The sequence below is a fragment of the Ascaphus truei genome, chromosome 7 (assembly GCF_040206685.1).
Source record: "Ascaphus truei isolate aAscTru1 chromosome 7, aAscTru1.hap1, whole genome shotgun sequence".
In the NCBI taxonomy this organism is placed as follows: domain Eukaryota; kingdom Metazoa; phylum Chordata; class Amphibia; order Anura; family Ascaphidae; genus Ascaphus; species Ascaphus truei.
This window is the reverse complement of record NC_134489.1, coordinates 10,857,792-10,914,068: the sequence shown is the minus strand read 5'-3', so window position 1 is coordinate 10,914,068 and position 56,277 is coordinate 10,857,792. Positions and strand designations below refer to the sequence as shown.

Below are 56,277 nucleotides of genomic sequence, written 5' to 3'. Positions count from 1 at the left end.
TCAGACGCTGCAGCCAATCACTGCTCAGAGACTTCCCACAGGTGCTGCGGGGTAATCCCTTGGAGTCCAATTTACCAGCTACTCTGCAGCTGGGCGCGTTACCTCCCAGCTCATATACACCCCTGTGATGGAAATGAACACCGCCAAACATTGGTGACCAGACAACTAAATAAATGTATAACGAAACGGAGGCAGTCTGCATTAAGTGTGGGTGTAGGGACGCTCCCATTAGCCATTGTTATGGTGCTGTGAAAAGATCAGGAGGTCCTGGAACAAAGCGCTACATTATTTGAATAGGTTACTCCATGTAAGGTTACCCCTTTGGACTACAAGGTGCTGCTGTTTGGGTGCGTGATCGACCCAGACCAATGCCCCGCCCAGATTGGCATGGGTCATCACGTTGGCGACTCGGAAGTTAATATTGGTAAATTGGCTAAAGCCACTCCCTGCAGGTACCAACCAATTGCAATCCTTTTTCATATCATGATTATTGATAAGTTTGATAGACTTTCTGATATCTCTAACAGAGCTGGGACATGTATACCCAAATGGAAACCATATCCAAACAGTCTATCTCCAGCGGCCTTCAAAGAAGTCACCGCTCGGTTCAAACACTCCGAGTACTGTAGGTATCAGCTGCATTATGTAGCGGAACCTGGCAAAAAAGAAATGTGTTATAAGGAACGAAACAGTCTCTCGCTGGTAGCTGGAAGGTTTCGTTTGGGCAAAGTGTGGTTTGAGTCTGTCGCCACACCCCCCTCCCCCTTCTCTTCACCCCACCTCCCATTTTTTATTTCATGTGTTTGTAACGGGTTTCCCCCCCCCCACAATCGCAGATTATACTGTGGGTGCAGGGAAACATAGTGTTACCAGGTGTGGTGCTTTACCTGTTGGCTCGCAGGAGGGCTGAGCTTCCGCTAAGGGAAACCTGGGGCAATTATAGGATACTATGAGTAACCGCGTACTCGGTGCAGCGCCTCCACCTGCCATGGCTCCCACCAGAGGGGGAGTGGTTCCTCGCAGGACAATACACAATAACCACGTACAACTGATTGGATAATAACTAATACCTTTACTAACGTGCATAGAAGACATGTAATATCAACATATAACAACAGGTATCCCTCTCTAAAGGCAACCTGACTACGGCGTCTTGCAGGACGCTAACGCTAACTTGCACCACAGCGGGCGCCCACACTTTATGCGTCACGGCGGACGCTAACACCTTATGCGCCATGGCGGACGCTAACACTTTATGCGTCACGGCGGCCGCTAACACCTTATGCGCCGCGGCGGACGCTAACACTTTATGCGTCGCGGCGGACGCTAACACTGCCACTGAGTGATCCCACCCAGTGTCCAGTAAACCCAACCCAATGTCTCGCACTCCCAAGTCATATACAAGTGTGTGTGTGTGTGACTGCGCAGCCACTATGTCTGGTGATAGGCCTTGTTGGTGCACGTGAGGTTATGGGTTACCTGTGCTCGGACCCGCAGCGGACTTCACAAAGGATCCAGGCGAACTCCTGCACGATATCCGGATCCACCACAGGATGATCCAGCAGGGGCGATCCTCACCCTGATAATAGTCCAGCTCTCTCAGCAAGACAGGCAAAGTTCTTCCTCCCTACTATCTAATAGCTAGTGGGGCAGGGTCCCTAACCTAGGGCCTGTCCCTACAACACTCCACAAGACTCAGGGCTATCTGGGGCCTAGTGGAATGCTGGCCTGGTGCAGGGAGCCACTGACTCCTGCACCCTACCTCCTTCCCCTAGCTGCTCCTGTCACCAACTGCCTAACGTGGTCCAAAACCCGCGAAATGTATCAATCTCCTTGCAGGGAGATGCTGCAGCCCTATTGGCTCCCTGGGGTCATGTGGCTCTGCCCCTGTGCACCCTGGGGGTGGGCTGCCTGCACTGCGCATGCGCGACCTGTCTGTATTCCTCCCGGCGCTCCTGTGCCCTGGCGCATGCGCAACGCACCTAGCAATGGCGGCGCCCTGCTCAGCGAGCCGCCGGGACCCTCGCGACGCGACCGCGGCCCTAGCAATGGCCAGCTCGCGTCCCCGGCAACCGGCCCGCTCGCGACCCTGGCAACCGGCCCGCTCGCGTCCCCGGCAACCGGCCGCATACCGGAGAGACACACTGTGCACACACCGACAGGGGACCTAGCTACATGTTTATTCTATATCTTCCCTCAAATGGAGAGGAGGTGGAGTAGAACATTTTCTATTGAACGCTATTATATATACTCCAGACAATAAGCAAGGTAAAAATTATCAAAAAAGATTGGACCAGGATATTTGGCCAAGATATAGTTTGTCAATGTTTGTACTATAGAACAGGGCTGCGCAAACTTTTCGGTTTGCGTCCCCATCTGCACTCCCACGCAGCTCTCTGGCATCGGCGGCGTCATATTACGTCTCGTTGCCATTTGACGTTGCGTTGCCTTTACGACACGTCGCAGAAGAGCCGGCTGAGAACACGTAAGAGGGAGTAACAGAGGCCTCGCGCCTCCCCATGCATTTCATTTAAATGTTGGGAAAGAGTGCAGGGCCTCTGTAAACACCCCCCCGATCCCCCTCCCAAAATAATGGGTGCACCCCCCCAGTTCCCAGAATCTCTCCCTCTGATGAAGTCGCCGTCATATTCGCGACGAAACGTGTAAGGGCGCTAATGGCAACACTAAGCATCCAGCGCACCGAGCTTCTGTTGAATCGGAGGGGAACTGTTGTGGTGCGGGACCAAGTAATCATGTGCCGTTCAGCTGGGGGGCCGTTGAGTGGACGCACATCACGGAGGTACCCGGCTGTAGGAAGAGACTTACACGCATGCAGCCACGAGACTTCAGTTCCTGACTGACGGAGATACCACGGATGACGGGTGTTCTTGTTCCATGCGCATGTCCTACCTCAATGCTGTGAGTGAACTGATTTTTGGTTGTGATTAATAAAACCTTAACTATTCCCACTATGGAGACCGTGCTGTCCCTCTTTGTTTTATAGAAGAATCGTGGAAGGTGGTCGTTTCCTGCGGATAGCTACTCGGGTGTTCCAGTGTTTCTATTATTTTTATTTGTTAAAGGTTTTATTTTATTTCATTTATTCTTTTGGCTTTCCCTTCCTTGTTTTTTCCCCTGTGTTTCCCCATTCCCGTTCCTCTTTCCTTGTTATACATGTTGTTTGTTCATGTGTTATATTCGTCTGGCAATTGCTTTTGATATAGGACACCAGCCTAGGCATCTCTACTCTTCTAGTTAGGTAATGAATGGGTTAATATTACACTATCATATTGGCGCTTTGATTATATGTGTTATGTATATATATATATATATATATCACATTTATTAATTTTTTTAAGTAATGGTGGGTGAAAAATGGAACAAGAAACCTCCACCATATTTGAGATATATCTCAAATACAGTGGAGGTTTTTGTTGCCCATTTCACCCACCATAACTTAAAATATAAGTATATATTTTCACGGCCATAAGGTCCATTTGGTCCTATGTTGAATTGACCATTTAATCCATTAAACCAGTCACTGCCACTTTTAGTATTTGGGGGACCGACTGTATAAATAGAGCCGATGGTGCCCCACTTGAAATGATTCTGGATGCAAGTAAAACATGGGACACCGCACGTCTGGGTGAGTGTGTCCAATCACAGATCCTTTTTATCTGATCTCTCCTTCCCAGATCTCCATGCTGATGCCAACGCAGTGTTCAGGATCCCCGGGTGTGAATGCCAAGTGGTATGCTTCATCCATACACAGGCACCTCTCTAGTGGCACAAAGAGGGTCTCAAGCACAACGTGAAGGAGACCTCAAATCGGCTGTCAAGAGGCAGCCGATTCACAAGGAAGTGACTATGTACCTACAGTATGTGTTTACTCTTTGCTGCTAGTGTACTCAATGGTGGACTTACCATTTTACCACCTATAGGATCGGGGACGGCCCCCCTCCGCAGCGGAGCATCATTTGACTTCAGGTCGACATGACAACGCGACGCTGCAGGAAGGCGGCCGTTCTGGAGAAGGTAACACACACACAGAAATTACCTCCTCCAAAAATAATGATACTCTAGGACAGCGATTCCCAACCAGGGTTCCGTGGGAGCAGTCTCAGGGGCTCCTCCTACGGAGGGGGGATTGAGTGAGAGTGGGGTATTTGATGGAAGGTGGGGGCGAGTGAGAGAAGGGAGGCGGGAGGGAGTGAGGAAAAGGGGGAGTAAGAGTGAGACTCGGGGGATAAATATATGCGAGGCAGGAGGGGAGAGAGTGAGTGAGACGGAGGGGAGAGAAATACATGGATAGAGGGTGGGAAATAGAGGTGGCGCCTGAGGTTTATTTATTTATAAAATATTTTTACCAGGAAGTAATACATTGAGAGTTACCTTTCGTTTTCAAGTATGTCCTGGGCACAGAGTAAAACAAATAATACCTGGTTACAAGTACAGTTACATAAATGAACAGGGTATACATTATATACAAGACATTGCATGCACAGTTAAAGAAAATATATATTATGAGCATATGAAACAGTTACAGACCAGATTAAAATGTGAGACAGCCTTAGATTTGAAAGAATTTAGACTGGTGGTGGAAGTGAGAGTCTCTGGTAGGTTGTTACAGTTTTGGGGTGCACGGTAGGAGAAGGAGGAACGTCCAGATACTTTGTTGAGCCTTGGGACCATGAACAGTCTTTTGGAGTCTGATCTCAGGTGATAAGTGCTGCGTGTGGTAGGGGTGAGGAGCTTGTTCAGGTAGCTGGGTAGCTTGCCCATGAAGAATTTAAAGGCAAGACAGGAAAGGTGAACTTTGCGCCTAGACTCTAGTGTTGACCAATCTAGTTCTTTGAGCATTTCGCAGTGATGTGTGTTATAGTTGCATTGGAGAACAAAACGACAAATTGAATTGTAGAGGGTGTCAAGTTTGCTAAGGTGAGTTTGAGGTGCCGAGCCATATACTATGTCTCCATAGTCAATAATTGGCATTAGCATCTGCTGTGCGATACGCTTTCTGACCAGGAGACTTAGGGAGGATTTGTTCCTGTAAAGTACCCCTAGTTTGGCGTAGGTCTTGGTTGTCAGGGTATCAATGTGCATCCCGAATGTTAAGTGGGAGTCAAACCATAAGCCCAGGTATTTAAAACTAGTGACAGGTGTTAGGGTGGTGTTCGCGTTGGTTCTAATCAGGAGCTCAGTCACTGGAAGCTTTACAAATTTAGTCTTGGTCCCAAATACCATTGTTACAGTCTTGTCAGTGTTTAAAAACAGTTTGTTTTGGGAAATCCAGTTTTCGAGTCTCAAAAAGTCAGACTGAAGTATGTGTTGAAGGTCAGAGAGGCTATGGCTGTGTGCATATAGGATTGTGTCATCTGCATACATGTGTATTGAGGCTTCCTTACAAGCTGTGGGAAGATCATTAATGAACACTGAGAAGAGTAGGGGCCCCAGAACAGAGCCTTGCGGGACACCACAGGTGATATCCAGGGGGTTGGAGTTAGAGCCTGAGATGGACACATGTTGGGATCTTCCCGATAGGTAGGACTGAAACCAGTTTAAAGCATGCTTCCCTATTCCAGAGCTCTGGAGTTTGTTAAGCAGGATAGCATGATCAACTGTGTCAAAAGCCTTTGCAAAATCTAGGAATACTGCACCAGTGAGTTGTCCCCGTTCCATTCCACTCTGGATTTCATTGCAAACTTTTAGCAGGGTAGTTACGGTGGAGTGTTTGGGACGAAACCCAGGTTGGAATTGGCTAGGGAAATTTGTTTTGGTATAGAAATCGCTTAGTTGGGAGTGGACACATTTTTCCATGACTTTGGATAGAAATGGGAGAAGTGAGATTGGCCTGTAGTTTGAGACAGTGTTTTTGTCCCCACTTTTGAAGATTGGGACAACTCTGGCGGTTTTCCAGGTCTTAGGGATATGGCCTGCAGACAGGATAGAGTTGACTATGAAGCAATTGGTTTGGCAATGGCTGGGGCACCAAGTCGTAGGAACCTAGATTGTAGTAAGTCAGGTCCACATTGGCTGCTTAGTTTTAGTTTGAGGAGCGCTTGTATAATCTCCTCTTCAGATACTGGGCCAAATTGAAAATTGTGGGCAGTGTTGGGAGGGGGTGGGATTATAGGGGTACTCCTAGGATGAGATTCAGGTTTGTGGTTTGGGCTGCGTTTCGCTAATAAGTTAGTGGCACACCCCACTAAGTAATCATTGAATGCATTTGCAATGTCAGTGGGGTTTGTCAGAGTAATATCCCCCTTAGAGATATTACTTGGCTGTTGATGGTTAGGAGGCTGGAATATATTGTTGATAACCTTCCAGAAGTTAGCTGGGTTTGATGTATTTTGGTGGAGATTGTCAGAGTAATATTGTGCTTTTGCATGCCTTGTTTGCCTTGTGCACATGTTCCTCATGCATCTGTAGTGATTGAGATCCTTGGTAGTGCCGGTTACTTTGTAGCTTTTCCACAAGGCATCCCTGAACTGGTAGAGTGCTATAAGGTCAGGTGTAACCCATGGAAGGTGGGCCCCCCGTACCCTTATTTTGCGTAGTGGAGCATGGGTATCGCAGAGTTTTAAGAACTCAGATTGGAAATAGTCGAGCGCAGAATCAGGGTCGGGAATTAAATCGATTCTGTGCCATGGGCAGTTGGTAAGGTCATCCAGAAACTGTTGTGGGTTAAAGTTTTTAAATGTTCTAGTGAGGAGTACTTTAGGGCTTGAATGGGGCGGTTTAATTTTCCTTACACAGTACACTATTGCATAGTCACTGAAAATATCAGGAAGGATGCCAGAGGATTGGATTCTGCTGGGGTTTGAGGAGAGAATCCAGTCTAGCAAGGAATGGTTATGCGATTTCAGGTTTATCCGTGTGGGTTGGGAAATGAGTTGCGATAGGTTTAGTGACTTGAGTTGTATCTGGATTTTGTGGTTTTTAGGGTCAAGCCAATTGAAGTTGAAATCTCCAAGAACTAGCAGCTCACTCTTCTCATTCAGAGAGGAAATGGAGCCAAGAAATTGGGTGATATCAGTCAGGGATTGTAGAGGGGCGGTAGATGCCAGCAAGCAAGATTTGCTTAGAAAAGGGGAGGCAGATTTTGCCAACTAGAATTTCAAAAGAGGGTGGGCTTGGTGGGCAATTTAACAGTGTAAATTGTAATGTGTCTGCAATATAAAATAACACCCCTCCTCCTGTCTTTGACCTATCTCTCCTAAAAATGGAGTATCCCTGGATGGCGATATTTGCATCAGGGGTTTTAGGGGATAGCCATGTTTCTGTAATAATGATGGCTTTGGGTTTATGCATAAGGCACCATGCCCTTAGTTCGTCCAGTTTGGGCAGCAGGCTCCGGATGTTTATATGGGCGACAGATAGCCCTTTTTGGAATTTAAAGGTGGAATTCTCAGGGGCATGGAACAGAGCTGAAATGGGAGGACCTGGGTTAGGTTCAATATCACCTGCTAAAGAGAGTAATAGTATGAGTAGAAATTTGGGTAGTTGTTTGCAAGTTGTAGATTTGTGATGTTTGCCATTTGAGTGAGAGGTGGTTGGTGTGCTAGTTTTTAGAGTTCTCCACCAACATTCAGTAGATAGTGAAAGGCTTTTGAGTAGTCCAGGGTGTATGGTGATGTTGGGTGTGGGCCAGGATGGAGGAGTTTGTAGTGGATATAAGGAGTAACATCTCCATGAGGCCAGGAGAAAGAAAAAAGTTAAAATACATAGCAGGTTCATGATGCTAGAGGTAGGCAGTGCTGCAGGAGCTGTTGTGAGCAGAGTCAGTGTGTGCAGACTAAACAGCAGGTGTGTGCCTGTTCCTTGTCAAATGTTTAGCTGTATTGCAATGCTAGAGTCATTCATGGTTTCAGTGTAATTGTGCAGTCAGTTTTGGGAGAGACTGCAGTGAATAAGTTGTAAAGGGGTGGGGGGTTGAAATAGGCAGGTTAGCAAGCATGGGATCATAGTGTGATCTGAATAGCTTACCGTTTGTTGTCTTGAGTAAAAGAGTTTGCAGAAAGGATGCAGTCCCCAGTCACCTCTAGTCAAACTATAGTCTAACTATATTTATCACTTAAAATGATCACTCTTAAGATGCCAATGCTTCCTTGCCAATGCAAGGGGGAATAAGTGTTTTATACATCTAAAGCAGTCACATGACCCTCCCCCCGCCCCAATAAATCAGCTTGTTCCAGTTGGTCAATTAATAGCACATAGTTAAGAGAGGGGGGGGGGGGGGGAAAAACACCTTTTGATATTCACACATACCAAAATTATCACTGCTTAAGGCCACTGAGTAAATCTTTTAAACAGGACTTGCACATCAAGGGACATACCAAAATTATCACTGCGGTGTGACATTTTGTGACTGACCCCTGTCGAACCTAATATGTGTCAGCCAGATAGGGGTTCCCCGAGATTTATTTAAATACTTCAAGGGTTCCTCCTAACAAAAAAGGTTGGGAATCACTGCTCTAGGGGTTATAGTATCGTCAGCCTTGTGGGATGTCCCCCTGCCCCCTAGTGTATTGATGCCCTAACCGGCAGTGAAGGGGTTAAAATCACAGGGATTAAATCTCTGGTTAAACACGATGACAAATTACCTATCATTTATTGGCTCAGTTTGTGTTTCAGATTTCCCCCCCCACCAACACATTCATGTGCGTTAACTTGTCATGGAGATCGATGAATAACTCCCCAACTGCTCCCTAGAACTGCTCCCGGTAACGCAGGGACCCTCTGTCACATGAGGTTTGAGGGATAACCAATGCACTTGCTCACCGGTGAAGGCAACGAATTCGCATATGAAGAGTATAACTTCTCCCCCTGACCGCTCCCTAGAATTTCTCCCCCTGACCGCTCCCTAGAATTTCTCCCCCTGACCGCTCCCTAGAATTTCTCCCCCTGACCGCTCCCTAGAATTTCTCCCCCTGACCGCTCCCTAGAATTTCTCCCCCTGACCGCTCCCCTAACTCAAATTAAACAAAAAACTAAATCCCAAAAGATATGCCTAAAATACGTCACTTTATTTAACAAATGTACTGCCTTTTTTTAAACACATCAGGTCTCATCACAGAAAGAACAGGGAGATTTTCTCGGGTGGGGAGGGAGATATGGAGTAGGATTAGTACCAGGGAACACTTTACGGAATGAGATTTCATTTACATTTAAATCTATTTACAATTATTTACAAGTAACTTACAGATAGGAGAGCATATAATAATAAAAAAAACCAGGACATTAAAACACATTATTTTAAAACAAAACATGCTGACATATTCAAAATATATGGCTGAATTTATACATACACCAGAGTTAAATTGTAGTTTAAGAATGAATGCACACACATATAGAGATTATAGATATAGCTATAGATTTATAGATAGATATATATAGAGAGAGAGACACACACACAAACATACATACATAGAGAGTGATATCAATATATATATATATATATATATATATATATATATATATATATATATATATATATATATATATATATATATATATATTATATACATACACACACTGCTGTGGTTGCCACTGCTTAATTTGTTATTTTTTTGTGAGGCATCAGAACACTGGAATGAATTGCCCTGAGTTACTGTAACACACAGTACATATTTACTGAACAAACAATAACAGCACGTGCCAATGTTTTGGCTGTATAAAAATATTCCTGCAATACAGGTACAGGTCGATATAGGTTACTGTTACCGTGCCATTAGATGGATGACTTCTGAGGAAGCCTCTGAAAGTGCCAACAACTGGCCTTTGCATTAACAGGCTGATTGTGTCCAGGTCTGGTTAGAAGGGGGTTGCCAGTGACCCCATGCAGCGGGCGAGGTGCTTAGAGTTTGCCAGGGCTGGCCCAGTGCTGACCCGGAGTTTCTGCGGGCGGGAGTATTTCTGCCAGGTGGATCTGGTGTCTGAAGAGCCGCCTCGGAGCGCCGCCTTTGCCATAAGATGCTGCGAACTGCTCAGTTCCGCATCGCTGGAAGGGGGACAGTGGTGTCTCAGTGACGCAAAGAAGGACTGGGTTCAACAGGGCCAGAAAGTCTTAAGTGGGTCAATCCCATGTAGGACCAAAGTGTCCTAATGACAGTAATATGTGTAATGGGTTTAATGGTCAGTCCCATGTAGGACCAAAGTGACTTTTTGGTAGTGGCAAGTTTAATGGTCAGTCGTGGAGCTCTGGACGACCTATTTTTATGTACCTCAAATTCTCGTGTTTCAGTAGAGCATCGTATATGTTTAAAAATTAACATAGTAACTTAAATTAGATTGGGAAAAGACGTGCATCGAGTTCGACCTTTGTTAAGATATCTCAGTCCAATTAGGACTTATCTTTACAGCTCTAGTGATGCAGAAGGTGGTAGATTTAAAAAAAATAAAAACTCCAGTGTAACATTTGCCAATTGTGTCTCAGAACCGGGCTCAGTTACATCTAACCTGTGTCATATTTACTTGAATTAAAACCTTCCTTCTCAGGTCACAAGCTGACAAACACGGGGAAAACACAGGATTAGACCTCTTGAAATAAAGATACACAAGGAAGACATTGCCTCAACATCAGTTCGGATCCAAAATTGTCACGTTGCCTTAATCTCTGTCCCAGGAACCAACAAATGAGAGATTGCAGGCTCTGGGACAAAGACGGAAGAATATGTACAGCACGGCATACTTTGTCATGTCCTATATAATGGCACAAGGAGAACCACAAGTGATAGCACTTTGGGATGACTGGCATGTACAGTAGTCTGCAAAATCCAATAGTCCATTTACATTGTAATCTTTAAATCCTCCAGAGGGGGGCAGTGCAGCGAACCGCTTTGGAAACGACAAAATAAATAAAATCGCATAATTTTCCTGGAAACTGTTTGCAAGGAGTCAATCCCACTTCGGACTAAAATGACCTCGTGACAGTAATATGTGCATTGGGTTACCGTTTATGGACCAGTCCCATGTAGGACCAAAGTCCTACATGGGGCCGAGTTAAGGGATTTCCATTGATGTACAGTAAAACATGAGTGGGGAGTGAAAAGTGTGTAAGAGAACACGATATACAGGAAGGGTGTGTACACACACACACACACACACACACACACACACACACACACCTGTAGGAGTAAAGCAGAGAGGCTCCATGCCACAGCTGATCATGGTTCAGGGTTCCAGACTCCAGGGATACCCTCTGTGCCAAGCTGAGAGCTCCAGCTGCCAAGAGTGCCGGCTCAAACATTGCCCCGTCTGCCTCCAGGAGAGTGAGCTCCATAAAGTACATAGCGAGGTAGTGAACCTACAGAGAGGAGGGCACAGGATAGGGATCATTGGATCAAGGAACGGACAGTCAGCCGTCAGAAGCATCCTTGTATGGTTTATTTCTGGTATATATCTAATTTCCACCATTATCTGAACTTTATATTCCCTGTAATGTAATTATGTAAAGCACTGTGTACTGTACACTGTATAATATATATATATTGTGACAAACGCCCCTCTTTTGTAGCGCTGACGTCTGTCTGGGTTCTTCCCGACACAGTCTTCTAGGGTTAATTATACAACAAACAGGATCATGCAAAGTATTATGCTGCTTAACTCAGGCTTCTGCCTGCTTTATTTTCATCCAAGTAAGGTACTGCAGCTTTAACATGTGAAGGTTAGAGGTACTCAGATACTTTCATTCAGCAGTTCACTCATTTCAGTGTTACAGTATTTACCACACTGTTATTTCAAGAAATAAAACCAAAATCATATAAGCAAAATCCTATCCCTTTCAGGGATCTAACTACACATCAGAATCAGTCTCTCTAACAGCTGCTGGCCAACTAAACTGGTTCCCCAGCTTAAAACAATGCTCTCTCATTTAGGGTCACAAGATACAGCACAGTCTTTTAGCAACAGCAGTGACCATTTGTTTTGTCTTATCTGTTCGTGGAGTCCAGGCAAATCCTCTGGTACTGTGATACGTGGAGGGGCCGTCAACCCCGATACTGGATGCAGGGGAGCAGCGACACCCCCAGCCCCCAGGCTCCAAGGAGCGAGAGTGAAATGCAAAACCTCTCTGCTCTAAGTACCTGTGCATGTGATTAGAAGAGCAGGTGAGGGAGAACTAGAGCCATTGTAATCTGTGGTCTGGATTTTCCATCCAGCTGCCTGAGTTAATGGGAAGCTGTGGAACGGATCATTAACTATTCCTGCACTTTCTGCTCTAAAACGGGGCAGAAAGCTGCCTAACATCTTTGGACTATGTCACATTATATATATATATATATATATACACACACACGCGCCCTGTGTATATATATGCACTGTATAAAATATATATATATATATATATATATATATATATATATATATATATATATATATATATATATATATATATATATATATATATATATATATGTATGTATCAGTACCGTGTTAGCCGAGCTTCAATAATCAAAAAATAAATAGATGATACCGTTCTGTGGCTAACGAAATGCTTTTATTTGTGCGAGCTTTCGAGATACACTGATCTCTTCTTCCGGCGATGTTACAATGAATGAAGCAAGGATAACTTAAAAACAGTGTCTCTTGGAATGTTATCTGTGCTGGTCCTTCCCCCGTGTGGATGAGATTTATGGCTGGAGGTGTCAAAGGGTAACTGAAAGCAAGTGAAGAAAGAGTGTGTATGTGTATCAGTGTGAATAAAAATGAATGGAGAGCCCACAGTATAAACTGTGCTCTACACAAGGTGTGTGTGGAGTGAGAGGGGATATAAATGGTGTGGGTGGGTGTGGAAATGTGAGAGTTTGTAGCACAACTAAAAGTGTGTGTGGATACTATGTGGTCCCTATTGGTGTATAGGGATGGAAAAATAAGGAGTATTAGTATGTGTGAGAGACAGCTGTGTGTGCATACATATAGCACAGTATGTACATACATGGCCTTTAGCGCTCATGGGAAGAGAGTTCGCTAGTGTCAGTAATGACTCATAAAATTTCGATCTCTGTCTAGGCCACTGCTAAAAACTCTCACATTTCCACACCCACCCACACTATTTATATCCCCTCTCACTCCACACACACCTTGTGTAGAGCACTGTTTATACTGTGGGCACTCCATTCATTTTTATTCACACTGATACACATACACACTCTTTCTTCACTTGCTTTCAGTTACCCTTTGACACCTCCAGCCATAAATCTCATCCACACCGGGGGAAGGACCAGCACAGATAACATTCCAAGAGACACTATTTTTAAGTATACCCTTGCTTCATTCATTGTAACATCGCCGGAAGAAGAGATCAGTGTATCTCGAAAGCTCGCACAAATAAAAGCATTTCGTTAGCCACAGAACGGTATCATCTATTTATTTTTTGATTATTGAAGCTCGGCTAACACGGTACTGATACCTCTACATGTATATATATATATACATGTATATATATATATATATACACACACACATACATATATACATATATACACATACATATATACAGTGGTTGACAAATCACCAAAAAATCTACTGGCCACACAAAAAAATCTACTCGCCACCTAGTACCAAACGTGTGCTGCTTGGGCCAATATTTACTCGCCCGGGGGTTAAATCCACTCGCCCGGGGCGAGCAAATGTATAGGTTTGTCGAACACTGCATATATATATATACACATACATACAGTATATACATATATATACACACACAGGGAAAATAAAGTACAGATAATTAGGGGGAATCAGAGCACCAAGTAAATGAGAACATAGGCAAAGGGAGCTCCTGCCCTGAGGAGCGTACAATCTAAGCAGTATATTGGGAAACTTACAGACACAATATGAGTGAAAGTAAAAGTGCAATAAATAAAAGTGCAATAAATAGAAGTGCAATAAATAAAAGTGCAATAAATAAAAGTGCAATAAATAGAAGTGCAATAAATAAAAGTGCAATAAATAGAAGTGCAATAAATAAAAGTGCAATAAATAAAAGTGCGTGTCAACAAGGGCACGTGCTTCCGAGTCACTAGTGCCGTGCCTTAAAAATGGGGCGGGTGGGGACCTGACCATGAACAGGCTGGGAGAGGTGCGAAGGTGACACATACTCGAGTCGTCCGTAGGAGGCGAGCTGAGGTGTAACAAGGGATCAGAGTTGAGGTATATGGAGGTGAGGAGCCTTAAGGACAGGAGGACAATGTTGCCAATTAATAGGAAGCCAGGAGCGAGATTTTAGGAGGTGGGGAGGCGTGCCGAGAAGTTTCTAGCTGCAGAAAAGTTCGGGGTTTCTCTAAATTTGTCAGTAGTTCAGCAAAAGAAGAAAAGAAAAAGACTTTAGCGATGGGGGACACCATCAATTCTTTATTTTGTTGCCATTTTGATAATTGCAGAACCCAAAAGGCTACTAAAACCTGTTGTGTTGCAGTGCTTTACACCAAATATAATATAGACATATATGTTCCATTAAAACAGGGGGGCTCAAGACCAGTCCTCAAGCCCCCCCCAAACAGGTCAGGTTTTCAGGATATCCCTGCTTCAGCACAGGTGGCTCAACCAGTCCCAGCTTCAGCAAAGGTGGCTCAATCAGTCGCAGCTTCAATCTTCGACTGAGCCACCTGTGCTGAAGTTGGGATATCCTGAAATCCTGACCTGTTGGGGCGGCTTGGGGGCTGGAGTTGAGCCCCCCCCCCTGCGTTAAAAGAAACTGGAGTCAGAATATTTCCATCGATATTAAAACAAAAAAAATGTCTTTTGAGGAAGTCAGATGTCAGTTCTCAAAGCCACAGGTATCTAATTCCGGTTCTAATTATGAGCCCATCATTAGTCAGACAGATCAACATAAGTAGCGAACATGCTACATATTCATTATTCCTGGAGAAAAGAGAAACACATTCATTTTTGACAAGATACAACTAAATGAAACAGTTACTTGAATGGGGATTGGTTCTGGTTACATTGTTTTTGGACCGGCTGTGTGGGACTGAACCCATTTGTCTGGAAACAATACTTTTAGCCGCACTCATCTGGGAACTTGACAGCTAAGGGGTGTGTGGCGGGTAGCATCTTAAATTGCAAAGGCACAGCTTGATATGGAAGGGAAACATGGAGAAGGCTCTGCTGAAGGCGCAGTGGATGCATGGCGCCGCTTTCAGCGGTGGCGCCTTGCAATGCATTGCAGTGAGAAGGTGCGATAGGAGATATACCTTCTCGGGGCATCTTCCTGCGGTGGAGAGGAGGTGCAGGAAATGCAGAGGCTGTGTGTAATGCAGTTCGAACCTCAGGCGGCAAAGGATCTTCCTCTCCATCTTCATCAGCTCCTTTATACCGAAGGCGTCTTCCATCATAAAGCAAAGCTCTGCCGGCTGAGGGAGGACAAACAAGGGACCCGCGAGGATCTGGCCAGTGAGTGGGAGCTGCCCCTTTAGGATCTGGCCAGTGAGTGGGAGCTGCCCCTTTAGGATCTGGCCAGTGTGTGGAAGCTGTCCCTTTAGGATCTGGCCAGTGAGTGGGAGCTGTCCCTTTAGGATCTGGCCAGTGAGTGGGAGCTGTCCCTTTAGGATCTGGCCAGTGAGTGGGAGCTGTCCCTTTAGGATCTGGCCAGTGTGTGGGAGCTGCCCCTTTAGGATCTGGTCAGTGAGTGGAAGCTGCCCCTTTAGGATCTGGCCAGTGAGTGGAAGCTGTCCCTTTAGGATCTGGCCAGTGAGTGGGAAGCTGTCCCTTTAGGATCTGGCCAGTGAGTGGGAGCTGTCCCTTTAGGATCTGGCCAGTGTGTGGAAGCTGCCCCTTTAGGTTTTGCGAGCCCACTTCCTTGTGGTCTACACAACCAACATCATGGGATATCCTGGGATCTGTTCCCCACGTGCATATCCATTGATTATACCACTATCCACTGCCGTTAGTGTCCACATAACCTGGTATCTGTAGCACTGCCACAGACTTCTTAGATAAGGCTCAGCCCTGGTATACAGGGGGTGCCCACTTGCCAAGGTAGCTAATCCACTGACAGACCTCTTAGATCAGGCTCAGCCCTGGTATATGTGGAGTGCCCATACGTGCAGTGGCGTAACTACCCTACAGTGGGCCCCCCTGTCTCACTCTTCGCTGCCAGATTTCCTGGGGCCCAAGGCTAGAGTTTCACCTGGGGCCCCTTACAAGCGCCCCCCCTTGACACATTGGCAAGCCACCTCTAATCCCCCCCCGCCCCTCTCCCCGTGTATTTCTCTCACCCCTTCCGCACCTCCTGCTTCGACCCCCTCTCTCCGCTATCACTTAATTACTCCCCTCTCACTCAGTCCCGCCTCCCCCCACTGGCCACACACACCCTCTCCCTTCCCCCCCATCCCACGACACCCATACACATCATTCCCCTCCCACAATACCCACACAAGCATTAACACACACACACACACACACACACACACACACACACACACACACACACACACACACACACACACACACACACACACACACACACACACACACACACCCTTAACTTGAAGGTGGAATGAAGCCACTAGGCTCACCTCAGCTCCTGCAGGCTTTTCTCCCTCTGCGGGCCTGTCTCCCACTCTGGGCCTCACTCTCACTGGTGCGCGCTGGAAGCTGCGCCTGGCTGGAAGTCGGGGCCAGCTTCCGGCACGCACCAGCGAAAGAGAGGGGAAGAGAGAGGCTTGGCGCTGGAGAGAGGCAGGCCAGCAGGAGCTCGAGACAGCTGGGGCCCAGCAGCAACATGGGGCCTGGCAGCCAGACACAGAAGTTAGGCCTGACCTTTGGCAGGGCCCAACTTCCAGCGCTGGGCAGTCACAGCTCTTCCCCCCACACCCCCCCCAGTCAGCAGCCCTGCCCCTTCCCTGCCCCTCCTTCTGAGCAGGCCCAACTTCTAGCGCCGACCAGGACAATGGTACACCAGAAGAGGGAGGAGAGGAATTGGCACAAGGGCCCCACAACAGACAGAGACCCTGGTAGCCAGACGTGGAAGGAACTTCCAGAGCTGGACTGCCTGGTCCCCCTGCATTGTGGGGTTCAGACTCGTGCCCAAATGTCCTTGTACAGGTAGTCCTCGCTATCCAAGGTTTCACTTTACAATGAATGGCATATCCAACGCTTTACAATGCCACCCTATGGCCGTTTTTCGACGCCGGAATGCGTTATCCGACGCTCACCGCCACTGATTAACATGGGAATCGCGTTACAACGGTTTCACTATCCAACGCTACTTCCAGAACGGATCCCGTTGGATAACCGAGGACCACCTGTATCTACATCCCTATCTGCCCAAGCATTGGCATAAGAAATGTTCACGCCCGCCCACTTCTTATAGATAGGCAATGCCCACATACCCTTGTACCTACATACTAGACTGCCCATTCTTTTTATATAGATAGGATGATTACTGTACATGGGTACTATCACATGCTAGCCTGTCAAGCATTGTATATAGATAATGCCCAAATGCCCTTGTCTGTCCACTCCTTGTATATAGATAATGCCCATGTATACCACGCTGGTATTTCCTCCCATCCTGCTCACCTCCGGAATCAGGCTCTCCTCTATCTTGCAGGCAAGGAAGAGGCAGGTGACAGCAAGAAGCTGCAGCATTGACGTCTGGATCTTGTGGACCTTCATGTAGGCGTTCATTAGATATACTGATAAATACAGCGTCTCCTCCTCCAGGTTCAGATATTCCTGCGCAGGGACGAGAACACACACACACACACACACACACACACACACACACACACACACACACACACACACACACACACACACACATTTATATACACACACACACACACACACACACACCACTCAAAAGGGTGATCATAATAGGGGGTAATGAAGCACCTATGCGTCCCACCCACACCCCCAGAGCGCCACGACCGTCACACTCCCACCCCCAGAGTGCCACGAACATCACACTCCCACCCCCAGAGCGCCACGACCATCACACTCCCACCCCCAGAGCGCCACGACCATCACACTCCCACCCCCAGAGCGCCACGACCATCACACTCCCACCCCCAGAGCGCCACGACCATCACACTCCCACCCCCAGAGCGCCACGACCTTCACACTCCCACCCCCAGAGCGCCACGACCATCACACTCCCACCCCCAGAGCGCCACGACCATCACACTCCCACCCCCAGAGCGCCACGACCATCACACTCCCACTCCCAGAGCGCCACGAACATCACACTCCCACCCCCAGAGCGCCACGAACATCACACTCCCACCCCCAGAGCGCCACGAACATCACACTCCCACCCCCAGAGCGCCACGAACATCACACTCCGACCCCCAGAGCGCCACGAACATCACACTCCCACCCCCAGAGCGCCACGACCATCACACTCCCACCCCCAGAGTGCCACGAACATCACACTCCCACCCCCAGAGCGCCACGACCATCACACTCCCACCCCCAGAGCGCCACAACCTTCACACTCCCACCCCCAGAGCGCCACGACCATCACACTCCCACCCCCAGAGCGCCACGACCTTCACACTCCCACCCCCAGAGCGCCACGACCTTCACACTCCCACCCCCAGAGCGCCACGACCATCACACTCCCACCCCCAGAGCGCCACGAACATCACACTCCCACCCCCAGAGCGCCACGACCATCACACTCCCACCCCCAGAGCGCCACGAACATCACACTCCCACCCCCAGAGCGCCACGAACATCACACTCCCACCCCCAGAGCGCCACGAACATCACACTCCCACCCCCAGAGCGCCACGAACATCACACTCCCACCCCCAGAGCGCCACGAACATCACACTCCCACCCCCAGAGCGCCACGACCGTCACACTCCCACCCCCAGAGCGCCACGACCGTCACACTCCCACCCCCAGAGCGCCACGACCGTCACACTCCCACCCCCAGAGCGCCACGACCATCACACTCCCACCCCCAGAGCGCCACGACCATCACACTCCCACCCCCAGAGCGCCACGACCATCACACTCCCACCCCCAGAGCGCCACGACCATCACACTCCCACCCCCAGAGCGCCACGACCGTCACACTCCCACCCCCAGAGCGCCACGACATCACACTCCCACCCCCAGAGCGCCACGACCATCACACTCCCACCCCCAGAGCACCACGACCATCACACTCCCACCCCCAGAGCGCCACGACCATCACTCTCCCACCCCCAGAGCGCCACGACCGTCACACTCCCACCCCCAGAGCGCCACGAACATCACACTCCCACCCCCAGAGCGCCACGACCATCACTCTCCCACCCCCAGAGCGCCACGACCATCACACTCCCACCCCCAGAGCGCCACGACCATCACACTCCCACCCCCAGAGCGCCACGACCGTCACACTCCCACCCCCAGAGCGCCACGACATCACACTCCCACCCCCAGAGCGCCACGACCATCACACTCCCACCCCCAGAGCACCACGACCATCACACTCCCACCCCCAGAGCGCCACGACCATCACTCTCCCACCCCCAGAGCGCCACGACCATCACACTCCCACTCCCAGAGCGCCACGAACATCACACTCCCACACCCAGAGCGCCACGACCATCACACTCCCACCCCCAGAGCGCCACGACCATCACACTCCCACCCCCAGAGCGCCACGACCATCACACTCCCACCCCCAGAGCGCCACGACCATCACACTCCCACCCCCAGAGCGCCACGACCATCACACTCCCACCCCCAGAGCGCCACGACCATCACACTCCCACCCCCAGAGCGCCACGACCATCACACTCCCACCCCCAGAGCGCCACGACCATCACACTCCCACCCCCAGAGCGCCACGACCGTCACACTCCCACCCCCAGAGCGCCACGACCATCACACTCCCATCCCCAGAGCGCCACGAACATCACACTCCCACCCCCAGAGTGCCACGACCATCACACTCCCACCCCCAGAGCACCACGACCATCACACTCCCACCCCCAGAGCGCCACGACCATCACACTCCCACCCCCAGAGCGCCACGACCATCACACTCCCACCCTCAGAGCGCCACGACCATCACACTCCCATCCCCAGAGCGCCACGAACATCACACTCCCACCCCCAGAGTGCCACGACCATCACACTCCCACCCCCAGAGCACCACGACCATCACACTCCCACCCCCAGAGCGCCACGACCATCACACTCCCACCCCCAGAGCGCCACGACCATCACACTCCCACCCCCAGAGCGCCACGACCATCACACTCCCATCCCCAGAGCGCCACGAACATCACACTCCCACCCCCAGAGCGCCACGACCATCACACTCCCACCCCCAGAGTGCCACGACCATCACACTCCCACCCCCAGAGCGCCACGACCGTCACACTCCCACCCCCAGAGCGCCACGACCATCACACTCCCACCCCCAGAGCGCCACGAACATCACACTCCCACCCCCAGAGCGCCACGACCATCACACTCCCACCCCCAGAGCGCCACGACCATCACACTCCCACCCCCAGAGCGCCACGACCATCACACTCCCACCCCCAGAGTGCCACGACCATCACACTCCCACCCCCAGAGCGCCACGACCATCACACTCCCACCCCCAGAGTGCCACTGCCTTCATCTTTTCTGTACCATATCACTACTTTTTACAACTGAAGTTTGTTCAAACTTCACAAACTTGCCAGTTTCCACTTTTCTTTATAATAAATAAATAAACACTTAAAAGGCTTTCCTTTGCCTATCCTATTTTCAAAGATTTTTTTTTGTTAAAACACATTCGTCCAAAAGATATCCTACACCCTTCCCCCCCCCCCACCCTCCCCCCCCCCAGTGTTTCAGAAAGGTTCATCCTTTTATAAATCAAGCGCAGCAACAATGACCCTGGAAAGCCCTTTCCATCAAGTCAGAGCAGGAGAGAGCGACAGGTGGAAAAATAAATACAACAAGTGTATACATGCATATCTCCGGAAGGGCTAATCAATGAGGCTATAGTACATACATGAACCTGCACCAGCCAGTCCACCAATACAGCTTTCATCTGTGCAGTCACCGATTTGGGGATGTCGTGGCTCTTAAAAGTGTAGCAGGACTGTTTCTTCTGAGGAGACATGGAGACCGCTCGGATGAGTGGTGGCAGCATAACTAACAATTCCTAAATGGTGCATGCTAAAAGTGTGTGTGTGTGTGTGTGTGTGTGTGTGTGTGTGTGTGTGTGTGTGTGTGTGTGTGTGTGTGTGTGTGTGTGTGTGTGTGTGTGTGTGTGTGTGTGTGTGTGTGTGTGTGTGTGTGTGTGTGTGTGTGTGTGGTAATACTGGACGTCTATGTGTTCGGTGTTACATCTCTGGGACATAGTGACCTGATCGGCTTGGGGGCCGCAGGATTTCCCTGAGCATGGAGAGAGCAGGGCTGTTGCTATCGGGCTGGGCAGCGTTCTCCATTCTGATTGGCTGCATTGCCCTGCAGCAGCCAGTCAGGAGGAGTTGTCAGGAGACTGAGGGTGGGGCCAAGGAGAGGAGGAAACAACATGGAGCACAGAGCGGTGAGAGTTATATAATCTCGAGTGTGTTGCACCTTTCACCAGTGTGTCCAGTATTTTTGGAGAAGCCACCTGGCAACCCTGTGTGCGCGCACGCGTATGTGTACATATGCGCACGCGCACGCGCACGCACACACACACACACACACACACACCACACACACACACACATATATACACACACATATATATACACACACATATATATACACACACATATATATACACACACACACACACACTTTCGGTCCTGACATATATATATACACACACACAGGAGGGTCCTGACTTCTGTCTGCAGGTAAAAGCTTTCATTGACTCAGGATCTGGTGGTAACTTCCTGGATCAAACCTTCACCTCTGTGAACCAAATTCCTATGGTTAAAAGAAAAGCACCTATTGGTCTCGAGGCCATCGACGGTCGCCCACTCCAGCCAGCATTTATCATCTGGGAGTCCATTCCTCTCATGCTGACCTTGGCAGACGGTCATAAAGAGGTAATAGTTTTTGATATCTTCCATTCTCCTTCTGTTCAACTTATTTTAGGATTGCCTTGGCTTCAACTCCACAATCCGCGCATTGATTGGACTGGCACCCTGCCTATCCAGTGGCTTTCTTCCACCGAGTCTGCTCCCACGGCCCCTCCTGTTGCTGTGCTTGCCGGCCTAGATTCCGTTCCTTCCAATCTATCGATTCTACCGACCATGTATCATGAGTACTTGGATGTGTTCAACAAGGTACAAGCTGAGGTTCTACCTCCCCATCGTCCGTACGATTGTTCTATTGATTTGATTCCAGGGACCATCCTTCCGAAGTCGAAATCGTATCCTTTGACCGTTCCTGAAACTGAGGCCATGGCGTCCTACATCCAAGAAAAATTGGAGAAGGGATTCATCCGCAATTCAACCTCCCCTGCTGGGGCAGGCTTCTTCTTCGTGAAGAAGAAGGATGGATCACTTAGGCCATGTATTGACTTTCGCGGACTCAATAAGATCACGGTAAAGAATCGGTACCCCCTGCCCTTAATCTCTGAACTGTTTGATCGTCTTCAGGGGGCCTCTATCTTCTCCAAGCTCGTCTTAAGAGGAGCCTATAATCTCATTCGCATAAGGAAGGGGGACGAATGGAAAATCGCATTTAATACGCGATCTGGACATTACGAGTATCTAGTTATGCTCTTTGGCTTATGCAATGCTCCTGCCGTCTTTCAAGAGTTCATGAACGACATCTTCCGGGATGTGTTGGGGACATTTGTCATAGTATATCTGGATGACACTCTCATTTTTTCTAAAAATCTGGATGAACACATTCACCATACTAAACTCATGCTGTCTAGGCTCCGTTCTAACCGCCTATACGCCAAGATGGAGAAATGTTTGTTCCACCAGACCTCTACTGCCTTCCTAGGCTACATTATCTCGAACCAAGGTTTCTCTATGGACCCAGAAAAATTAAAATCTGTTCTCGACTGGCCGCTGCCTAATTCGCTCAAGGCTGTGCAGCGTTTCCTCGGCTTTGCCAATTATTACAGGAAATTCATCAACATTTTTTCTTCTATTGCTCTTCCCATCACCGCCTTGACCAAGAAAGGAGCCAATCCCACGTCCTGGTCCCCTGAAGCTATTGTTGCATTCAAGGTTCTTAAGAAAGCCTGTGTGTCCGCACCCATCCTACGCCGCCCGGATACCTCTCTTCCCTTCACTTTGGAAGTCGACGCTTCGGACGTAGGAGCTGGTGCAGTTCTCTCTGAGGCCTTCTCCCCAAGAAAAACTCCATCCCTGTGGTTTTTTTTCCGCGAAAATGTTCGTCTGCCGAAAGAAATTATGATGTTGGTAATCGTGAACTTTTGGCCATTAAACTGGTTCTTCAAGAGTGGAGGCATCTTTTAGAAGGCACCAAGGAACCTGTTGCCATTCTCACCGACCACAAAAATTTGCTGTATATCGAGGGGGCCCGACGGTTGGGATCTCGCCAAGCTCGGTGGTCTCTCTTCTTCTCCCGCTTTAACTATACCATTTCGTACATTCCTGGTACCAAAAATGTCAAAGCGGACGCTCTCTCTCACCAGTTCGCCACGGAAAACGAATCTAATGAAGCCACGGAACCAATTCTTCCTGCCAAATGCATAATCTCTGCTAATAATTTTGATGTGTTGGATGAAATCAACAAAGCCCAGACTCACATTCCCAGCAGGTTCAGGGTACCAGAAGGGCGCTTATACGCAGCTCCACGGTTTTGCCACAAGATTCTACTTTGGGGACATTCCTCTAGATCTGCCGGTCATCCAGGCTCCAGGAGGACAGCGGACTTATTAAACGGACATTTTGGTGGCCGAAGATGAACAAAGACATTTTTGATTTTACTAGTGCCTGTCCAGTATGTGCCCAGAGTAAGACGCCCCATCACAAACCTTCTGGCCTCCTCATGCCTCTCCCCATTCCGGAGCAACCCTGGAAACACATCTCTATGGATTTCATTGTCGAACTTCCCAATTCCAAAGGAATGAATACCATTCTTGTTGTAGTAGACAGATTTTATAAACATTCACACTTTATTCCCCTCAAGAGTCTTCCTAATTCTGCTACTCTGGCCGATATTTTTTCCAAGGAAATTTTCAGATTACATGGTGTTCCCATTTCTATTGTCTCAGACAGAGGGTCTCAATTCATCTCTAAGTTCTGGCGGGCGTTTTCCCAGAGACTCGGAATTTCCCTTTTTTCTTCCGGATACCATCCTCAAACCAATGGTCAGACCGAAAGGATGAATCAAACCCTGGAGCAATACCTCAGATGTTTCGTATCGGAGTCACAAGACAACTGGGTGGACCTGTTACCATGGGCCGAATTTGCGATCAACTCTCTTAAGAATGAGTCTACTCAAGAGTCTCCTTTTTTCATTAATTTCGGCTTTCACCCTAGAAGTCTTCCCCTCTCCTCCCCCCCCCCCCCCTTCTGGCATTGCTGCAGCTGACTCCCATGTTACGACCCTGCAGAATTCTTGGAAAAGGATCCTCAAGTCCTTACAATCTGTGTCTCTAGACAAAAAACCAAAGCAGATCGTCGTCGCCAACCAGGTCCCTTATTCAAGCCTGGTGACAGAGTGTGTTTGTCTTCGAAGAACATCAGGCTTAAAACTCCATCTCTCAAACTGTCACCAAGATTTCTGGGCCCGTTCAAAATCTTAGAAAGAATCAATCCAGTCGCCTACCGCCTAACTCTACCCCCCACCATGAGGATCCCATGTGTCCCTACTCAAGCCTTTTGTCCAAAGCTCACATTTCCCGAACCCTTCCCGTAAACCCAACCCAGTGTCCACCCTATGACAACAAGAGTACGAGGTCCAATCTCTCATTGACTCGCGCTGGTCAAAAAACAAGCTCCAGTTCCTCGTCCACTGGAAGGGCTATGGTCCGGAGGAGCGTTCATGGGTTCCGGCACGTCACATTCATGTTCCAAAACTTCTTCAGCAATTTAATCTAAAATTTCCCCAGAAACCGTGGCTAGATCGCTCGGAGATCGATCCTCAAGGAGGGATACTGTGACGGTTCAGGGGATTCCTTCCCCTCCATGTGTCCCTGATGTCCCACGCTTGCCTACCCTCTCTGATCCCTCCCCTGCTAGCCTCTCTTCCTCTACCCGCAGCTGTCCCTCTCCGGCAGCCTCTGATGCCATCCCGAAGTCAGCGCGCGCTCCCCGCAAGGCTCGCGCACCCGCTGGGTCCCGTTCCCTGCTGCGGCGTTCCCTGCTCACGGCCCCCCTCAGTCTCTACTCCTGTCCCCTTACCTCTGGTGGCTTTTCCCTCTGTTCCTCCCTCATCCTCAGCGGGTGCCCCCACGGCGCTCCGCGTGCCTTGTGACGCAGCCTGTGCGCGCGCACTCTAAACTTACAGAGGGCGCGCGCACACGTGCCTCTTATAGGCTTTCTAAGCCTCCTGGCTCCTCCTCATGCCCTGCAGGCTCTCTCTCTCACTGGTTCACCTGTCTCCTCCTCCTCACCTATCCCTGCTGTCTCCCACTTCTCCCTCTGCTCCTCCTCTCGCACCTATTGGTGTTCCCTCCTTTATAACCCCTGTCAGTCCTTTCTATCATTGCTCTGCATAGCTTCTGTTACCCCTGTGTGTGCAGTCCTATGCTTGGCTCTCCTCTGTGGAACATAGAGCGAGAGTGCGACACATGGATGAGAGTTACAGTGCTGTCGGAGGGAACCCTCAACAGCTACTGTATTTAGACACAGTGGTACCGAAGCCCCCTTTTCAAAGCACAGGCCTGCAACAGTTAGTACACAATGAGTTCCCACGATGTGCCGGCACCATCACAAGCCAACATACCCTGGATTGGGTGGCTAATACACCACTGACACAGACTCACACCCGTGCAGCATTACTGTGGATTTTGTATTTGTATACTGTGTGTAGTGATCATTCTATGAGTACCACAGGGTACCAAAGAGATTTAGTGTATAAATAAAACTTATTACGTCACCCATCACCACGTGTGGCCCAGTAAGTTATTAATAGGACTCGGGCACCCGCCTCAGGAATAGTACATCTGCGTCGCACCAAAGGCGGACACCTGATGGGGTTCCCCAAGAGCTGCTCCCCTCTGAACAGCGTGCCAAGGGTTAACATGTGCTTTTGCTTGTACTATGTGGAACATCAACACCGCCCACTGGAATGTTAATGTGCCAGGAAGACAAAGGACTTTGAGTCCATAGCTGTATTCAATCTGAACTCCTTCAGTGTACATCTGGGTCGCCCCAAAATGTGGACAGCCTTTGGCACACCCGAAGCCATTTGCTGATGTTAAAGCTCCTCTATTTGACTCTGAAACTCACTGGCCCTTTTATCTTCTGTACCCAATTGTCTAACTCTATCTGTCCATGAAATGTATGTGAATTGACTGTATAACCCTGTTCTTTTAATGTAACCATGTATTGTCATCATAACTCTGTGCCCAGGACATACTTGAAAACGAGAGGTAACTCTCAATGTATTACTTCCTGGTAACACATTTTTATAAATAAAATAATAAGTCTGAGAGCTAAAACAACAGGGGGTTACACAATCTTGAAAAAAGATTAAATGGGATATTGTTGGCCTTAGTGAAGAGAAGAGCTCAAAAAAGGGACACATACTATAGTACAGAGGCACAGAAAACGGAAGCATCGGGTGTAGGCTTCTTCAATGTCAAGAAGTGATCAGCGATTGGTTTGCTGCAAATTACATCTGAATGTAAAGCTAGCAATAAGAAACCTGCTAAAAAAGAAGACTAAACCAAAGCAACATCAAGAACCTACAAAATAAGAGCAGATTCGCATAACTAGAGCGGCAATAAACACTTCAGCTTCCTTAAAATGCGTAGGTATCCAAACAAACAATGAAAAACGTATGGACATTATAGCTGAAAGCGCAGAGAGAAAAAAACACCAAAAAAAACCCAACTAGTTCAGAAAACAGCAAACGAAACTAAACGGTTATTGAGGAAAAAGCATGAAATTAAGCAATACCTAGATGCAAGAACAATATTTTAATATACAGAATAGATCAGTGGAAGACGATCTGCCGGCGTACAGCGGAGGATGTAATAAAATGTTACGGCCGTATGGTGAAGACGACGAATATTAAAAAAAAAAAGTTGACCGAAGAAGCAGCAGTTTACGAATGGGAATAATCACATCGTCGCACTGAAACACTATGGTGGTCCAACAAGAAAAAGAGACTGTGCACTTAGAGCCGAGGACCTCTAAATGAAATGGTCTGGGAGCACAGGACATAATATCTCTGCCGCCGCATACTCACTTTGTCAGCCACTGTAAGTTTAGCTGTATCTCCACACACACACTGTATGTATGTATGTATGTATGTATGTATGTATGTATGTATGTATGTATGTATGTATGTATGTATGTATATATATATATATATATATATATATATATATATATATATATATATATATATATAGTGGTTGACAAATCACCAAAAAATCTACTCGCCACACAAAAAAATCTACTCGCCACCTAGTACCAAACGTGTGCTGCTTGGGCCAATATTTACTCGCCCGGGGGTTAAATCCACTCGCCGCCCGGGGCGAGCAAATGTATAGGTTTGTCGAACACTGTATATATATATATATGTTAAAAATGGTTATTGAGGCAAAAAGTGACACTGTGTGCTCATTTGCATGTCATTTCCCAGAATCCCTTGCTGCAGTGGAAGTGCTGTATGCTGGGTGATAATGGGGAAAGGCGGGGTTGCAGACCTGCCTAAGACATGCAGATGAGCATACAGCTATATTTGCATATATATATATATATATATATATATATATATATATATATATATATATATATTTTTTTTTTTTTTGTCACAGCAGCTGGCACACACATATACCGAAAAAACTCCAGATGCTAGTCCCATAGATAGAAGATAAGAAAGGCAAATGTTACCAGATGGTGGTCCAGTAAAGAGAGACAGCACACACTGGATATGTTTCAAAGTGATGTATTGAACACGAAAAACCAACGTTTCGGTTCCTGCACCCTGAGGAAGGTTCCGTTTGCAGGAACCGAAACGTTTTTTTTCGTGTTCAATACATCACTTTGAAACATATTCAGTGTGTGCTGTCTCTCTTTACTGGACCCCCATCTGGTAGTGTGTGTATGTGTGTGTGTATATATATATATATATTTCGACAAACCTATACATTTGCACGCCCCGGGCGAGTGGATTTAACATCGTCGCGAGCTCCTATTGGCCCAAGCAGCACACGTGTGGTACTAGGTGGCGAGTAGATTTTTTTTGTTGGGCGAGTAGATTTTTTGGTGATTTCGACCAGTGTGTGTGTGTGTTTCACCATTATCACCCAGCACTTCCAATATATATATAGTGGAAGTGCTGTGTGCTGGGTGATAATGGTGAAAGGCGGGTTGCAGACCTGTGTCTAAGATATGCAAAAGAGCATACAGTAATATTTCCATGAGATAGAGTATGAATATATATATATATATATATATATATATATATATATATATATATATATATATATATATATATATATATATATATATATATATGGGACCGGAGCATGTATGTAAAGCGAAAATGTACTTAAAGTGAAGCACTCCCTTTTCCCCGCTTGTCGATGCATGTACTGTACTGCAATCGTCATATACGTACATAACTGATGTAAATAACACATGTGTAACAGGCTCTATAGTCTCACTGCTTGCGCACAGCTTCGGTACAGGTAGGGAGCCGGTATTGCTGTTCAGGACGTGCTGACCGGCGCATGCGTAAGCTACCGTTTGCCTATTGGGCGATATGTACTTACTCGTGAGTGTACTTAAAGCGAGTGTCCTTAAACCGGGGTATGCCTGTATAAATATATATATATTTCCATGAGATAGAGTATGAATATACGAGCTTGAGACAAAAGGTGGCACTGGGTGCTCATTTGCATGTCATTTCCCAGAATCCCTTGCTGCAGTGGAAGCGCTGTATGCTGGGTGATAATGGGGAAAGACAGGGTTGCAGACCTGTCTAAGACATGCAAATGAACATACAGTAATATTTACAGTTGCTATATATATATATATATATATATATATATATATATATATATATATATATATATATATATATATATATATATATATATATATATATATATATATATATATATATATATATATATACACATATACATATACACACACACAGTGGTCGACAAATCACCAAAAAATCTACTCGCCACCTAGTACCACACGTGTGCTGCTTGGGCCAATAGGAGCTCGCCACGGTGTTAAATCCACTCGCCCGGGCGTGCAAATGTATAGGTTTGTCGAACACACATATATATATATATATATATATATATATATATATATACATACACACACACACACACAGATATATACATACATACACACACACACACACACATATATACATACATACACACGTTTATTAGCAGTATATTGCTTTTTATTAAATGAACACTTTACATGCAGCGGTCAGTCTCAGTGATGGGTTTGGATATCTCCCCCCCCTTACATTCCCATCTCACCATCATGTTGGTGAATATATCGAAGGCATATTCCCTCTCACTGTGCATGTCCATTTCCACCATGGCCTGTCTCATCTCCTCTTCCCACAGCTTCGAGTAGGAGGGACCTGAGGCATGTTTAGTGACACAAAAGAAAAATGTGTAGCGCTAATCTAGTAAAAATTGTGAACACAATTAATTCCCACTTAAATAAAATATTACAGTGTTAATAATGTGGCTGCCTAACCAGTCATTTCTGACCACCCAGGACAGAAAAAGCACAAAATTGGAAAAAAACAGTACTAGGCGGCACCAAAAACATACAATAAGAACAATTGTAAATGCAATTGTATATAATACTAATGTGATCCAACAGGAAAATGGCACCGTGACTGTGATAACTGAACAATTGTCCGAATTAATCCACACGTGCTTGTGATGATGGTGTTCAGCATACAGTATGCAAGAAAAGAGAGAGAACAACATAGTGCAATACTGTACCGTTAAATTGTTAAATGATAGCAGGCTTAAACGTGATAAAAAGGAAACATGAATTTCCTCGGATGTGCACGCTAATCCGCAGTGACGTGGTAGCTCCGCCCTACGCGTTTCACGGATACCTCCTCTTCCTCAGGGGCTTTGTGCACAAAGCCCCTGAGGAAGCGGAGGTATCTGTGAAACGCGTAGGGCGGAGCTACCACGTCCCCACGGATTAGCGTGCACAATTACCTCTTGGAGGACATCCGTACAGCGCTTGGCGGTTGGTCTGGAATTTGTTGCCTGTAGCCCACTATACTACGAGCATGAGCGGGCCTAGCCATTTCCGGACCCATACCAGATAGCAAGTCGGTTGTCAGTAGGAGGGGAATCAGCCAAGGAAGCCACGCGGTGTCCAAGGAGCCATCCGGCTACCAGCTGGTCTGGAGTAAGTGCCGACGGAACTTCCCGGTCTGCGGAGGACGAGCGGCAACCCCGATAGAAATGATTCAAGGCGCATTTCCTACTGCACTCCTGTAAGTAGGATTCCAATGTTCGCGGACGAGAGGAGAGGATCATTGTGTTATTTGCACATGTTCTTATTTACCTTCCTTTCTGAATCTTCATTCCTAGCACTGAGGGAATTCATGTTTCCTTTTTATCACGTTTAAGCCTGCTATCATGTAACAGTATTACACGGTGTTGTTTTTTCTCTTTCTTTCTGAGCAACCATCATCACAAGCGCGTGTGCATTAATTCGGACAATTGTTCAGTTATCACATTCACGGTGACATTTTCCTTTCACATTAGTATTATATACAATGGTTCTTATTGTGCTTTTGGTGCCGCCTGGTACAGTTTTTCCATGTTTAGTGACACCACCAATTACAGCCGGCGGCGGCGGCTTTCTGTAACCAACACTGCTGCTGCTGAGACAAAGTTTCAGACATTTTTCCCAACAGCTACAATTGTGGCTGAGCCTGTCCCTGATAATCTGCAGTCAGGAGGTCCCCCTGCATTAGATATAGACCCAGCACTGTGTGAGCCTGTCCCTGATAATCTGCAGTCAGGAGGTCCCCCTGCATTAGATATAAACCCAGCACTGTGTGAGCCTGTCCCTGATACTCTGCAGTCAGGAGGTCCCCCTGCATTAGATATAAACCCAGCACTGTGTGAGCCTGTCCCTGATAATCTACAGTCAGGAGGTCCCCCTGCATTAGATATAAACCCAGCACTGTGTGAGCCTGTCCCTGATAATCTGCAGGCAGGAGGTCCCCCTGCATTACATATAAACCCAGCACTGTGTGAGCCTGTCCCTGATACTCTGCAGGCAGGAGGTCCCCCTGCATTAGATATAAACCCAGCACTGTGTGAGCCTGTCCCTGATACTCTGCAGTCAGGAGGTCCCCCTGCATTAGATATAAACCCAGCACTGTGTGAGCCTGTCCCTGATACTCTGCAGTCAGGAGGTCCCCCTGCATTAGATATAGACCCAGCACTGTGTGAGCCTGTCCCTGATACTCCGCAGTCAGGAGGTCACCATGCATTATAGACCCAGCACTGTGTGAGCCTGTCCCTGATACTCTGCAGACAGGAGGTCACCCTGCATTACATATAAACCCAGCACTGTGTGAGCCTGTCCCTGATACTCTGCAGTCAGGAGGTCCCCCTGCATTAGATATAAACCCAGCACTGTGTGAGCCTGTCCCTGATACTCTGCAGTCAGGAGGTCCCCCTGCATTAGATATAGACCCAGCACTGTGTGAGCCTGTCCCTGATACTCCGCAGTCAGGAGGTCACCATGCATTATAGACCCAGCACTGTGTGAGCCTGTCCCTGATACTCTGCAGACAGGAGGTCACCCTGCATTACATATAAACCCAGCACTGTGTGAGCCTGTCCCTGATACTCTGCAGTCAGGAGGTCCCCCTGCATTAGATATAAACCCAGCACTGTGTGAGCCTGTCCCTGATACTCTGCAGTCAGGAGGTCACCCTGCATTAGATATTAAACCCAGGACTGTCTGAGCCTGTCCCTGATACTCTGCAGTCAGGAGGTCCCCCAGCAGGAAGAAGTATTCCACGTACCACAACGCTTACCTCCCCTTGCTATCAGGTTGTCCACTGGGCCTCCAATTGTCTCCATCACAGTTACCTTTGAACCTATCTCCAGAGGTTTCTTCTGTAAGGAGAGAGCAGAGTTCATAAGTAGGGTAGGGGACTTATAGCAGCTTCTAACCCCAAGGCTATGCTTATAGTTAGGGCGACGGCGTGATGTCAGCCGTCGCACAGCGTGTCCTGCACTCTGGCGCAGGAGACAAGAGAGAGCGACAGGTGGCGTGGCTGTGAGCGGTTTGCCCTCATTGGCTGACCCGCTCACGTGCCGCGGCGATCGCTGAATACATCAAAATCCTTTGACTACCAGCGATCGCGACCGCGTGACGTCAGCCGTCGCGCCCATGACGGACTGCATGCACTTGCTACAGCGCTGCGCAACGTCGCAATCGCCCTAACTATAAGCGCAGCCTAATGCTGGGTTGAATCCCAGGATGCCCTTTGCTTTTTATAGTCTATTGACGTGCACTGGGATGAGGGAACTTTTAGGAAGAAAGCTGCTCAAATCTCCAATCGCCAGATTGGTCATGGGGAAGTTTAGATTCTTTGAAGGTGGAGATACCGTCCAATGGACCAATGTGAGAATCATTCAGAGATTAAAATATGGTGCACAGAGCTTTCCAAAGCTCTAAACCAGGGTTCGGGTGCCGCGGGATTTCCCTGATCTCCTAGAGCCAGGAGAGAGAAGGGCAGTTGCTAGGGGGCTGGGCAGTTTCCTCCCCCCTGATTGGCTGCATTACCCAGCAGCAGCCAATCAGCAGGTGGTGTCAGGAGCCTTGGGCCAAGCAGAGAAGGAAGCAGCATGGGCAGTAGAGAGGTGAGGCTTGGTGTCTGTCGTGTGTATTTTTTTTTCTGGTGTGTGTGTGTGTCTTCTGTGACTGTCTCTGCCTCCTGTGACTCTTCGTCCCCTCTGTCTCTTATGTGTGTGTGTAGCCCTGATAGGTTTTGGGCTATTATTCTGTCCTCCTCCTGGCAGTAAAGCCTAGTAAGGGTAGGTTTGCCAGGAGTAGTCATGAGTTTCCCTCCTCATTGCAGTGCAGTGAGTGAGAGAAGGTAGTGTCATCAGGCCTTGTGTCCAATTAGAGGCACAGGGGTGGTGCTTACTGGATCTGTACTTAATGCACTGCACTTCCTGAGTTTAGCCAGTCTGCCTCTACCGTGAGAGAGTTTGTGTATATATAGGAAGTAGGGTGCTCCAGTGGTGAAGAAAAAAAATGTGAACTAGCGCTAAAGTGTAATACACAGTGTGATATTAAAAAACTTATAATAAAGGATGGCTGCCCGGTGATACTGCCAGTACTAACAGAATAAACCAAAATAAAGAAAAACCTGGCGCCAAATAGTCAGTGGAATGTCCTGTACTCCTCAAGGGATCCGCACACTTGCTCGACAGACCATGCAAAGAAAAGAACACAAACAAACAAAAATCATAGCGCAACACTGTAGGGTAAGCAGTACTGCACTAATACACACAAACAGTTAAGAATCCTAGCGATTATTAAAATCGCTAGGATTCTTAACTGTTTGTGTGTATTAGTGCAGTACTGCTTACCCTACAGTGTTGCGCTATGATTTTTGTTTGTTTGTGTTCTTTTCTTTGCATGGTCTGTCGAGCAAGTGTGCGGATCCCTTGAGGAGTACAGGACATTCCACTGACTATTTGGCGCCAGGTTTTTCTTTATTTAGGGTGCTCCAGTGAATACTGAATAAAAAAAATCTTGATTGAATAGTCCTTAGAGTTGAGACTCTGGATATAGACTATTATGGAGTGGGTATATGACAATGCATCAGTAATATAACAAAAAAACACTCCTGAAGAAAACGAACAGGGTAATAAAAATCAACCTGAAGTAAATCTAATTGAGAAATGCTAACTGAATACTGAGTAGTGAATAAAGGAATAAATCTCACCCACTCCTGCGTCTCATGATGGCGTGTCCAGCCGCAAACGGAGAGATCCAGTAGCAGAAGACAAAGAGAAGCAGCGCACTGCCAAGGAACCAGGTGGTAACATTGCAAAATATTTTATTCAAAAATATACATCACCCCGAGGAGTACTCCTTGTTAAAGGACTGTTTGTCCGAAACGCGTAGGAGGCTGCAATACCCCCCGGGGTGTTTATTTTTGAATAAAATATTTGGCAATTTTTCCACCTGATTCCTTGGCCGTGCGCTGCTTCTCTTTTTCTTCTGCTACTCTACCGTGAGAGAGGCAAGGTTTGCCCAACTAAGCCGTCAGGGCTCTGGCAGTTTGAGGCCCTCCCTTAGGGGAGCGGTGGGAAACCAATACCTCATCCCACAAGGGGATAAGGGAAGAGCAAGGACCACTCTTGGTGCCCTTTGGCTGGGAGTGGATCCCGGGACATCCTGAGGGTGGACACCCTCAAAACTGCTATCAATCTGTGGCTGCTGAATACAGAAAGACCCAAATAAAATAATCCTGTGTTTTTATAAACCTCCTGCCTGAGACTGAGCGTCAAATGATGCCACGTTGCCATGGCGACGCGTGACCAGGAGCGTCTGAAACAAGGTAAGCAGAAGTTTGCAGAGGCCCTGCAGCTCCCCCGGCATTAATTTAAACGTATTCGGGAAGCGTGCGGGGCCTCTGTAAACTCCGCGCCCCCCGCAGCGAGTCTCTGCCCCCCACTTTGCGCACCGCTGGTCTACAGGTATCAAGAAGAAAGAAAAAAAAAAACATCCTTTTTTCAGCCTATGAATACTTCATGAATACACTGGTCTTGCACCCGCGACACGTAACTTTACTGCAACAGGATTAATACATCGTCAATCACGGAAACCTGGATTTAGGTGGTATGGGGCGAATAATAAAAAATAAATAAAAACAAGACCAAAAAAAAAAAAGAAGATAAAATAAGGCAAACAGAAAAAGATAAGAAGAGGAGGATAACAGAACCCTTGCTGCATTCGCCCCTAAGCACAGGAGGGGTTGTAGAAAGGATTTACCTTTTTCTCTCCATTGCTTCTGCTTGGTATCCTGTTGCTGTCTTTGTTTTTAAATGGTTCTCTCTTTCTTTCCATCTGCAAACACAGGCAATAACCAAGTGACAAGGCGTGAGTGGAGGGTGTGTGTCAGCCAATGAGATCATTCTAAAAGCAGGAGGTACTCTGGGGTTTTTAAATAAAAGAAAATGGTGGCACGCAATATTCCCCAGCACCCTCACACCTTGCCCAATCTTTACAGTCACATGGACCAACATTCAGAAGCGGCTTTCAGGAAAAGTTGGGCTGGAAATGCAGGTTTCTAAATATCAGGGAGACGCCCTTATAAATAGGGAGAGTTGGTCAGTAGTCAGTATCATGTACAACCTATATATATATATTGTACTAGATATAGCAGTCTCACGGAAAGCATCAAACCCTCCAGCACTGCACATGGTCCCGTTCAATTTGCTCTTTCCTGGTGACATTCAGACACTTACAAGTGAGCACACCCTGCCGTATGAAGGCTTTGGAATACAGTACATGCAATTTATTAGATGCAAAGATCAGGTCACTGTGAAAACATTTGCTTTGTAAAATATCCTGTCTTGCTTTGTAATTGTCTCTGTGGCGTGTGTAACGGTTTTTTCTGGACCCCACTTGACCCACCCAATCTCAGATTGGCCCCTGTGGTCTAACCGGTCCCCATTACATGGTTGTGTCTTGTGGCGCACCTGTTGGCTACAGGACTCCTGTGTCTCCCGCATGATGTTAGTGGGGATATCAGCAAGACAGGCAGCTGAGGTAGTGTGCTTTGAGTCCTACCTACATCCAGTGCAGCGCCTCCACCTCATCAGGATCTCTGCGTCCGCAGGGAGATGGATCTGAGGAGGACCTCCTTCTTGGTGCCTTCCTCTGCTGAGTAACTCCACACTCACACATGAGGGTTTCGGTGAATAAGGGCATCTTTATTTTCAGCATAGGCAGACTGCCCCTCACAGCGGTTGTACTTAGCCGCTCATGATTATTCTGCTCTTCCCTTCAAAAGGTCATGTCCTCCTAATGGAGTTGGGTCACCTCTCCCCGCAGGGAGATCCCCACCTGTGTCAGGTCCCTGATCACAGTGCAGATCCTACTGAATATATCTGACAGCCTCACTTGCTGCAGACCTCCAATGCTGAACCATAACTATAGATTAACCACCTAACTTTGGGCAGTGCTGTGTCTTATATAACTTAGGGAATAGCCCCACCTCTTATGTCACTGATGGTGGACAGAGAGAATGTTACCACTCCCCTTGAGTACATATGACACCTCACCAAGGTGTGAGGGCAAACCTCCATGATTGATGCTGGCAATCCTGTATACTTACCAGGTTTACTGCCAGCATGAGAGAGAACTGTATACCATTTTTAAACATGGCTACATTCTCCCCCTGGTGAACCCCAACGGCCCGACTGGGACCTAAATTTGTAGAACATTCCTCCAGGCAGCGCATCAAAACATACAGAACATCATATAAAAATACATTATACAGTTCTAAATCACACAGTAACATAATGGTACCCCATGCATGCTGACCTGCAGACTGCACTGCCTCCTAAGGAGAATCCCACTCTACCATCCTAATAATAGTGCCTGGGATCTGGCTTCCGCACCTCCCTGCCAGCGATGTCCTTGACAGTAACGCTATGTTCTCTGGGTAGCCCATTTTCTGGCCTATACTCTACCCAGTGCATATGGATGTTACGCCCAATACTCTACACCCTCATCAGCTGAGTGACCCTCTCCTCCGTCTTGTAACCCGAGTACCCACCACCTTTAGACATAATGTACTCCTAGATGGTTTCCCTCAGCCAAGCATGTCTTCCATCCTCGATCTCCTGCATCAAGGGCTCTGGTACATAAGGGTACTCCAACCCGTGGGACTTTTTGTACCTAGTGATTATGGCTCTCTCAGCCCTGCTAGACCTAATCAATCTAGCGTTACCTGCCCTACCTGGCAGCACCCATGACAATGGCTCATCGGATTCTACGGGGTCCCTGAATCTGGCTGTCCCCTTGGGATCCACTACCCCTGAGTGTATGTCATGCCACCTAAGCCTAAGCTCCTCTAACAGTTCCTCCTCCGTGAATTCCCCTACTCCCCACCAGTAGTCCACAATCCCTTCTCTCTGTAATATAAAGCGTGTGCGGTCCAGCCAGGCCTCATACCCTTCAAACAAGGGCGCCCACCACCTGGTCTCTCTTTCCCCAGCACTCTCCGGTACCACCACGGTACCCTCACTGTCCTCTAGCTCTCCCCCAGATGATATCCCCGAGGTGCCAGTGGATCTGGAGTTTGACCCTAACCTTTTAGGCCTACTGGTAACACTCGCTGTACTAGTACATTCACTGAATCATGACACTTGTCTCGTATACATTCCCCCTCCCGATCCTTCATCAGAGGTGAAACACTCGCCCCAGTCCAAGTTTTCCCCAATCCGTTCTTCAGAAGTAGCTCGGGACTCCCCAGACAACCCTTGGCTTGATTGGGACCCAGATGAGAAAGTGACAGGGACAGGGGCTTTAACTATGGCCGGGGGTTGGGCATGGGGGGAACACTGCCAGCATACGCGGGGCTACGACCCGCAACTTCATGCTACCTTGCCCGGTGCCATCGGACTGGCATTCCGGTTCTCCCGGCTTTGTTCCCAGGCTTCCGCAGGGCCTGCCAGCTCTTCCCGGACCCAGGCGACCTGGTACAGCTTGTTGGTCGCGAAGACACGGCCATCTTCCATCCGGCTCCGCTGTGTCCGCCGGATTTGACGTCATCGATCTCGCGGGACTCACCGCCGCCATCTTGGGTTGGGCTCCCCACCGGAACCTCTTCCTCCACAACGACATCCGCTGCCGGAAGTGAAAGTCCTGCTCTCCGCTCGGGCCTGGGCTAGGCCTTTCTCCACCGTAGCCACCACCGGCGCCTGTGGAGGGTAAGAGTATGCCTCACCGCTCCTTCGGCTCGAGATGGGATCTTCTCCTCCGTCTGCTCCGCCAGTCACCACGGCCGTGGGACTCTGCCACTCTGGCTGCCTCCGCACAGGCGATCTCGGCACCTCGAGGCTCCGCTGCGACACAGGCAAGACCTGCTTCGTTCATAGCACCGCTGCAGTGGTCCGCCGGTAGGTGCATCACCACCGTCGTCGGGTCGCTTGTTCCTCGTCCGAGGAGCCGAACTCCGACTCGGGGAGTGGCGCTCCCGCAGGGGACCGACGGTGAGGTTCCGGGTTCTCACCGCTTTGTAGGCCCCTTTCAAATCAGGCTCCGTTTTAAATCATTAGGCGCGATCCCCATGCTCCGGGATCAACAGGTTCTTTCCAGGCCGCACGCGGGGCTTCAGCCGTCAGCATGGCTGTGTCCGCTCCCGCCTCCACGGTCTGTCCGGGCACGAAGGACTGCCCGGTCCATAGGTAATGGATGCCACACTGGGGGCACCTGGCCGTTGTGCTGACCACACCACCCGGCAGCCGGCACTGCATGCATAAGCACTTAACGATTTCTTTGCCACCCACTGAGCACCAGGAAGACTCCTGGGGCTGAGTAGGGGTGAGCGGAGATGTCCATCTCTTCGTCCGCTTTGCTGGCCATGCTGATGACTGGAGACACTTTTTGCAGTGGTCTTTCCTGTTCTCCAGCTGCTCGCAACTGAAGGGCAGGGGTCGGTTTAGTAACTCCTCCCTCCGCCAGCTCCATTCTCATTTGGCACAGCTGGAAACCACTCCCCCTGGTTGAGATTAGGGGAGGGTCCCACAAGTTCACAGGGTGACCCAGAACTGGCGCTGAGCCTGTCACTGTCCATGAGGGCACGGCCACAGCTTTCGCGCCATACTCCCCAGCAGGGTGGGGTTCTCTGTTTGGCGCCAATCCCGGCCAACTGTCTGCAACTTTTGCATTTGCAGAATTTCCTGCACTCGGCCCACGCGGTGTCCCAGGGAAGCGGGAGCCGCCATCTTGGTTTGCACGGCCGTTTACAATCGCAATTGAGGTAGATTTTTGCATAGGAATCGCCGTCTGGCAATCAGGTTCTCCGTTTCCACCCATCACCACAATGTCCTCAACACTGTCCTCCAGGGTAGCACCCCTTGGTCCTAGGCAAGACCAAAACGGCGCGGCCACTGCCTTAGTGCCATTCCACAAAATGCTGGCAAAAGTTCCTTCTGCAGCATGTTCCTCAGTAGCCCGCACACCACGTGCGTTCCCTCCATCTGCCTCCATCCGCCATCTTGGACTCTCCGCGCCGCGTGGAGCTTCCCTTCTTGCGGTCGCCATCTATTCACTGTAGTAGTTCATACTGCACATGGAGCTCCTCTCTGCAGGGCAGCTGCCATACCGATGCAATAAAGAATGCCACGATGCACCACCTACGTGTACCTATGTATGTCTGACTCATGTTGCACTACCTCAGGCTAGGCTCACTCTCTCTGTGTATGCTGTGTCCACCTCCCTCCAGTCGGTGCTCTGCGGTCAGTGGTCTGGAAATGGCTAGAGTACTCTGGCCAGTACTAGGGCGTCTACCTCTGTTGGCCCCCCACTAGTGCAGGTCCTCTCTAGAATTCCTGACCAAGTTAACAGGCTATTCTCATGAGCATGGCATCCCACAACTAGCTGCCTCAAGGTGACTAGGACAGCTATAGCCCTGTCTCCAGACCCACTTAACTCCTCTCAGGATCCTAGGTCGTCCCTGCGGGCTGACAAATCCATCAGGCCCCCTGACTACCCCTAGGCTCCGTCCCAAACACAGCACTGACTGGCAGCATAAGCTCTCCCTATTTCCTAGTGTGCCCAACAAAAGCCTATCCTGTTGATGCAGATCTCAGCAGCTCGCCTCCAATTGTAACGGTTTTTCTGGACCCCACTTGACCCACCCAATCTCAGATCGGCCCCTGTGGTCTAACCGGTCCCCATTACATGGTTGTGTCTTGTGGTGCACCTGTTGGCTACAGGACTCCTGAGTCTCCCGCATGATGTTAGTGGGGATATCAGCAAGACAGGCAGCTGAGGTAGTGTGCTTTGAGTCCTACCTACATCCAGTGCAGCGCCTCCACCTCATCAGGATCTCTGCGTCCGCAGGGAGATGGATCTGATGAGGACCTCGTTCTTGGTGCCTTCCTCTGCTGAGTAACTCCACACTCACACATGAGGGTTTCGGTGAATAAGGGCATCTTTATTTTCAGCATAGGCAGGCTGCCCCTCACAGCGGTTGTACTTAGCCGCTCATGATTATTCTGCTCTTCCCTTCAAAAGGTCATGTCCTCCTAATGGAGTTGGGTCACCTCTCCCCGCAGGGAGATCCCCACCTGTGTCAGGTCCCTGATCACAGTGTGGATCCTACTGAATATATCCGACAGCCTCACTTGCTGCAGACCTCCAACGCTGAACCATAACTATAGATTAACCACCTAACTTTGGGCAGTGCTGTGTCTTATATAACTTAGGGAATAGCCCCACCTCTTATGTCACTAATGGTGGACACAGAGAATGTTACCACTCCCCTTGAGTACATATGACACCTCACCAGGGTGTGAGGGCAAACCTCCATGATTGATGTTGGCAATCCTGTATACTTACCAGGTTTACTGCCAGCATGAGAGAGAACTGTATACCATTTTAATACATGGCTACACGTGAAATATATTATATATTTTTTTTGTTTGTATTTTTGTTTATTTAAAATTATTATTATTATTATTTTTTTAAACACTTGTTTTGTATATACAGGTAAACCCCGTTATAACGCGGTCCTCGGGGTCCACCCCGAGACCACCGCGTTAGTAACGGGGTCGCGGGGAAAAAAATGGCCGCCGCTTTAGCGCATATTCACCCCGCGGTGAAGGAGATGGGAGCGGGGATGTCCCTCCGGTCCCCGCTACCCCCTGTCACCGCGTGACAGGCCGCGGGACAGGAGATGGGAGGTGGGATACCCCTCAGGTCCCGGCTTCAACCTGTCACCGCGGGACAGGCCGCGGGACAGGAGATGGGAGGGGGGATGCCCCTCAGGTCCCGGCTTCAACCTGTCACCGCGGGACAGGAGATGGGAGGGGGGATGCCCCTCTGGTCCCGGCTTCCCCGTCACCGCGTGACAGGAGATGGGAGGGGGGATGCCCCTCCGGTCCCGGCTTCACCTTCTCCCCACCGTTGTCCCCGCTGCCTGCGCAGGAGGAGGGGGGGGGAGCGGGTGCTGGTGTGTGTAAGTGTGTGAGAGTGTGAGAGTGTGAGTGAGTGTGTGTGAGTGTGTGTAAGTGTCTGTGAGTGTATGTAAGTGTATGTAAGTGTATGTAAGTGTATGTAAGTGTATGTAAGTGTGTGTGAGTGTGTGTGAGTGTGTGTAAGTGTGTGTGAGTGTGCGTAAGTGTGTGTCAGTATGTACCCTTACCATCTCCTTTCCCTGTGCTGCAGGTCGCTGGTCCCCTACCTGGTCAACCCCTCTGTGTGGAGTCGGATCCTGGGGTTGTAAGTAATTGCAGGCTCCAATTAGGGACAAATAAACTGGGGCCAGCAACAGACCGGCGTATTATGGTCCTTTCCCCGCGGGGTCTCTCGGTACTTGTAGTTCAGGCTCCACTATGTTTACAACCTGTGTGTGTGTGTGCAGTGTGCAGTGTGTGTCAGTGTGTGCAGTGTGTGTGCAGTGTGAGCAGTGTGAGCAATGAGCAGTGTGTGTGCAGTGTGCAGTGTGTGCAGTGTGAGCAATGAGCAGTGTGTGTGCAGTGTGCAGTGTGTGCAGTGTGAGCAATGAGCAGTGTGTGTGCAATGTGTGAGCAGTGTGTGAGCAGTGTGTGAGCAGTGTGTGAGCAGTGTGTGAGCAGTGTGTGAGCAGTGTGTGTGCAGTGTGTGTGCAGTGTGTGTGCAGTGTGTGTGCAGTGTGTGTGCAGTGTGTGTGCAGTGTGCAAAAAAAAAATGAAAACGTTTTTTTTTTTTTTTTTTTTTTAAACGGGAGCCACGGGAAAACCGCGTCATAACCGAATCGCGGTATAGCGAGGCGCGTTATAACGGGGTTTACCTGTACTAATATACACATCAAATAGAAGTGGTAACACGTTTTCTATAGCACGCTTATCTTTTATCAAATCAGTCCTTGATCTTCAAGCTGGTGTTATTAGCAGAAGTGTCAGTGGGACACACGCAGGTGAGTGCTCCTCTGTTTCCACACACAAGCAGACACGGCTACAATAATTACACCTGATTTTAATAAGTATAGTACAGGGGTAGCCAACTCCAAGGGCTACCAACAGGTCAGGTCTTCAGGATATCCCTGCTTCAGCACAGGTGGCTCCACCTGTACTGCAGCAGGGATATCCTGAAACGCTGACCTGTTGGTAGCCCTTGAGGACAGGAGTTGGCCTTCCCTGCTGTAGACTATGATCATCTGAAGCAGGGATATCCTGAAAACCTGACCTGTTGGTAGCCCTTGAGCACAGGAGTTGGCTACCCCAGGTATAGTACATGCTAAATAGGTACAGATAGAGGGTATGAAGCAGTATGTGCTATTAAAATCCAGGGCATGCCTAAATTAGATGTTCCCTGGTGAAGAACCCTCAAAATAAATAATCCCGTATGTTTCCGCATTATGAAATGACAGTGTGGTCCTTTGTGTATATTCCAAACACTTTATTTTAAGGAAAGCAATTCACGAATAACACATTATATATATATATATATATATATATATATATATATATATATATATATATATATATAAATAATGTGTTATTCGTGAATTGCTTTCCTTAAAATAAAGTGTGTGTATATATATATATATCTATATATATATAAAAAATGTGTGTTATTCATGAATTGCTTTTCTTAAAATAAAGTGTATATATATATATCAAACACACAAAAAAGTATGTTGCTATATATATATATTCCACAGAAGCAGCCGGCACTCCACTTGCAAGTAGAAAAAATATGGGTGCTTGTCCCATAAAGCAATAATAAACCATACGATACCGTTTGAAGCATGAGATCAGGAGACAGCACTCTGGTAAGTTTAATCACAAGTTTATGTGTCTTTTTCAATACAAAAACTTGTGATCAAACTTACCAGAGTGCTGTCTCCTGATCTCGTTTGATATATATATATATATATATATATATATATATATATATTATAATAATAAAGGATATATATATATATATATATATATATATCACCCATTTGCTTCTGGTCGCATTATCTATTACATATAAAATCAGATACCTACCTCTGCAGTGTGACCAGAATTCAGTTTACAAACACAGGTTGATTCAATCAGGTCTCTTTTCCAAGGCATTGTGGGTTTGTTTCTGCCCTGTTCACACTGAAATCAGGAGCGGATCAGCTCTTGTTCCTCGCGGGTTGGTTGAGCCATTACCATGTGCTGACCCAGTAGTTACAGACAGCCCTGCAGTTTTAACCCGCTCAATACGCGAGGGGCCTCCAACACATTGCAAAGCAGTGGAGGGGTTAATGGATATAGTTCTGATGCCAGTTTTTGGACCTATGGGAACAGCTGCTGGGAAGGGGTTAAAAAAACAGGACTGGTAATAATAACACAGTTTGATATCTTGCATTATAATACGTGCTCCATGTAGCTCCTCCTATTGTTCCATATAACCACTCTCTAACTCCTCCTATTGCACCATATAAGCGCTCTCTAACTCCTCCTATTGCACCATATAAGTGCTCCCTATAACTCCTCCTATTGCACCATATAAGCGCTCTCTAACTCCTCCTATTGCACCATATAAGTGCTCCCTATAACTCCTCCTATTGTTCCATATAACCGCTCTCTAACTCCTCCTATTGCACCATATAAGTGCTCCCTATAACTCCTCCTATTGTTCCATATAACCGCTCTCTAACTCCTCCTATTGCACCATATAACCGCTCCCTATAACTCCTATTGCAACATATAAGCGCTCTCTAACTCCTCCTATTGCACCATATAAGCGCTCTCCATAACTCCTATTGCACCATATAAGCGCTCTCTATAACTTCTCCTATTGCTTCCTACAACGCCTCCCTCACTCCTCCTATTGCTCCATATAACCGCTCCCTATAATTCCTCCTATTACCCCATATAACCGCTCCCTATAACTCCTCTTATTTCTCCATATAACCACTCCCTATAACTCCTCCTATTGCACCATATAACCACTCCCTATAACTCCTCCTATTGCCCCATATAACCCCTCCCTATAACTCCTCCTATTGCACCATATAACCACTCCCTATAACTCCTCCTATTGCCCCATATAACCCCTCCCTATAACTCCTCCTATTGCTCCATATAACCGCTCCCTATAACTCCTCCTATTGCTCCATATAACCGCTCCTTATAACTCCTCCTATTGCTCCATATACCCCCTCCCTCTAACTCCTCCAGGATGGGCTGCAGGTGAGTTCCTGCAGGGGAGCCAGGATGGCTTTAGACCCAGGGGTTGGTGGCTGTGAGTTGGAGCTGGAAGTAGGAGAGGCTGCAGGCTGCAGCAGTGGTGTAGGCCTTGGTGAGGCTGAATGTGAGGTACAGGAGAGTTTGGAGAGAAAGGAAAGAGCAGAACAGAATCTGCTTAAGAAAGAAGAGAAACAAGCTTTATTGAAGAAGTATAACAGGAAGGTAGAAGAATTGGAAATAGAAAATATTAAGTTAAAGAGATGTCGTGGTCGTGAGGTAGACATGCGCAAGAAGCAAATAAATCATCTGCATGTTGAATTAACCGGTTGGAGGTTGAGATTGCTAAAATAACAGGGGTTCCAGTCAGACAGAAACGTTCCCTTTTAAAAACTATTGAAATGCTAACCCACAGTGCTGAACAGGGTGCAGAGCAAAGTGCCAAGCAGGGTGCAGAGCGGGGCGCAGAGCAAAATGCTGAGCAGGGTGCAGAGCAAAGTGCAGAACAAGGTGCAGATTCATATTGTGGAAACGGTAGCCAAAACCCCATTAAATGCTCTCAAGAAAAGATAAGTTTGGTGACGCCTACAAGAAGTGGGAGAGAAACTAGATCCCAGAACAAGTCTGCAAAGTCTAAAGATAAAACAGAGAACTTATCCCAGGAAAATTCTGATTCAGATCCTGACAGTTTAATTCCACCAACTGCCAAGAAAACCCCAAAGGGTAAAGCTGCAAAAAAAAAGAAAGCAAAGGACCGGAAGCTAAAGGTTTCCACAGGAGAAGGTAACAGCCCTGTAATAGGGTCCAAAGACTTCAGGGAAGGGGACTCACCTCAGGGTGTATCAGACTGTGAGCAAGGATCTGTTCCAGAGCTTCCAGCATCCCAGGGGTTAATAGCAGAAGATCTGATTAAAAGACCATTGCATGCAAAGAAAGCAGCAGACACCTGTGATGTTGGGTTATCTCAGACTCCCACACTGGGAGAAGTTAAAGAAATTACAAAGAAATCTGGAGAGCAGCAAAGCAAGAACCTAGAAACTCTGAGAGGAGTTCAGCTGGAAATGGAGTTTGTGCCTGAGAGCAGTGAGCCAGAGAACCCATGCTCACCTGGACTTACAGAACCACACCCATGCTTATTAGCTGGTCCTGGGATTCAGAACTCTGAGAGAGAACAGCAGGTGGTAATTAGCAGCAATGGAGACTGCATTAACCCTGTAGTGCCTGGGAGTGAAGTAAAGGTTGTAGAGACTGAAAGTGCTGCTCCTATCCAAACAGTTCCTGATAGAGTGGCCCAATCAGAAGATGGGGTAAGGCAAAGTAATGGCATCAAGGTAACCCCAGTTCACACAGCACCCCCTTCAGCCTGGAGTGGGAGATCCTTTGTGAGCGCTGTGACCAGAAATGCACAACCTTTAAAAAGGAGGAATGTGGTAAGGTTGAGGTATAAAGGTAGTGAGGAGATGAAGCCTGACAGGATTTTTGTAGGAAACCATTTATTGAAACAATCTTTGAGCTTCAACGCAGATGACACTTATGCCCTTTCCATGTTCCAGGTTCATGCGAATACAATGTCAGCTTTAAGAGACCTCAGGCTCTGGACTATTTCTGGACAAAATATGAGAGTCTTAAAAATTCAGAATTATGGAAGTCCTTTGCAGCTATTCCTGTGTCCAAACCGAAAACAAAGTCGGTGACAATTCTCTTCAGACACGAATCAGTGCCAATATCAGATATTCTGATATGGCTTGGCAGACAATGCGAAGTACTGGCTCCACCTACAAGGATTATGGACACAGAAGAAATTTGGATTGGAGGTTGGAAGGTGCAAGTCAGACTTTGGCGACATGGCAATGTTACAAAGCATTTGCCCAACTCCTTCTTCATAGGAAGAGAAAAAGGAAATTGTTTTTACTATGGTCAGCCAACCTTGTGCCATAGATGTGGTTCAGCCAGACATTTAAGCATGTCTTGTGATGTTCTAAAATGCAACTTGTGCCAGTCCTTGGGCCACGAGAGGGCAAGTTGTACAAACATCAGATGTAATTTATGCGATAAATTTGGACATTCATACACGAATTGCGCAGAAGCCTGGCATAATATTTCAAAAGTATGGGAGCAGGAAGTGGACTTCGAAGACAATGAAGCACTTTACGACCGAGCCCTGAAAGTTGCAGACAGAATAAGTCTGGATCCGCCTGCAGATGGGGTTGGTCTGGTTCAGCCTAGGGATGGCGCTTGCTTAGATCCTCCTGGGGACGGAGCTTGTCCTGGACCGCCTGTGGATGCAGTTTGCCCAGATACACTTACAGAAGAAACAATTATTGAGAGTGTAAACAGGGCCCAGGAAATGTCAGAAGACCCCTTAGAAGGAACCTCCTCAAATCTACTCCCAGCAGGGGAACAATCTGGGGAATCAGATGATCCTACTATGATGGAAACCCAAGTGAGGGGAAATAATAATAAAGAAAAAGAAAGTGAGCAGCTTTGGGCACAGGGAAAAAGAAAAGGAAGAAGAGCATGGTAAAAAAACTTGGAGGGACTCTTCAACGTCCTGCAGGTCCCGCTGGTAAAGTTCCTCAGGTAACTATAAAGAACCGTTTTTCTGCTCTTAGGAAGGATTGGGGGTCAAGAGCTGAGGACTCTGACGATGTAGAAGAACTTTCCTTATCAGAAGAGGAACATAATATGGATGTTTCCAGAGAGACAGACTCGGACATGATCCCACCTTAAGTGACCATTAAGAGGTTTGGGTCATTGGGGGATAATGTGGGGAAAAAGAAAAAATAATACGGTGTGGTTTTTTTTGTTGGGGGGGTGGCGGGGTGGGTGTGGCTTAAAATGTTTGTTCATTAATTAATCCTTTAAAGGTAGTAGCTATTGTTATAGTTAAGGCTTTTATTTAGTTTCAATTAAAATGTGTATAAAAGGAATGTGAAGTTGCTGTTGAGGAGTAAGGTGGCACACATGCCGAGTTAATATTGATATAATATAAGTTTGTACATAATGAGCAGTTTTTTGTTTGAAATGTTTTTTCTATGGAATGGAATGTTGGAAATTTTTTTCAATAAAAAGAATTCCTCCTATTGCCCCATATAACCGCTCCCTATAACTCCTACTGCTCCATATAACCGCTCCCTATAACTCCTACTGCTCCATATAACCGCTCCCTATAACTCCTCCTATCGCTCCATATAACCGCTCCCTATAACTCCTCCTATCGCTCCATATAACCGCTCCCTATAACTCCTCCTATTGTCCCATATAACCGCTCCCTATAACTCCTCCTATTGCTCCATTTAACCGCTCCCTATAACTCCTCCTATTGCTCCATATAACCGCTCCTTATAACTCCTCCTATTGCTCCATATAACCCCTCCCTATAACTCCTCCAGGATGGGCTGCAGGTGAACTCCTGCAGGGGAGTCAGGATGGCCTTAGACCCAGGGGTTGGTGGCTGTGTGTTGGAGATGGAAGTAGGAGAGGCTGCAGCAGTGGTGTAGGCCTTGGTGAGGCTGAATTTATTTATTTATTTATAAAATATTTTACCAGGAAGTAATACATTGAGAGTTACCTCTCGTTTTCAAGTATGTCCTGGGCACAGAGTAAAACAAATAATACATGGTTACAAATACAGTTACATAAATGAACAAGGTATACATTTATATACAAGACATTGCATGCACAGTTAAAGAAAATATATATTATGAGCGTGTGAAACAGTTACAGACCAGATTAAAGTGTGAGACAGCCTTAGATTTGAAAGAACTTAAGCTGGTGGTGGATATGAGAGTCTCTGGTAGGTTGTTCCAGTTTTGGGGTGCACGGAAGGAGAAGGAGGAACGTCCGGATACTTTGTTGAGTCTTGGGACCATGAATAGTCTTTTGGAGTCTGATCTCAGGTGATAGGTACTGCATGTGGTAGGGGTGAGGAGCTTGTTCAGGTAGCTGGGTAGCTTGCCCAGAAAGTATTTGAGGGTGAGACAGGAAAGGTGAACTTTGCGCCTAGACTCTAGTGATGACCAATCTAGTTCTTTGAGCATTTCGCAGTGATGTGTGTTGTAGTTGCATTGGAGAACAAAACGACAAATTGAATTGTAGAGGGTGTCAAGTTTGCTAAGGTGGGTTTGAGGAGCCGAGCCATATACTATGTCTCCATAGTCAATAATTGACATTAGCATCTGCTGTGCAATACGCTTTCTGACCAGGAGACTTAGGGAGGATTTGTTCCTGTAAAGTACCCCTAGTTTGGCATAGGTCTTGGTTGTCAGGGTATCAATGTGCATCCCGAATGTTAAGTGGGAGTCAAACCATAAGCCCAGGTATTTAAAACTAGTGACAGGTGTTAGGGTGGTTTTAGCGTTGGTTCTAATCAGGAGCTCAGTCACTGGAAGCTTTACAAATTTAGTCTTGGTCCCAAATACCATTGTTACAGTCTTGTCAGTGTTTAAAAACAGTTTGTTTTGGGAAATCCAGTTTTCGAGTCTCAAAAAGTCAGACTGAAGTATGTGTTGAAGGTCAGAGAGGCTATGGCTGTGTGCATACAGGATTGTGTCATCTGCATACATGTGTATTGAGGCTTCCTTACAAGCTGTGGGAAGATCATTAATGAACACTGAGAAGAGTAGGGGCCCCAGAACAGAGCCTTGCGGGACACCACAGGTGATATCCAGGGGGTTGGAGTTAGAGCCTGAGATGGACACATGTTGGGATCTTCATGATAGGTAGGACTGAAACCAGTTTAAAGCATGTTTCCCTACTCCAGAGCTCTGGAGTTTGTTAAGCAGGATAGCATGATCAACTGTGTCAAAAGCCTTTGCAAAATCTAGGAATACTGCACCAGTGAGTTGTCCCCGTTCCATTCCACACTGGATTTCATTGCAAACTTTTAGCAGGGTAGTTACGGTGGAGTGTTTGGGACGAAACCCAGACTGGAATTGGCTAGGGAAATTTGTCTTGGTGTAGAACTCGCTTAATTGGGAGTGGACACATTTTTCCATAACTTTGGATAGAATTGGGAGAAGTGAGATTGGCCTGTAGTTTGAGACAGTGTTTTTGTCCCCACTTTTGAAGATTGGGACAACTCTGGCAGTTTTCCAGGTCTTAGGGATATGGCCTGCAGACAGGATAGAGTTGACTATGGACGCAATTGGTTTGGCAATGGCTGGGGCACCAAGTCGTAGGAACCTAGATTGTAGTAAGTCGGGTCCACATTGGCTGCTTAGTTTTAGTTTGAGGAGCGCTTGTGTAATCTCCTCTTCAGATACTGGGCTAAATTGAAAATTGTGGGCAGTGTTGGGAGGGGGTGGGACTATAGGGGTACTCCCAGGATGAGATTCAGGTTTGGGGTTTGTGCTGCGTTTCGCTAATAAGTTAGTGGCACACCCCACAAAGTAATCATTGAATGCATTTGCAATGTCAGTGGGGTTTGTCAGAGTAATATCCCCCTTAGTGATATTACTTGGTTGTTGATGGTTAGGAGGCTGGAATATATTGTTGATAACCTTCCAGAAATTAGCTGGGTTTGATGTATTCTGGAGGAGATTGTCAGAGTAATATTGTGCTTTTGCATGCCTTGTTTGCCTTGTGCACACGTTCCGCAGGCATCTGTAGTGATTGAGATCCTTGGTAGTGCCAGTTACTTTGTAGCTTTTCCACAAGGCATCCCTGAACTGGTAGAGTGCTATAAGGTCAGGTGTAACCCATGGAAGGTGGGCCCCCCGTACCCTTATTTTGCGTAGTGGAGCATGGGTATCGCAGAGTTTTAAGAACTCGGATTGGAAATATTCGAGCGCAGAATCAGGGTCGGGAATTAAATCGATTCTGTGCCATGGGCAGTTGGTAAGGTCATCCAGAAACTGTTGTGGGTTAAAGTTTTTAAATGTTCTAGTGAGGAGAACTTTGGGGCTTGAATGGGGCGGTTTAATTTTCCTTACACAGTACACTATTGCATGGTCACTGAAAATGTCAGGAAGGATGCCAGAGGATTGGATTCTGCTGGGGTTTGAGGAGAGAATCCAGTCTAGCAAGGAATGGTTATGCGACTTCAGGTTTATTCGTGTGGGTTGGGAAATGAGTTGCGATAGGTTAAGTGACTTGAGTTGTATCTGGATTTTGTGGTTTTTAGGGTCAAGCCAATTGAAGTTGAAATCCCCAAGAACTAGCAGCTCACTCTTCTCATTCAGAGAGGAAATGGAGGCAAGAAATTGGGTGATATCAGTCAAGGATTGTAGAAGGGCTTTAGGGGGGCGGTAGATGCCAGCAAGCAAGATGGGCTTAGAAAAGGGGAGGCAGATTTTGCCAACTAGAGTTTCAAAAGAGGGTGGACTTGGTGGGCAATGTAGCAGTGTAAATTGTAAGGTGTCTGCAATATAAAATAACACCCCTCCTCCTCTCTTTGACCTATCTCTCCTAAAAATGGAGTATCCCTGAATGGCGATATTTGCATCAGGGTTTTTATGGGTTAGCCATGTTTCTGTAAGAACGATGGCTTTGGGTTTATGCATAAGGCACCATGCCCTTAGTTCGTCTAGTTTGGGCAGCAGGCTCCGGATGTTTATATGGGCGACAGATAGCCCTTTTTGGAATTTAAAGGTGGAATTCTCAGGGGCATGGGACAGAGCTGAAATGGGAGGACCTGGGTTAGTTTCAATATCACCTGCTAGAGAGAGTAATAGTATGAGAAGAAATTTGGGTAGTTGTTTACAAGTTGTAAATTTGTGGTGTTTTCCATTAGAGTGAGCAGTGGTTGGTGTGCTGGTTTTTAGAGTTCTCCACCAACATTCAGTAGATAGTGCAAGGCTTTTGAGTAGTCCAGGGTGTATGGTGATGTTGGGTGCGGGCCAGGATGGAGGAGTTTGTAGTGGATAGAGGGAGTAACATCTCCATGAGGCCAGGAGAAAGAAAAAAGTTAGAAGACATAGCAGGTTCATGATGCCAGAGGTAGGCAGTGCTGCATGGAGCTGTTGTGAGCAAAGTGAGTGTGTGCAGACTAAACAGCAGGGGTGAGCCAGTTCCTTGTCAAGTGTTTTGCTGCATTGCAATGCTAGAGTCAATTCAGGGTTTCAGTGTTTTGTGCAGTCAGTTTTGGGAGAGGCTGCAGTGAAAGAAGTTGTAAAGGGGTGGGGGGTTAAAGTATGCAGGCTAACAAGCATGGGATCATAGTGTGATCTGAATAGCTTACCATTTGTTGTCTTGAGTTAAAGAGTTTGCAGAAAGAAGCAGTCCCCAGTCACCTCTAGTCAAACTGTAGTCTAACTGTATCACTTAAAAACCTCACTGCAAGGTACAGGAGAGTTTGGAGAGAAAGGAAGGGGCAGAACAGAATCTGCTTAAGAAGGAAGAGAATCGAGCTTTATTGAAGAAGTATAACAGGAAGGTAGAAGAATTGGAAATAGAAAATATTAAATTAAAGAGATGTCCAGAACAAGTCTGCAAAGTCTAAAGATAAAACAGAGAACTTATCCCAGGAAAATTCTGATTCAGATCCTGACAGTTTAATTCCACCAACTGCCAAGAAAACCCCAAAGGGTAAAGCTGCAAAAAAAAAGAAAGCAAAGGACCGGAAGCTAAAGGTTTCCACAGGAGAAGGTAACAGCCCTGTAATAAGGTCCAAAGACTTCAGGGAAGGGGACTCACCTCAGGGTGTATCAGACTGTGAGCAAGGATCTGTTCCAGAGCTTCCAGCATCCCAGGGGTTAATAGCAGAAGATCTGATTAAAAGACCATTGCATGCAAAGAAAGCAGCAGACACCTGTGATGTTGGGTTATCTCAGACTCCCACGCTGGGAGAAGTTAAAGAAATTACAAAGAAATCTGGAGAGCAGCAAAGCAAGAACCTAGAAACTGTGAGAGATCAGCTGGAAATGGAGTTTGTGCCTGAGAGCAGTGAGCCAGAGAACCCATGCTCAACTGGACTTACAGAACCACACCCCTGCTTATTATCTGGTCCTGGGATTCAGAACTCTGAGAGAGGAGAACAGCAGGTGGTAATTAGCAGCAATGGAGACTGCATTAACCCTGTAGTGCCTGGGAGTGAAATTAAGGTGGTGGAGACTGAAAGTGCTGCTTCTATCCAAACAGTTCCTGATAGAGTGGCCCAATCAGAAGATGGGGTAAAGCAAAGTAATGGCATTAAGGTAACCCCAGTTCATACAGCACCTCCCTCGGCCTGGAGTGGGAGATCCTTTGTGAGCGCTGTGGCCAGAAATGCACAACCTTTAAAAAGGAGGAATGTGGTAAGGTTGAGGTATAAAGGCAGGGAGGAGATGAAGCCTGGCAGGATTTTTGTAGGAAAACATCTATTGAAACAATCTTTGGGCTTCAAAGCAGATGACGTTTATGCCCGTATCCATGTTCCAGGTTCATGCGAATACGATGTCAGCTTTAAGAGACCTCAGGCTCTGGACTATTTCTGGACAAAATATGAGTGTCTTAAAAAGTCAGAATTATGGAAGTCCTTTGCTGCTATTCCTGTGTCCAAATCGGAAACAAAGTCTGTAACAATTCTCTTCAGACACGAATCAGTCCCAATATCAGATATTCTGATATGGCTTGGCAGACAATGCAAAGTACTGGCTCCACCTACAAGAATTATGGACTCGGAAGAAATTTGGGTTGGAGGTTGAAAGGTGCAAGTCAGACTTTGGCGACATGGCAATGTGACAAAGCATTTGCCCAACTCCTTCTTCATAGGAAGAGAAAAAGGAAATTGTTTTTACTACGGGCAGCCAACCTTGTGCCATAGATGTGGTTCAGCCAGACATTTAAGCATGTCCTGTGATGTTCTGAAATGCAACTTGTGCCAGTCCTTGGGCCACGAGAGGGCAAGTTGTACAAACATCAGATGTAATTTATGCGATAAACTTGGACATTCATACACGAATTGCGCAGAAGCCTAGCATAATATTTCAAAAGTATGGGAGCAGGAAGTGGACTTCGAAGACAATGAAGCACTTTACGACCGAGCCCTGAAAGTTGCAGACAGAATATGTCCGGATCCGCCTGCAGATGGGGTTGGTCTGGTTCAGCCTAGGGATGGCGCTTGCTTAAATCCTTCTGGGGACGGAGCTTGTCCTGGACCGCCTGTGGATGCAGTTTGCCCAGATACACTTACAAAAGAAACAATTATTGAGAGTGTAAACAGGGCCCAGGAAATGTCAGAAGACCCCTTAGAAGGAACCTCCTCAAATCTACTCCCAGCAGGGGAACAATCTGGGGAATCAGATGATCCTACTATGATGGAAACCCAAGTGAGGGGAAATAATAATAAAGAAAAAGAAAGTGAGCAGATTTGGGCACAAGGAAAAAAGAAAAGGAAGAAGAACACGTTAAGAAAACTTGGAGGGACTCTTCGACGTCCTGCAGGTCCCGCTGGTAAAGTTCCTCAGGTAACTATAAAGAACCGTTTTTCTGATCTTACGAAGGATTGGGGGTCAAGAGCTGAGGACTCCGACGATGTAGAGGAACTTTCCTTATCCGAAGAGGAACATAATATGGATGTTTCCAGAGAGACAGATTCGGACATGATCCCACCTTCAGTGACCATTAAGAGGTTTGGGTCATTGGGGGATAATGTGGGGAAAAAGAAAAAATAATACGGTGTGGTTTTTTTGGGGGGGGGGGTGGCTTAAAATGTTTGTTCATTAATTAATCCTTTAAAGGTAGCAGCTATTAATGTTATAGTTAAGGCTTTTATTTAGTTTCAATTAAAATGTTTATAAAAGGAATGTGAAGTAGCTGTTGAGGAGTAAGGTGGCACACATGCCGAGTTAATATTGATATAATATAAGTTTGTACATAATGTGCAGTTTTTTGTTTGAAATGTTTTTCTATGAAATGTAATGTTGGAATTTTTTTTCAATAAAAAGAGTTCCTCCTATTGCCCCATATAACTGCTCCCAATAACTCCCCCTATTGCTTTATATAACCCCTCCATATAACTCCTCCTATTGCTTCATATAACCGCTCCCTATAACTCCCCCTATTGCTCCATATAACCGCTCCCTATAACTCCCCCTATTGCTCCATATAACCGCTCCCTATAACTCCTCCTATTGCTCCATATAACTGCCACCCAGGCAGACTTCTGTTCTGGTCCACATACTGTTGGGTGGTGAAAGAGAGGGTGCTTATATATCCATGGTGGTTACATATTGTTAAGGGGGTCCAGCACAGGCATTACCTCATCAGCTTGGGCCGGGCTACCCACATGTTCAATTTCCAGATTTGGCTGGCCATGCCCCCATATGGACCGCCCCTGGGACAGTTGGCTTGGCCCTATTCCCTGGCGGCAGCACTGCTCCCACCTATTACTCCTCTTATTGCTTTGGATCATATTTTAGTATCGTTGATGTAATACAATATTTATCCTATAAAAAGATAGCGATACTTTGGGTTTGTAAATAAAATGGATGTTGTGACTTGTTGAACTGGAGTCACGTGGTCATCCTACCTCCCACTGGATTCATTCCGTTGAAGACAGTTTATACTCACGTGTACTGTAGGACCTTTTGGTTTGGAAGACACATACTTGTACTGAATACTCTTTGGAGGACACTCATTCATTAAAATTCAGCCTCACTCATTGAAGGGGAGTCTCACTCATTGGAAATCGATCTCACTCAGAGGTCAATCTCATTCACTGGAATTCAGCCTCACTCGCTGGAATTCAGTCACACTAAATGGACAGCAGTCTCACTCATTGAAGGGGTGTCTCATTCACTGGAATTCAGTCTCATCAGAAGAGTAGCCCTACTTTTTTTTTTCAAACCAAGAATACTACTTTTCCCCACTTTGTTTGACATACAAACCCAGAGTCAGACGTAACACTACATTTTCACTCCTGTTCTTAAAGGAAACGGTCGATTTAGGATAAAGGAGTTCTTTAATAATGAGGCTTTGTCCGACGTCTCTTTAAAATCCCTGTAAAAGCGAACCCCTTTTTTTAACACTATAATTTCCATTGTGTATGTCAGTATATGCAACTGAAACAATCTTAGGTAATATCCCATATCTGAATCCTGTCTGCTTCAACTGTTAATTGAATTAAGCATTGACACCTAGGCAGGGAACACCCTGTGTAGAAAACCATCTGTTTGAATGTGCCTCAGATGTGCTAATTAAGCAGACAGAACCACACTGTCAGGTGACTTTTTAGGCCTATATAAACCCAGTCAGAACAGCTAGTCTGCCTGCAGCCCATATCCAAGTGGCACATTATAAGTGGCATGAATACTGAACAACTGAAGTTTAAAAGGAAGTTTAAAAGAAGTGAGGAATAAGTGGACACCCCATCTGGCCCTGATTCCTGCATTTGAACTACGCTGGAAAGGAGGATATCATCAATACCAGACTGCATCATTACTGCTGTGATGCTGCCTTTACCATTTATATTTGCTGTGACTTCACTTCTTCTCAAATTATGCACTTCTTTTTACCAGCCTCAGTATGTCTCTAACTCTATTCATATATCTCCATCTCTCCTTCCTTCCCCACTCCTCAGTTCACATGAACTCCTTTCTTACCTGCGTCCTCTGACACCACACAGCTATATCCCCTGCACTAAAAAAACACCCCTACAAATCATCCTCACACATTCTCTTTCTATCCATGCTTCTCCTCCTTGCTTCTGGGGATATCTCTCCCAATCCTGGTCCCTGTTTTATTCCTACATGCGCTCGTCCTCGCCTGCCAACTGCAACCTCTACTCCTTCTGGTGTCAACCCCTCCAACCTCATACCCATCCCCTGCCACCCTCCCTCCTCTCTCCCTTTCTCCTGTGCTCTTTGGAATGCTCGCTCCCTTTCTAA

At 47.2% G+C, this 56,277-nt stretch overlaps 1 protein-coding gene across 1 annotated transcript; it reads right to left on the bottom strand.

The window, feature by feature from the left end:
* Nucleotides 1–9,607: 9,607 nt before the first annotated feature.
* Nucleotides 9,608–35,156, bottom strand: CCNP (cyclin P). Its single transcript, XM_075609960.1, has 10 exons — nt 35,082–35,156; nt 32,104–32,185; nt 30,363–30,477; nt 30,148–30,181; nt 29,549–29,695; nt 20,948–21,046; nt 17,518–17,673; nt 15,189–15,347; nt 11,127–11,305; nt 9,608–10,000 (listed from the first exon to the last, which is right to left on the bottom strand). The coding sequence occupies exons 1-10, from the start codon at nt 35,154–35,156 to the stop codon at nt 9,814–9,816; spliced, it is 1,233 nt and encodes a 410-aa protein (XP_075466075.1). The 3' UTR covers nt 9,608–9,813.
* Nucleotides 35,157–56,277: the final 21,121 nt, after the last annotated feature.

Excerpts from the sequence above, each read along its gene's own strand:
- CCNP (XM_075609960.1), bottom strand. The coding sequence starts at position 35,156 with ATGGAAAGAAAGAGAGAACCATTTAAAAACAAAGACAGCAACAGGATA. Across the intron at positions 30,478-32,103 it reads CAACCTGATAGCAAGGGGAG|ACCGGGAAGTTCCGTCGGCA; the intron begins GTAAGCGTTGTG and ends CGTCCTCCGCAG. Across the intron at positions 21,047-29,548 it reads ATATATTCACCAACATGATG|AAGAAACAGTCCTGCTACAC; the intron begins GTGAGATGGGAA and ends ATGTCTCCTCAG.